General features: G+C 38.2%; 1 protein-coding gene and 1 long non-coding RNA gene across 3 annotated transcripts; both read left to right on the forward strand.

Moving 5' to 3' along the window:
• Window positions 1-11388: 11388 nt before the first annotated feature.
• On the forward strand, window positions 11389-60081 carry LOC119079745 (pyridoxine 4-oxidase-like). Of its 2 annotated transcripts, XM_037187815.1 has the most exons (10): window positions 11389-11564; window positions 11803-12008; window positions 21720-21921; window positions 31932-32057; window positions 32119-32252; window positions 40067-40237; window positions 40297-40732; window positions 40791-40967; window positions 53075-53079; window positions 59967-60081. In XM_037187815.1, exons 1-10 carry the CDS (start codon window positions 11417-11419, stop codon window positions 59967-59969), a joined length of 1608 nt encoding a protein of 535 aa, XP_037043710.1. In that variant the 5' UTR covers window positions 11389-11416; the 3' UTR covers window positions 59970-60081. The 2 variants fall into 2 exon arrangements, with proteins under 2 accessions (XP_037043710.1, XP_037043709.1); XM_037187814.1 differs by lacking the exons at window positions 53075-53079; window positions 59967-60081 and adding an exon at window positions 43540-43759 and having other exon boundaries at window positions 40791-41022.
• A 7496-nt stretch (window positions 60082-67577) lies between these two features.
• Window positions 67578-68332, forward strand: LOC119079769. The gene is made up of 3 exons (XR_005088218.1): window positions 67578-67730; window positions 67795-67975; window positions 68036-68332. It is a non-coding gene; the product is annotated as an uncharacterized LOC119079769 (long non-coding RNA).
• Window positions 68333-72089: the final 3757 nt, after the last annotated feature.

The raw sequence follows: 72089 nt of genomic DNA on the forward strand, positions 1-72089 counted from the left end.
AAAATCATTATGGTTAGCAAAATTACATAATGCCATCTACTATATAACATTTCACTTGTAGCGCGTAACAAATGACCTTAGTGACCGTAATTTAAGTAAACAATGAATTATCATAAAATTGAAGAAAGTAAACAATTATTTACCGGCATTGAGGTTCCTCGAACAATTTTCACAATACCAACATCTCTATATTCTACTCAGATGAATAAACATTAAATCAAATTGAATCACAAATATGGTACGTTAAATCGTTGCACTCAATTTTATACACTTGATGCACAGCACCTTGTGGTGGAATGAAAGCCGTGAATACACTAAATAAATTTCATAAGATGTGACAGAGAGGCTGAGTTGCTGTCACCATTATTGATATGCATCAGTTGGTGCAACTGTATAGCAATGGATATGTACTAGACTTGCCATATCAACCGCCTGAAAATGAACAAAATTAGCATGAATATTTTTTCTTAAATGAGACCTCTCAGTTGGTCTCATGATTTACAAAAAAGATTTTCTTTCATTGAAACTTATCGGACGGTATCTAAAGTCAAAAAAAAAACATTTTTCTGAAATGAGACCTCTCAGTTGGTCTCATCATTTACAAAATTTATTTTCTTGCAATGAGACTTCTCTCACGGTATCTAAAGTCCAAAAATTTTTTTTCTGGAATGAGACCTCTCAGTTGGTCTCATCATTTACAAAATATATTTTCTTGCATTGAGACTTCTCGTACGGTATCTAAAGTCCAAAAAAACATTTTTCTGAAATGAGACCTCTCAGTTGGTCTCATCATCTAAAAAAATATTTTCTTGCAATGAGACTTCTCTCACGGTATCTAAAGTCCAAAAAAAACATTTTTCTGGAATGAGACCTCTCAGTTGGTCTCATCATTTACAAAATATATTTTCTTGCATTGAGACTTCTCGTACGGTATCTAAAGTCCAAAAAAACATTTTTCTGAAATGAGACCTCTCAGTTGGTCTCATCATCTAAAAAAATATTTTCTTGCAATGAGACTTCTCTCACGGTATCTAAAGTCCAAAAAAACATTTTTCTGAAATGAGACCTCTCAGTTGGTCTCATCATCTAAAAAAATATTTTCTTGCAATGAGACTTCTCTCACGGTATCTAAAGTCCAAAAAAACATTTTTCTGAAATGAGACCTCTCAGTTGGTAAACAAGCGGTGGTCGGATCGCATAACTCACACGAAAAGCATATCCGATCGAGTGATATACGTAAGCCTGAAGATAAATAACAGATACAGTGTCAAATTAATTCAGGTTTACGCACCCACGTCCACCCATGATGACGAAGAAGTAGAAAGATTCTATGAAGATGTCGAGAAAGCTCTGGACGAAAACCCATCACATTACCAATATCTCATCGGTGATTTCAATGCGAAGCTGGGAAAACGAGAAGAAGACTCCGAAGTTTCTATTGGCAGTTTTAGCAACGACCAAAGAAATGAGCGTGGAAATGTTTTACTCAACTTCCTACAGCAACACAATTTGTACGCAATGAATTCATTTTTTGCAGGAAAGCCTCAACGTAAATGGACTTGGGCTAGTGCAGATGGTGTAACGAAAAATGAGATCGATTACATCATAACTGGCTGTAAGTCAACCGTTAAGAACGTTACGGTCCTAAACAATTTTTCAACAGGTAGTGATCACCGAATGGTTCGTGCAAGAGTCACGTTAAATACCAGATTTCAAAGATCACAACTAGTTCAGAAAAGTGAAAGGATTGACGTACAACGGCTTTACACACAAAATGAAGAATTTGCTACGAAAATGACTGCCGAATTAGATAACGTCAACAATCAATGTGAAACATTGGACGAATTGAATACCAAAATCGTCGATACAATAATGGGTTTCATGAAATCCAAATGCAAATCCGTCCAAGGGAAAGAATCAAAACTCAGCAGAGAAACATTAGACCTGATCGCAAGCAGAGCAGAGTTGGTAAAAAACGGAGGACGAGATTCGGTGGAATACCGGAACTTGTCTAAAAGTATCCAAGGAGATCAGATGAAAGAAAATATAATGTCCAATTGGCTCAAAACATAATTGAAGCTAACTGTAATATGAAAGTCCTAAGGAGAAAAATGACAAACGCCAAAAAAGAAATCTTCAAATTACGAGACAAAACAGGAACGATCCAAACGGATCGAAATGCGATATTAAATATTGCAACAGAATTTTATGAGAATTTGTTTTCTTCAGCAAGACAGAGTCCAACGGAAGAAACCGAAGATAGACCAATAATAAGAAACGTGGGATCGGATGATATGCCCGACATAACTGTTGATGAAGTCAAGGCCGCAGTAGCCGAGATGAAAAACAAAAAGTCTCCAGGAGAAGATGGTGTTCCAGTGGAAGCCATTAAACTAGGTGGAGACTCCTTATTAAAGGCAATCACGGCTTTGTTTAATCAATGTCTCCAATGGGAAGAAGTACCAGAAGCTTGGGAAAATGCGGTAATTACATTGCTGCATAAAAAAGGAGACATAACAAAGCTGGAAAATTACCGACCCATAAGCCTATTGTCAACACTCTACAAGTTGTTTATGAAAATCATTACGAAGAGGAACACTAACAAGTTCGACTTCTACCAACCTGTTGAACAAGCTGCTTTCAGATCTGGTTTCAGCACAAACGACCATTTGCAAGTGATGAGAACGCTTATTGAGAAGTGTCGTGAATACAACATCGACATAGTCTTGCTATTCATAGACTTCGAAAAAGCTTTCGATTCAGTGGAAACATGGTCGATATTGGACGCATTAGACGAATGTAGAGTAGACTCAAGGTACTCCAACACAATTCGATATGTGTACAAAAATGCTACTTCATGTATAAAACTTCATAAGAGCACGGAGAAATTCAGAATTGGCCGAGGTGTAAGGCAGGGTGACACCATTTCACCGAAATTATTCACGGCGATTCTGCAGAGTGTTTTTAGGAAGTTAAACTGGAGTAAAATGGGAATAAAGATAAATGGAGAGTACCTGAGCAATCTCCGCTTCGCTGATGACATTGTACCGATAGCAGCGAATCTAGGTCAGGCTCAGCTTATGCTACAACAGTTAAGTGAAGAGGCAAACAAAGTTGGCCTCAAGATGAACTTATCGAAAACAAAAGTCATGACCAACATCGGGGACGATAGAGAAATCAAAATTGGTGACACTGTCATTGAACGAGTCGACAGCTACGTATATCTAGGACATAAGCTGAAGTTAGGTCTGGACAACCAAACTGCAGAAATAAGACGTAGGATTGGTCTTGCATGGGCAGCGTTCGGAAAACTCAGACTAATTTTCAAAAGCAAAATGAATAATAGTCTGAAACGCAAAGTTTTCGACACTTGTGTCCTTCCAGTGCTCACTTATGGAGCGGAAACGTTAACTTTAACGAAAGCATCCGAAGAAAAATTGAGAGTGACACAAAGAGCCATGGAACGGAGTATGCTTGGAATAACACTCAGAGACAGAATGACGAATCAATGGATTCGACAACAAACCAGGGTCGTTGATGTCATGGAAAGAATAGCATCTCTGAAATGGAGCTGGGCGGGACATATTGCAAGAAGGACAGACGAACGTTGGACCAAAAAGATCATGAACTGGCGACCATATAAAAGACGAGCTATAGGTAGACCACCAGAGAGATGGACAAACGGAATTAAGAATATTGCAGGTACAAACTGGCAGCAAATGGCAATGGATCGTACGAAATGGAAAGAAGTTGGAGAGGCCTACATCCAGCAGTGGATAGAAACAGGCTGAAAAAGAAGAAGAAGTTGGTCTCATCATCTAAAAAAATATTTTCTTGCAATGAGACTTCTCTCACGGTATCTAAAGTCCAAAAAAACATTTTTCTGAAACCTCTCAGTTGGTCTCATCATCTAAAAGAAATATTTTCTTACAACGATCCCACTCGGCCAGTCTCGTAAAGTCCAACGAAAAATAATCCAAGAAAGACCACTCGGTCGGTCTCTTACATTCTCCTAAAATATTCAAAACGAGACCACTCGGCCAGTCTCGTAAAGTCCAACGAAAAATAATCCAAGAAAAACCACTCGGTTGGTCTCTTACATTCTCGTAAAATATTCAAAACGAGACCACTCGGTCAGTCTCGTAAAGTCCAACGAAAAATAATCCAAGAAAGACCACTCGGTCGGTCTCTTACATTCTCCTAAAATATTCAAAACGAGACCACTCGGCCAGTCTCGTAAAGTCCAACGAAATATAATCCAAGAAAGACCACTCGGTTGGTCTCTTACATTCTCGTAAAATATTCAAAACGAGACCACTCGGTCAGTCTCGTAAAGTCCAACGAAAAATAATCCAAGAAAGACCACTCAGTCGGTCTCTTACATTCTCGTAAAATATTCAAAACGAGACCACTCGGTCAGTCTCGTAAAGTCCAACGAAAAATAATCCAAGAAAGACCACTCGGTCGGTCTCTTACATTCTCGTAAAATATTCAAAACGAGACCACTCGGCCAGTCTCGTAAAATCCAACGAAAAATAATCCAAGAAAGACCACTCGTTCGGTCTCAAAGTTTTTGTAACAATGGTTCGAAATAAGACCTACACGTAGATATATCCAATTTAGCAACACGCGTAAGGTGGCTGGCAGTCGAATCCCAAAGTTAAGCATCATTCGTCGCGGTTAGTACTTGGAGTGGTGACCGGAAAATACATCACGAAATAAAAAAAAAGGTAAAAAAAAAATCAAATAATACTCAAACTTCTATCATTTCAGCGAATTATAAGAAAAAATGAAAAACTGTGCCATCTGTGAATGCAGGAACAAACTAACAGCTTAAAGACAATGAAATATCTCACACTTGGAAAACAGAAATGAGAGTTCTCAGATGGTCATTAGAAGATGTCAAAAAGAAAGTGAGAGTTCTCAGATGGCCTCAAAAGGATATCAGGAAAAAAAAGTTTTTTAAAATCGGGTGAGTGGACCGTGAGTTAGGGCCTTAGAAGTGAAAAGCTACGAGGGCCCTGTGTGTATTTTACATAGAACTCAAAAACAAACGCTCCGACTGTTCTGACGGCTCGTTAAATATTAACTTCCACCAGGTCGGTTCCCAAATTTTAGGATGACAGATGATTCCTCTGGCACTTCCTAACTTCTATTGGTTTTTTTGATGGATTTGGGTTATATTCGACAAGAGTGAGATGTTCCAAAAGGTTGGTTCCTAAATTTTAGGATGACAGATGATTCCTCTGACACAACCTAACTTCCATCGGATTTTTTTGATGGCCTCGGGGTATTTCCGATATAAATGTGGTGTTCCAAGGTTGGCTCCTTTTTGGGATGACAGATGATTCCTCTGGCACTACCTAACTTCCATCGGTTTTTTTTTATGGATTTGAGTTATATTCGACATGAGTGAGATGTTCCAAGGTTGGTTCCTAAATTTTGGGATGACAGATGATTCCTCTAGCACTACCTAACTTCCATCAGATTTTTTGATGGATTTGGGTTATTTATGACATTAGTGAGATGTTACAAGGATGGTTCCTAAATTTTGGGATGACAGATGATTCCTCTGGCACTTCCTAACTTCAATCGGATTTTTCGATGGATTTGGGTTATTTTCGACATTAGTGAGATGTTCCAAGGATGGTTCCTAAATTTTGGGATGACAGATTATTCCTCTAACACGGCCAAAGACTGTCGCAAGCCAGTTTGAAAAACGTGGAGTGTTAACCAAATGCAGTCAACACAACACCATCAGATGACACCATCAGATGAAGCTGCAACGACGAAAAACCGTCGTCATTAACCTTTTGCTCAGATTGGATCAAAAGAATGGGCAAGCTTTATGTAAAATGGTTAGAAACAAAAATAACACTACCCCGCTGGGCACTACGCCGTCAGCTAGTGATCCCAGGACGCATATAAATGTGCGGGCCAGAGTTCGAGGAATTCCGGGGGCGGACAACATAAAGCACTCACCAACCCGCAATAGCAAGCGTGGTGTTTTAATGCTAAAAACCCCCAAACGATGCCACAAAGAATAATACATTGCCACTTACAATGCCAGAACACTGTCGTCAAGGGCAAAAATGATCGAAATGGAAGCAGAATTAGAAAAGATCAAGTGGGATGTGATAGGAGTGAGCGAAGTGAGAAAACCTGGAGAGGAATACCTTAAATTGGAATCAGGTCATACATTCTTCTACCGAGGAAGTGACAGTCAGATGCTGATGCACGGTGTCGGATTGTTCATAAACAAGCGGTGGTCAAACCGCATAACTCACACAAAAAGTGTATCTGACAGAGTGATATACGTATGCCTGAAGATCAACAGCAGATACACCGTAAAAGTGATTCAGGCCTACGCACCCACATCCACCCATGATGACGAAGAAGTAGAACAATTTTATGAAGATGTAGCGAAAGCCATGGATGAAAACCCTTCACACTACCAGTATTTAGTTGGTGATTTCAATGCGAAGCTAGGAAAACGAGAAGAAGATTCCGAAGTTTCTATTGGCAACCTCAACGCAAATGGACTTGGGCAAGTCCCGATGGTGTAACGAAAAATGAGATTGACTACATCATAACGAACTGCAAGTCAACCGTTAAGAACGTTGCGGTCCTAAACCGCTTTACGACTGGTAGTGACCATAGAATGGTGCGTGCAAAAGTCATGCTGAACACTCGCTTTCAAAGAGCAAAGGTGATAAAGAAAAAGGAAAGGATTGATGCACAAAAATGACTGCTGAGTTAGACGATGTAAACAACCAATACGAAACATTGGACGAATTGAACAGCAAAATAGTAGAAACGATAATGGGTTTCATGGAATCAAAATGCAAATCCGTCCAAATGAAAGAGTCGAAACTCAGTAGAGAAACTCTTGATCTGATCGCAAGCCGATTACAGTTGATAAAAGACGGAAAAAGAGATTCGGTAGAATACCAGGACTTGACAAAAATTATCCACAAAGCGGTGAAATCAGATCTAAGAAAATATAATGTCCAACTGGCTCAAAACACAATTGAAGCTAATTGCAACATGAAGGTCCTACGGTCAAAAATGACGAACGCAAAAAAAGAAATCTTCAAATTACGAGACAAAACAGGAACAATTCAAACGGATCGAAATGCGTTATTAAATATCGCAAAGGAATTTTACGAAGATTTATTCTCATCAGTTCGACCAGATCCGACGAATACCAACGAAGATAGACCAATAATAAGAAATGTAGGATCGGAAGATATGCCTGACATAACTATTGATGAAGTACAGGCTGCACTAGCCGAAATGAAGAACAAAAAGTCTCCCGGTGAAGATGGTGTTCCAGTGGAAGCCATTAAACTAGGTGGCGACTCATTATTGGGTGCAATAACGACTTTGTTTAATCAATGTCTTCAATGGGAAGAAGTACCAGAAGCATGGGAAAATGCAGTGATAACATTGCTGCATAAAAAAGGAGACATAACAAAGTTGGAAAACTATCGACCCATAAGTCTCTTATCAACACTCTACAAGTTGTTCATGAAAATAGTTACGAAGAGGAACACCAAGAAGCTCGATTTCTACCAACCTGTTAAACAAGCTGCATTTAGATCAGGATTCAGCACAAATGACCACTTACATGTGATGAGAACGCTAATTGAGAAATGCAATGAATACAAGATTGCTGTGGTCTTGATATTCATAGACTTTGAAAAAGCTTTTGATTCAGTGGAAACATGGTCGATATTGGACTCATTAGACGAGTGCAGAGTAGACTCAAGATACTCCAACACAATTCGATACGTCTATAAAAACGCTACGTCGTGTATAAAACTTCATAAAAGCACAGAAAAATTCAGAATTGGCAGAGGTGTACGACAGGGTGACACCATATCACCTAAGTTATTCACATCGATTCTTGAGAGTGTTTTTAAGAAATTAGACTGGAGTGAAATGGGTATCAACATAATAATCTCCGTTTCGCAGATGACATCTCCCTGATAGCAGCTGATCTAGATCAGGCGCAAATTATGTTGCAACAGCTGAATGAGGAGTCAAACAAAGTCGGCCTCAAGATGAATTTGTCGAAAACGAAAATCATGACAAACATTGACGACGACAGAGACATTAAAATCGGTGATACTGTCATTGAACGAGTCGACAGTTATGTGTACCTAGGTCACAAATTGAAGTTGGGTCTAGACAACCAAACTGCAGAAATAAAACGTAGAATTGGTCTTGCATGGGCAGCGTTCGGAAAACTCAGGCTAATTTTCAAAAGCAAAATGAACAATAGTCTGAAACGTAAAGTGTTAGATACGTGTGTCCTTCCTGTGCTCACATATGGAGCGGAAACGTTAACGTTAACAAAATCTTCCGAAAATAAATTAAGAGTGACACAAAGAGCTATGGAACGAAGTATGCTTGGAATTACGCTCAGAGATAGAATGACAAATCAATGGATTCGACAACAAACAAAAGTCGTTGATGTCATGGAAAGAATAGCATCTTTAAAGTGGAGCTGGGCGGGACATATTGCAAGAAGGACGGACGAACGTTGGACCAAAAAGATCATGAACTGGAGACCACCTAAAAACACGACCTAGAGGTAGACCACCAGAGAGATGGAGTAATGGTATAAAGAGAATTGCAGGCGCAAAATTGGCAACAAGTGGCAACTAATCGTTCGGAATGGAAAAGAATTGGGGAGGCCTACGTCCAGCAGTGGACAGAAACAGGCTGAAAAAGAAGAAGAAGAGATGATTCCTCTGGCACTTCCTAACTTCCATCGGATTTTTCGATGGATTTGGGTTATTTTCGACATTAGTGAAGTGTTTCAAGGTTGGTTCTAAAAATTTTGGGATGACAGATGATTCCTCTGGCATTTCTTAACTTCCATCGGATTTTTCGATGGATTTGGGTTATTTTCGATATAAGTGAGGTGTACCAAGATTGGTTTCTAGATTTTGGGATTCAGACTGATTTCTCTAGAATTTTTAATTTCCATAAGGTTTTTCGATGTTGTCGAAATGACATACTTACAAAAGTGGTCATATCAGTCGAAAAAACCCTTAAAGGGTAAATGTGACGCAAGTCATTTTTATCTTACTTACAAAATAACTGATATCACTGAGAGTGACGCATTGTTCGTCGTAAGCAAAAGTTTTATCAACAAAAAATTAACTCAAAAAATTTGTCAAAGAAAATTTCACAAAAAGAAATTGCGTCACAAGTGGCATCAGAGGCATCAGAGGAAACTATTGTTAGAAAAATGGTTAAGAAATGTACTGAAAGAATTTAAACGGAAAAAAACCGAATCATCTGCCACTTGTGAGGCAAATTTCTTTTTGTAAAATTTTCTTTCACAAATTTGTTGAGTCAATTTTTTGTTGATACAACTTTTGCTTACGACGAACAATGCGTCACCCTCAGCGATATCAGTTATTTTGTAAGTAAGATAAAAAGGACTTGCGTCACATTTACCCTTTAAGGGTTTTTTGACTGATTTTATTATTACATCAACGGCTAAAAAATCTAACTGATGATATTGCATATTATAAGGAACAAGCATTAAAAGCAAATCGATTCCACCCACCCCCTATCGATTCCACTCCAATCTGAGCTTGTAACTTAATCTGCAATTTTGCCACAATTTTATGTGTTTTCGCTCAGTAAAAAAAAATACGCGCCGAGTCTTGCCGGGTTTTACTAAGTAAATGTCGGGTCGGGTTGGACTCAGGCCTTAAATATTAAACTGGGCTGGGCTGGGAGTTGCGGGAAATGGTATTTTTCAAACAGAATTTAAGTATTTTATGTCGACATTGATTTATTGTAACTAATTTACAGTCACATTTACAAATCATACACCAATTGCGAGTCGTTAAGTTTTTTGATATATTCCTTGATATAGCCCTTGAATTCAGCATATGCGATGTCGGTGCCGTCGTCCCGCTTAAGGCCTCCCTTCGACCACGAATCGATGGCTGTCTAGACTTTTATCGGTAGACTTACCTTTATCATCGACTCTGGGCACATATCTACTCTTTGCCTGACCTTTTCTAAGGATTCCTGGATGCACAAAACCTTAGGATGATGAGTAGTGATCACTTCATACTCAAGCTGCTTTTTGAACAAATCTTCCATGTTGAACATTGTCTTCGGCCAAGAATACTTGACGAACGCAAACATTCCATCATCGCTCAGCTCAACTCGAACATTTTTCACTCCACCGGGCATTAACACAGCCAAGACCACTTTTTCGAATTGATTATCAGGGTCCTTAAATACGTTGCACAGAACCGGATAATTGAAATGCACGTTCGTAACGCAACCGAAAGACGATGGAACTGTAGACGGTACGCTTTCTTTGTCTGACGAGATATCAACTGCAGCGACGGAACCACCTTCTTCCGGGTCATCTTCCTCATTTTCGTCATCTGCTCCTTCATCCACTTTAACAAGAAAAAAGCGGATATACGGATACGTGCTGTACGAACTAATTGCTAGTGCGTACTTACAGAACAGTCCATTGCTCATTTTCAACACATTTAGATGATTTCGCATAACACTCGAAGAAAAATCTCCAAAAATGCTTGGAAAATTCAAACAACCATCCAATCGTCGCGAAAAACGGATTTTAGCGAGGCATGAGACACTCAATGGTCGTTTGAAAGAATTCAGTATTTTGAGTGTAAGATTCAGGAGCTCGTTGAAGAAGCACCCACTTGTGTTTCACGCGGTTGTAAACGTTGTTCAGGTTTCAATTATGAACGGAGAAAAATTATTCGACATGTAAATTACGATTAAATAATTTAAATATGAATATCGGCATGTCTTTGATTTTTTTTGCTAAAAAATGAACATTTCCCGCAACTCCCTGGGTCATGCTTTGAAAATAAGTCAGTTAGCACATCTCTACGTCCGATTTTGAAGTATGTTTCATATTAAAGAAAGGTAGAGCGCTATTGTTTTGATTCAATTGCTAGTCGATCTTGCAGGTAAAAAGAATTCTTGGTAAAATCTCTTAGAAATCGTCCAGCCTAATTTTATTTAGTTCGATTCGCACTTGAACACCTCGTTGAACACCAATATCGATGACAAATACAACGATACATCATAATTCAATTATTAATGAGCTGATCTAATTATTACGTGGTTGTCGGATTAGCTCAGAAAAAGACAAATTTTTAAATTATTTTGCCGATTCGTATCGAAAACATCATCAGGGCTGTAACAAAAATAATTCATTGTACCTATGTATTGTTACATTCAATCGAAAACGTAAACATTAGTCCACTTCAAAAAATTTTCACACATCATAAGTTATCAGTCAAGATTAACTAATTGACTTTGATAAGTCGTTTCAGCTGATGATCAACTCAATTATCGCATAAAATTATTGTCACGGTAACAGTAAGTATAAAAAATGAATTTCACTGAATTTTTGCTGACCATTCCCGTGCTCGTGAATCTGTACGCTGGAAAGTATAATGAAGATGACAAAACACAGACTATGCTTGAGTTAGCTGCTGAATTTAATGTCCCGCAAATAAAGGAGTACGACTTCATAATCGGCAAGTATTTCAAACTTACAAAGAAATGATATCGTCTCGGCGAGGTAGAACCCCCTTATGCATACAGCTGGGCTGCATGGGAGGGAATTCTTTCAAAAATACAAACAATCTGGATATATTCTCTCAATACAACCCAGCTGTTATTCGTATTCTACCTCGCAGAGTCGGTACGTGAACTACCGTTATTATTTCTCTACAGACTTCTTCTAATAAACTAATGCTCGTCTGGTTTTTATAGTTGGTGGTGGAACAGCAGGTTGCGTTTTAGCTAGACGCTTGTCAAAGGAATATGAACTCGGTAGGGTTCTTCTTTTAGAAGCCGGTGGATCACCTCCTCCGGCTGCGATAGTTCCTCATTTCGCGGAAGTGGTTGGTCTCGATCCAGACATTAACAATTTCTTCAACTCTGTTCCGATGACCAACGCTTCCTTAAAAAATGGTGGGGTGAGTTGATGTGCTGAAGGATTATTTTGAAAAACAACCAGTTGAAATCATGCGCATTTTACAGTGTACTTTTTTTTAACTCCGTACGAAGTACGAATTACTGGGGTTTTATAGGAACGCTAGGCCGTTTGTAATATGTGGAATTCGAAGCAGACGGTAAGGGCAAAACTTTTGACGGATGACGAATCCACAATAACCAATATGTCTGTCTCTCTATGTACACGATAACTTGAGTAAGACGTAACCGATTTTTTTTCCTAATAGGTAATGACAATCGCCCAAAACCACTTACAGTGGAGGTGTGACACAAATCCTTTTATTTACTTACAAAAGAACTGAGATCGGTAAGGTGACGCTTACAGCTTCGACTCGCAAAAAGAAAAGCAAAAATTTTATTCTAGGTAAAAAAAAGCAGATGGAGATGATTTGGCTTTTTTCCGTTTTTCCTTTGTTTCAGGACGTATTTTTCCCTCTTTTAACAATTTTCTTAGCAGTATTTTCCTCAACATCTGCCACTTGTGACACAAAATTTTCTTTAAAATTTTTGTATTCCTTTTTGCGAGTCGAAGCTGTAAGTGTCACCCCGACAGAAATCAATTCTTTTGTAAGTAAATAAAAGGAATTGCGTCAGACCTCCACTGTAAGTGGTTTTGGACGATATCAGTTCTTTTGTAAGATTTTTTTGAGAATTTGGTATAACGGAAAAAGGAATAGCTTGTACGACTAAAATCAAAAACTCTGTAACTTTGTCTTAGAATAGAACTTTCTATCTGCTGTATTTTCCGAGATATGGGTCAGATAGCTCACAATTAAAACGCTAATACCTCCCAAATGGGTGATTTTTGGGGAAAACCCAAAAAATACATGTCGACTAGAATGTGAAACTCTATAACTTTGTGTTTTGAACGAACTTTCTATCTGCCATATTTTCCGATATATGGCTGACATTGCACGCACTTAAAACGTTCTTCTTCTTCTTTTTCAGCCTGTTTCTATCCACTGCTGGATGTAGGCCTCTCCAACTTCTTTCCATTTCGTACGATCCATTGCCATTTGCTGCCAGTTTGTACTTGCAATATTCTTAATTCCGTTTTTCCATCTCTCTGGTGGTCTACCTGTAGCTCGTCTTTTATATGGATTGGATTGGATTGTATGGGAAGGGGGTTAGCCCAGCACCTAAGCCTCTAGTGGGCCTGTTGTGCTATTGCACAAGTCATTTGATCATATGAATTGTGAGTTTTTCATCATATCTCTCCCGACTCAGATAGTTCACAAATCGACCGTGTAAACGTCCCATACGTTGTGAATTCTCTAAGCCACGAGTGGTATGCTAAGACCGCAACCATCACTAATGACTCATACATTTTCCCAATGAGCGACTAGTCGCTCATAGATGGCGCTTATCCTACAGTATATTGTGAACTGATGTCATTGGCATTATGTCAATATGGCGTGATGGTTACAAAGAAATCGAATATTGGATTTCTCGAAATTTGCGACTTTGTTACGGTCCTACAGCCATTAGATAACTAATAGCGAGTGATTAATCAACAAGTGATTAGAATAAAACCAGACAACCATTGTTGCACCGGGAGTCGAACCCGGGACCTCTTGGGTATGAGTCCTATGCTCTACCGAATGAGATCGATTACATCATAACTGGCTGTAAGTCAACCGTTAAGAACGTTACGGTTCTAAACAGTTTTTCAACAGGTAGTGATCACCGAATGGTTCGTGCAAGAGTCACGTTAAATACCAGATTTCAAAGATCACAACTAGTTCAAAAAAGTGAAAGGATTGACGTACAACGGCTTTACACACAAAATGAAGAATTTGCTACGAAAATGACTGCCGAATTAGATACGTCAACAATCAATGTGAAACATTGGACGAATTGAATACAAAAATCGTCGATACAATAATGGGTTTCATGAAATCCAAATGCAAATCCGTCCAAGGGAAAGAATCAAAACTTAGCAGAGAAACATTAGACCTGATCGCAAGCAGAGCAGAGTTGGTAAAAAACGGAGGACGAGATTCGGTGGAATACCGGAACTTGTCTAAAAGTATCAACAAAGCAAGGAGATCAGATGAAAGAAAATATAATGTCCATTTGGCTCAAAACATAATTGAAGCTAGCTGCAATATGAAAGTCCTACGGAGAAAAATGACAAACGCCAAAAAAGAAATCTTTAAATTACGAGACAAACGGATCGAAATGCGATATTAAACATTGCAACAGAATTTTATGAGAATTTGGTTTCTTCAGCAAGACAGAGAATTGAATGAATAGTTTATTGAGCATTGCTATTTATAATACATTGTGTTACGTTACTTTACATTTGAATCGATCGTAAGTGTTTCTCGAGTTGCGTCTTACAACTTTCAAAATTTTTTCTTCTTTAATTTTCACAGGCAATTTGTTAAATTCATATAATCCCTTGTAGTACAGACAATTTTGGGATGATGACCGGGAGACCTTCGTCAGTCTGAAATCGTTGTTGTTCCGTAGATTGTAGCGTTGAGTCTCTCCAACGTATTGTATATTTCTTGACAGATATTTTGGCAACTTTCCGCATTTCATTTTGTGTATGTCATTGTAAGAAATTTAACACGCTGTTTCACACTCAGAAATGATAGAGCGCTTAACATATCACTTACGCTCGTCGTCAATGTACACCTCAATATAGTTCGCATCCGATCTCCGTGCTCTTATGAAGTTTTATACATGAAGTAGCATTTTTGTACACATATCGAATTGTGTTGGAGTACCTTGAGTCTAATGCGTTCAATATCGACCATGTTTCCGCTGAATCGAAAGCTTTTTCGAAGTCTATGAATAGCAAGACTATGTCGATGTTGTATTCACGACACTGTGACGGGATGGCTCAGTGGTTACGTACTAGCCTTCCACCAAAATGATCCGGGTTCGATTCCCGTGACAGACAAATTCCGCATGGAATTTTTCTAGCGATTATATCGCATTGGTAACGTCCTTAGTTCACTCAAGCTTCATAATTTGGGTAGTTGCGGTGTGTTTGGTGGCTGCAACGATGTACACACTGAATGAATCGTATGACGTAACCCAAATACGATGAATTTGTGTACATATGTCTAGCCTACATTAAGGCGAGATATCAATTTCGCACCTAACTTTCCTCAGAGAGTAATTACATACTTCGAGGCGTGGTTCGGAAGTCACGTAAAGCCGGTGGTCCAGACTGAACTTGTAATTGGCTGTAAAAGGCTGTTAGAACGGTCTCAAAACCAACCAACCAACAAATATGTCAAATATGACACATCTCAATAAGCGTTCTCATCACCTGCAAATGGTCGTTTGTGCTGAAACCAGATCTGAAAGCAGCTTGTTCAACAGGTTGGTAGAAGTCGAACTTGTTAGTGTTCCTCTTCGTAATGATTTTCATAAACAACTTGTAGAGTATTGACAATAGGCCTATGGGCCGGTAATTTTCCAGCTTTGTTTTGTACCGCATTTTCCCAGGCTTCTGGTACTTCTTCCAATTGGAGACATTGATTAAACAAAGCCGTGATTGCCTTTAATAAGGAGTCTCCACCCAGTTTAATGGCTTCCACTGGAACACCATCTTCTCCGGGAGACTTTTTGTTTTTCATCTCGGCTACTGCGGCCTTGACTTCATCAACAGTTATGTCGGGCATATCCTCCAATCCCACGTTTCTTATTATTGGTCTATATTCGGTTTCTTCCGTTGGACTCTGTCTTGCTGAAGAAAACAAATTCTCATAAAATTCTGTTGCAATATTTAATATCGCATTTCGATCCGTTTGGATCGTTCCTGTTTTGTCATTTTTCTCCGTAGGACTTTCATATTGCAGTTAGCTTCAATTATGTTTTGAGCCAATTGGACATTATATTTTCTTTCATCTGATCTCCTTGCTTTGTTGATACTTTTAGACAAGTTCCGGTATTCCACCGAATCTCGTCCTCCGTTTTTACCAACTCTGCTCTGCTTGCCATCAGGTCTAATGTTTCTCTGCTGAGTTTTGATTCTTTCCCTTGGACGGATTTGCATTTGGATTTCATGAAACCCATTATTGTATCGACGATTTTGGTATTCAATTCGTCCAATGTTTCACATTGATTGTTGATATTATCTAATTCAGCAGTCATTTTCGTAGCAAATTCTTCATTTTGTGTGTAAAGCCGTTGAACGTCAATCCTTTCGAGGGATTTTTTTGAAAGTGGACCAGGCTCCGTCGGAGCTATTTTTTTGCGACGGTTTGTTCATATGCCCAGATAGCCCTTGGTCCCAATAGTCCAAAACCGCACTCGTTTAATTTTCATGTTTGCGTCTTGGCTGGTGGTGAAGGTGCAAAAGTCGAAAAAGGGTGTTTTTTATACGTGATTTACTGCCTCGTTGGATAGGTACTGTCCATGAAACCCGGGGCAAAGACAGATATCAAATGTGTACTCAAGCACTATTCAAAAATAACAAAAAGTATGTATCAGTCAAAGGTCGGAAATTTTGATGAGGTGATATTTTGTACCTGGTGACTGTTGTTGTACAGATCAGTGGTTGCCCTGATAGAGGCTTAACCCAGCTCTACAATTATACCTCAATTGTCATAGATGTGAAAGGTTTCAGGATACTTTTTTTTGGGTATAAAGCAAATGTTTTCCTTCACTCGAAAGCAAAATATTGATTTTAGAAAAATACACGAATTATGCTGTTTTTGATGTCTGCATCCAATGATCTAACCATAAACATTCTCCAGGTGCGAGATATCACCTTTTGAAGTTCATCAAAATTTACGACCTTTGACTGACACAATATTTTTGTTATTTTCGAACAATGGCACAGAACATGTAAGATATCTATGCTTGCCCCGGTTCTACTGGACAGTACATACCCAACGAGCCGCCACACATGTGTGTCCATTGTCTGTAGCGGCAGTAAATCACGTATAAAAACACCCTTTTTCGACTTTTGCACCTTCACCACCAGCCAAGACGCAAATATGAAAATTAAACGACAGCGGTTTTGGAATATTGGGGCCAAGGGCTACTATGTGTAACATCCAAATATGGTCATGATCGTAGTTAATTTTTTTAACACAGATACCAAATGTCATGTGGAATGCGTGGAACGCGAGTGCTTGGAGAAACAGCGACTGCTACGCATTTGACATCTGATTGTTTTTTTGTTGATTTGTTGGTTTTGTCGAGTGCTTTTCAATTTTAACATTTTCTTTCGCTTTGGTGTAACAAGGACTGAAACAGCTTCTAGTTTTGTGTTAAAATTGTTTCAAAGTCTTCTAAATTTTATAGGTTTCAGATGTGTTCGTATATAATAAGCCCTAATTAGGCCGTTAAACCGTGAATTTTGCTTTGTGTTTGAGTGATTTGTTTCCGTACAAAACTCATTCTGTTCTTTTCTTTAAAAAAAAAAAATTTAATTAATTTGATAATACAGTAGGCAAAGTATCTAAATTGATAATTTTCCATTAATTCGTCACAACTTTTAATTCATAATTCAATCCTGAAAATTCGTCAATCTAAAAATACACTGCTCGTACGCATTCACATCCGCAATCAACAAACGTCAAACGGTTTTCATTGTCTCACTAGATTTTTTTTGTGAAAATGTTTTTTCAGGATTGAATTATGAATTAAAAGTTGTGACGAATTAATGGAAAATTATCAATTTAGATACTTTGCCTACTGTATTATCAAATTAATTAAATTTTTCTTTTAAAAAAGAAAAGAACAGAATGAGTTTTGTACGGAAACAAATCACTCAAACACAAAGCAAAATTCACGATTTAACGGCCTAATTAGGGCTTATTATATACGAACACATCTGAAACCTATAAAATTTAGAAGACTTTGAAACAATTTTAACACAAAACTAGAAGCTGTTTCAGTCCTTGTTACACCAAAGCGAAAGAAAATGTTAAAATTGAAAAGCACTCGACAAAACCAACAAATCAACAAAAAAACAATCAGATGTTAATTGCGTAGCAGTCGCTGTTTCTCCAAGCACTCGCGTTCCCGCATTCCACTTGACATTTGGTATCTGTGTTAAATAAATTGACTACGATCATGACCATATTTGGATGTTACACATAGTATCTGGGAATATGAACAAACCGCCAAAATAGCTCCGACGGAGCCTGGTCCACTTTCAAAAAATTCCTCTTCACTTTTTTGAACTAGTTGTGATCTTTGAAATCTGGTATTTAACGTGACTCTTACACGAACCATTCGGTGATCACTACCTGTTGAAAAATTGTTTAAGACCGTAACGTTCTTAACGGTTGACTTACAGCCAGTTATGATGTAATCGATCTCATTTTTCGTTACACCATCTGCACTAGCCCAAGTCCATTTCCGTTGAGGCTTTCCTGCAAAAAATGAATTCATTGCGCACGGTGCGGTTGAATTGGACTTAATTGAAAGTGAGATGTAACCCCAATTTTTAGCCCCGTACGAAGTACTGGGGGCCTATAAGATTAATATATTAATATATATTAATATATTAATATAAGATATAAGGCTGTATGTAAAATACTCGTGCTAATACATGCGCAAGCGCTCGTATACGTTCACGTCTCTTATATACAGCCTTATAGCAGTAATGTACTAATATCTAACGATAGATTAACGGCACAAGCTTTCATTGTAAAAAAAAACTAGGCATCAGAACAGTCGGAGCATTTGCTGCGACTGAGCCCCGTACTACCCGTAAGCCTATTTAGACCGAATCCATTATACGTCCGTAGTCCTAATAGGCCCGTAACCCTTATTGCGTACTTGACATTATTGCAAATTTACTGATGGTGTTCATCTTTAAAATTGCGCTTAGCGGAATTACAAACGCTCGTACGAAGTACTTCTCAAGTAAAACAAAAGTTTATAATGTAATTTTAGTAATCCGAATTTACAATTTTTTTTACCAACTTTCTTTCGGTATGGAATTATCTGTCAAACGAAACAAAAAATAGCAAGATCGGATGAGATTTACTCGATTTATGAGCAAAAAACAATTAGGGCCGAGTAGCTTATGGCCTAGTAACTGCCTTTGAGCCCTCTCAACAAGACCACGATGCATCCTACCCAAAACCAATGTTCAGCAACTTTGCTCTACTCGGCAATAGCTTTCATTTGATATATCACAAGCAGCTATTCCGTGCTATTCTGCAGTTATAGGCGAAAGACTGAAAAACACCTTTTGTCCATATCAATCGAAAAAAAAAAGAATTTTCAAAAAAGGTTGTGATTTACTCAAGCTAGAGGGGTCACGGACGGACATTTTTTAGACCCGTACGAAGTACTGCGGTCTTATAGGTTTACGCATACGTTTGTAACACGTCGAATTGGACTCCCTGAGTAAGGGGAAACCTATTGTGGTTGTCTAGAGATGCCAAATCAGTGAAAAAAAAAATGTTCGTCTGTCCGTCTGTCTGCACGATAACTTGAGTAAAACGCATCCGATTTTGAAAATTCTTTTTTTTTCGTTTAGTAATGTCAAAAGACAGGCTAAGTTCGAAGATGAGTGATTTTGGATCGACCCCTCCCGAGCTGTTGCCCAATAAGTGCTTTACGGTTTTTCGAAGATATCTCCGGACATTTAAACGTTACACTTGTAAGTGATACGTCAAAAAAAAGGTATTCACCGTACCGATCGACAAAAAAAACGTTTATGGAAATCGGATGACCGACTCGTGAGTTAGACCCCTTGGTGTGAAACAGGCACAGGGCGGCAAGCAGTTTTTGCTTGTAGGTCGGCCACATTTGAACATATTTCGTCTGTTTTAGCTTTATTAGATAGGTATTGACCGTACCAATCAGGGAAAAAAAGTTTTTGAAATTATGTTCTCCTGAGCGTGAGCTAGGTCTCTTGGAGTGAGGTACTCGGCCGTACAGTGAACGTGGAGTATTTTGTCAATATCTCGAGTAAATTTTGACCGAATTTCATGATTTTTTTTTTGTTTGAAAGGTATCAACGAATGTAAAGCGTCGGTAAAATTTCCGGTCTCCTAACAAAATGGCTGCCGGTGGCCATATTGGATTTTAATAAAAGTGATATATCTTGGGAAAAATGGTACTTTTAGAGAGTTTCTGTTAACATGGAAATAATTTGTTATGTGTGTGGTGTTTCAGGCATTCCATATATGGACATCTTTTTATATCTATATTCACCTATATTGAGCTATATACAGGCATATAGAGCTATATAATAGCATATTCTTCTGTGAAATGTTTATTTATTGTGAAATTTAGGTAAATATAGCGGTATATAGCTGTTTAAATAGGAATTAATGAAAGTTGACTTCGTACGGGGCTGTCTATATTGCCTCCGGCAATTTATTTGTATATGATAACAAGGCAAAGAAAGATAATGCAAGTGATTTTAAAGGGCGAATAGCTTTTCAGTAGAGAATGAAGTAAAAGAAATGAAGAGTTTCACAGTAAAGGCTTTTGATACGAATAGGTGTTTCTTACGGGTCGGCGTTAGCTATGTTTTTTATTGCGGATTCGTCATCTATGAACATAACTAAGGGGCCGTTCATAAATTACGTAATGCAAAAATTGACATTTTCAAGACCCCCTACCCCCCTCCTGTAGCGCTAGTGTAACGCAAGGGCATAATTGAATGCCGAAAATAACGTGGCGAAAAAAGTTTCAAATTTGGGCCCTAGGACTAAGGCCGCTACTCGGCCCTAAGTGTTTTTTGCACATAAGTCGAGTAAATCTCATTCGATTTTGCTAGTTTTTGTTTCATTTGAGAGATAATTGAATGCCGAATAGAATGATGGCAAAAACAGTTTCAAATTTGGGCCCTTGGACTAAGTCTGCTACTCTAACCCTAAGTGTTTGTTGCACATAAATCGAGTAAATCTCATCCGATTTTGCTAGTTTTTGTCTCGTTTGAGAGATAATTGAATGCCGAATAGAATGATGGCAAAAAAGTTTCAAATTTGGGCCCTTAGACTAAGGCCGCTACTCGGGCCGAAGTGTTTTTTGCACATAAATCGAGTAAATCTCATCCGATTTTGCTAGTTTTTGTTTCATTTGAGAGGTAATTGAATACCCAACGGAAAGTTGCCAAAAAATTTTGGGTTTCTAAAATAATGTCGTAAATTGTTGGTTTTATTTGAGAGGTACTTCGTACGGGCTTTCGTAATTGCGCTATGCGCAATTTTAAAAATGAACAATTTCAGTAAATTTGACCATGCCCAACTTGACTTGCATTTTGGTAACGGACGCATTATAGGGTTGTAGACGTATTAGGGTTCCGGGCGTATTACGGCTACGGACGTATTATGGTTACGGATGAAATAGGATTACGGGTCGTACGGGGCTAAGTCGCAGCAAACGCTCCGACTGTTCTGATGCCTTGTTTTTTTACAATTTAGACAGACATGTCCATGATAAGCTTCGGGCGTCACCTACTGAAAAATAATGTTGCAATGTGCAAGTTTTTAAGCACATTTTAATTTATTTTAAATGGAAATGTTTTAATTTGATTTTTTTATGTTACAAACCATATATTTGAAACTCGATTCGCTGCCCCTGTAACGCTGTGTAACGCTAGACTGATACCCCTCCCCCCTCTTTTGCGATACGTAATTTATGAACGACCCCTAAATGCTTTACCCTCACTGTCTGCTTCCATCGTTTCCATTTACAATTCTTGTCTTTAACTATATGATCACACTGATTTCCAGATTGCAATAAATCACACCGGCAAAATGCTAGGTGGCTCTGGATCCCATAACGAAATGGTTCACAGCCGAGGCAGTCCAAAAGATTTTGATAATTGGGCTGAGATCACTGGGGACGAGAGCTGGACCTATGCAAATGTTCTTCAGTATTTTAAAAAGTCGGAAACTTTTGTTGCCGAACAGTATGGAAATGAAAACTTAGAAGGTAACTACACCAGACAACAGCGTTGTTTTCTCAAGTTTACGTAGAAACTGTGGAGAAGTCTCGTTTTAAATATTTTTTAAAGATGTTTCGGACTGTGTGAGACTGACAGAGTAGTCTCATTTGTGCTTTTCGAGACGGCGTGAGACTGACAGAGTAGTTTGATTTGTGCTTTTCGAGACGGTGTGAGACTGAACGAGTGGTCTCATTTCGACTTTTGAGACGGTGTGAGACTAAACGATTGGTCTGATAATAATTTTTGAGGTTGAAAAAAAGACTGTTTGAGACGTCTCATATTTCGAGTTTTTAGCCCCGTATGAAGTACTGGGGGCTTATAAGATTAATATGACGTTTGTAACATGTTGAATTGGAAGCAGCCGGTAAGGGCAAAGCATTTGTCTATGTTCATAGATAACGAATCCGCAATAAAAAAATGTCCGTCTGTCCGTCTGTCCGTGACCCCTCTAGCTTGAGTAAATCACAACTTTTTTTCAAAATTCTTTTTTTCCCCGATTGTAATCGACAAAAGTAAGGTCAAGTTCGAAAATAGGCATGAGCTAGGGCCCCATAGGTGTTTTTCAGTCTTTCGACAATAGCTACCGAAATACGCACTAATAGCTGCTTGTGATAAATCAAATGAAAGGTATTGACGAGTAGAACAAAGTTGCTGAACATCGTTTTTGGGTAAGATGCAACGCGGGCTTGTTGGGAGGGCTCAAAGGTCGTTACTCGGCCCTAAGTGTTTTTTGCACATAAATCGAGTAAATCTCATCCGATTTTGCTAGATTTAGTTTTTTATGGAAGGTAATTGAATACCGAAAAGAACGTGGCGAAAAAAGTTTCAAATTTGGTCTCTTGGACTAAGGCCGCTTCTGGGCCTAAGTGTTTTTTGCACATAAATCGAGGAAATCTCATCCGATTTTGCTAGTTTTTGTTTCATTTGAGAGATAATTGAATGCCCAATGGAAAGTTGCCAAAAAATTTTGGGTTTCTAAAATAATGTCGTAAATTGTTGGTTTTACTTGAGAGGTACTTCGTACGGGCTTTCGTAATTGCGTTATGCGCAATTTTAAAAATGAACACTTTCAGTAAATTTGACCATGCCCAACTTGACTTGCATTTTGGTAACAGACGCATTAGAGAGTTGTAGACGTATTAGGGTTCCGGGCGCATTACGGCTACAGACGTATTATGGTTACGGACGAAATAGGATTACGGGTCGTACGGGGCTAAGTCGCAGCAAACGCTCCGACTGTTCTGATGCCTTGTTTTTAATTGTTTTTGAAAGGTCTCACTTTTAGAGTTTTTTTTACTGTCGAGTTCTTTTTATTGTTTTTGAGACGTCTCACATTTTCAGTTTTTTTATTGTTTTTGAAAAGTCTCACTTTTCGAGTTTTTTTTTACTCTTGAGTTTTTAGACCCGTACGAAGTACTGGGGTCTTATAGGTTTGAGCATACGTTTGTAACACGGCGAATTGGACTTCCTGAGTAAGGGGAAACCAATTGTGGTTGTCTATAGATGCCAAATCAGTGAAAAAAAAATGTCCGTCGTCCGTCTGTCTGGCTGCACGATAACTTGAGTAAAACGCATCCGATTTTGAAAATTCTTTTTTTTCTCGTTTGGTAATGTCAAAAGACAGGCTAAGTTCGAAGATGAGTGATTTTGGATTGACCCCTCCCGAGCTGTGGCCATTGTCCTGAAATTTCGACGACATGAGTATCGGTGACTTCCTGAAGAAACGGTGACTTACTGAAAAAACAACGAGAAGAAATGGTGACTTCCTGAAGAAACGACGAGAAGAACCGGCCGCTATAGTCGCCGTTTCTTCTTGTCGTTTCTTCAGGAAATTATCGTTTCTTCAGGAAGTCACCATTTCTATAGGATGTCACAGAAAATCTGAAGAGTCGTCATTACATGTCGCCATTTTTTCAGAAAGTCACCGTTTCTTCGAAACCGTTGACTTCCTGAAGAAACGACGAGAAGAAACAACGACTTTCAGAAGCAACGCATCTCACCGTTCAATCTCTGATTGCAAGCAACTAAAACAAATAAAATAAAAAGCTTTGTATTTTTTTTAAATGAATAAAATCTACGTACAGTGGATTATTCTTGATTTGAGATGAAATTTTGATTTCAAAAAATTCTTCAGTTGACAATCTCAACTCAAGATTACTAATTCAGCTGACATTGAGATCCCAAATCAACTCTAATTTTCGTCTCGCCGTAAAGGCGTATTGTTGGTTCCTATGGAATTCATCCTTTTACGAAATGTAACGTAAAGGAGTTTAGTTCATCACTACAGAATTCATCCTTTTACGAAATGAAAACCAAATTTTTGTCATTTTTTATATATACACGCACAGAATTTTGAAAACCGACACATTTTCTGTTTTGTGCTTTACTGCATTTTTCTGAATTTTACATACATTTTTATATGAAGAAATCAAAAAACTCAAGTACAACACAGAAACATATCGCTCGGCGTCTTAAAACACTTTTATGTGACTAATTATGACAAGATGCGAGAAAAAAAAATTAACTCCTAAGTTACCGACACCGTTCCGGCGCCCGGCTCGCATTGCGGCCCTCCGCTTCGCTTCGGGGCAATGGGTCGCTCGGCGTGTTAAAACGCTGTTTATGTACAATGAAAATTCGTAAAGGGATTACTTCCTTATGGTTGGTATTCAATACAGAAAGGTTATTACAGCAAGACTATTCAACAACCAAAAAGTTACTGCCAAAAAGTCTGCCAAAAAAGATACCGCCAAATCGCTTATTATCGACTTTCTGTATAGAGACGATAGAATTTGCACTTCATGTATAGAGACGATAGAATTTGCACTTCCTGTATAGAGACGATAGAATTTGGTTTTTGGCCTTATGAAGAAACGGTGACTTCCCGAAGAAACGATGAGAAGAAATGGTGAGTTCCTGAAAAAACGATTAGAAACTTCCGTCGCCGTTTCTTCAGGAACTTGTTATTTCTTATGAAAGTCACCGCTTTTTACATAAAACGGCGACATCCTGAAGAAACTGTGACTTTCTGAAGAAACGACGAGCAGAAACGACGAGAAGAAACGGTGAGTTCCTGAAGAAACGTTGACTTCCTGAAGAAACAGCGACTTCCTGAAGAAACGGCGACTACTCGCCAATACTCATGTCGTCGAAATTTCAGGACAATGCTGTGGCCCAATAAGTGCTTTACGGTTTTTCGAAGATATCTCTGGACATTGAAACGTTACACTTGTAAGTGATACGTCAAAAAAAAGGTATTCACAATACCGATCGACAAAAAAAAAGTTTATGGAAATCGGATGACCGACTCGTGAGTTAGACCCCTTGGTGTGAAACAGGCACAGGGCGTGAAGCAGTTTTTGCTTGTAGGTCGGCCACATTTGAGCATATTTCGTCTGTTTTAGCTTTATTAGATAGGTATTGACCACACCAATCAGGGAAAAAAAGTTTTTGAAATTATGTTCTCCGGAGCGTGAGCTAGGTCTCTTGGAGTGAGCTCTTATCTGGCTACTCGGCCGTATAGTGAACGTGGAGTATTTTGTCAATATCTCGAGTAAATTTTGACCGAATTTCAAGATTTTTTTTTTGTTTGAAAGGTATTAACGAATGTAAAGCGTCGGTAAAATTTCCGGTCTCCTAACAAAATGGCTGCCGTATTGGCCATATTGGATTTTAATAAAATCTTGGGAAAAATGGTACTTAGAGAGTTTCTGTTAACATGGAAATAATTTGTTATGTGTGTGGGGTGTTTCAGGCATTCCATATATGGACATCTATATATATCTATATTCACCTATACTGAGCTATATACAGGCATATAGAGCTATATAATAGCATATTCATCTGTGAAATGTTTATTTATAGGAAAATATAGGTAAATATAGCGGTATATAGCTGTTTAAATAGGAATTTATGAAAGTTGACTTCGTACGGGGCTGTCTTTATTGCCTCCGGCAATTTATTTGTATATGCTAACAAGGCAAAGAAAGATAATGTAAGTGATTTTAAAGGGCGAATAGCTTTTCAGTAGAGAATGAAGTAAAAGAAATGAAGAGTTTCACAGTAAAGGCTTTTGATACGAATAGGTGTTTCGTACGGGACGGCGTTAATTATGTTTTTTAAGTACTAAAAATCGAAGCCTTGGACACATCCACATTTAATAACGTGGCCAGAAAACGATCAGCCAACGGAAAGTCTCAGCACACGAAAGAGAAAAGAACTCGAACTGAAAATAATCCAAAACCATCAACCAGAACCTTCAACGCATATGCCGAATTGACGGACAATGAAGAAGAAGTTGAAATTCAATCAATTCAATCAACACCAATAAACAAGATCAAAATTCCTCCAATAGTCGTCATCAATATGAAACATGATCAAATTGCAAGTTTCATGAAACAAAGTGAAATGTATTTCACTGGGGATTAAAATCCTGTGCAAATCGATTACCGATTACAATACTACAAAGGATAAATTACAACAGACCAAAGCGGAATTCTTCAACCATGACATTCCTTCGCAAAAAACCACCAAATTTTTTCTATCAGGATTACCAAACTTTAAAATTGATCAAATCAAGGAAGGTCTTACTGAGGCTAACATCAAATTCCTGGATATAAAAAAATGCATACGAAACGTGACAGTGAAGATTTTGCGCTGTTCCTGATTTATTTCGAGAACAAATCCGTAAAACTTCAAAACCTGAAACAAACAAAATATATCCTCAATGTTGTGGTCAAATGGCAACCATATATTACGACAAGAAATGGTCCTACCTAATGCACAAATTGCCAATTACATGGTCACGGCAGTAAAAATTGTACCTTGACACCACGATGCGCAAAATGTGCTGGGAAACATATAACAACTTTTTGTCCAATAAAAGACTCAAACTACAAATGCTGCTTGTGTGGGGACCAACATTCATCACGGGATCGTCAATGCCCGAACCGCATCAATTACATTAAAATGAAGTTGAAACAGTCTCCACGGAACAATACCATCCAAAAAGAAATATCAAATCCAAAGGAACAATTCAATTTCAACAACAAAACGATGTTTCCCGCTTTGAAGGTAGATAAATCAAAGAAATTTTCCGATTGGTTTACAGAAACAAATAAAGCTCCAACTCACACAAATCAAATACAACACAATACCCACACATCACACCATCTAAATGAAACCATTTTTTCAACAGAAACACTTCTACAATTAACAACAGATTTAATCACAAGCTTGAAAAATTGCCGAACTAAACTCAATTTCAAGTAATAACTAAATTAGCTATAAAGTATATCAACGGTGATAACTACATGCTAACACGTAACTTAAAAATACTATGTTGGAACACCCAAAGCTTTCGAGCTTTAATGAGACTTGGCTCAACATTGCAGATGTTGTGTATTTACCATCTCATAAGTTCTATCGAACTGATAGAAAAAGTGACGATCACGGTGGTGTTGTGATTCATAAAACCATACCACACAAACAAATTTTCATTCAAACTGACATAATTGAAAATGTAGCAATTGACATAAATACCCCTACTGGTAATATCACGTTGATTTCCGTTTATTTTGCGAATTCTAAATTACCTATCAATCTAAACTTGCGTTTGAAAGTGATATCAGGAAACTTACTTTTATCCGTAACAGTTACTTTAATTGTGGGGATCTGAATGCGAAACATAGGCTTTGGAATAATGGGAGAGGGAACTATCCTGGTAATGTAATCTACGATCAACTAATGCGGAAACCCTTTTCTGCTCATCACTCTGCGACGCCGACGTATTTCCCACCGCAAGCAAATAGGAACGCTTCAAATATTGATATCGTTTTGACGAATAATTTGCATGATCTGTCCCAAGTACTTCCAAATTACGATCTTATGGCTGATCACTGCGCAATCGAATTCCAAATTCGTTGTCTGGTAGCCAAAGACGTTGAAAAGACGAAGAGATTTAGGTTTGATTTGACTGATTGGAAAGACTTTGAACGAAAGGTGAACGAAAAAGTTGATCTTAACGGTTTACAGTTGTCGAGTCCTAATGAAATCGATTCAGAAATTACTAAGTTCACGGAAAATGTTATCAGTTTAATGAATGAGTCTATTCCGAAGCGGACCCATGTGGCTAGGCATCTCAGATTAACACCCGATATGCGGAAGTTGATTAGTTACAGGAATACTGCCAAAAGACAGTATCAGCGGACTCGTGACCAGTCTAAGATGTTGCATTCTTCAAATTTTGAGACCGGTTGAGCGGTCTCATTTTGAGAAAATATTTTCTTGCAATTTTGAGACCGGTTGAGAGGTCTCATTTCGAGAAAATACTTTCTTGGACTTTTGAGAACGGAAAGTGGTCCATTTCGAGAAAATATTTTCTTCAAATTTTGAGAACGGAAAAGTGGTCTCATTTCGAGAAAATATTTTCTTACAATTTTGAGAACGGAAATGTTTTCTCATTTCGAGAAAATATTGTCGTCCAATTTTGAGAACGGAAAAGTGATCTCATTTCGAAATGATGTTGATTTAAACAGTTTTTTGTTGTTGAACACCATGTGATCCACTAAATGACTTTAAAAATTCTTGTCCGTGACATGATTACTTTCTTAATTTTCTAATTTTAAAATCTTATTTTAAAAAAAAAACTAACAAAAATTTAGTTCTCGCAAGTCGTGACAAGATCACTTTAAAGAAATAGTTTAATTTCGATTTTCTATTTAGTAAATAAAATAAAAAAAAGTTAAGGAACCGTTTCAGTGTTCGAATCTATAACAGTACAACATTTCCTTTCTATCCATTAAATTTTGTGCGGCACATGCAACAATCTAATTTTATAAAATCGAGATAAACAGTTCAGGTTCTCGAAATGGAGACCACTTTTCCATTCTCAAAAGTCCAAGAAAATATTTCCTTGAAATGAGACCACTCAAAAGTCCAAGAGAGTATTTTCTCGAAATTAAACCACTGTTCCATTCTCAAAATTTTAAGGAAATATTTTCTCGAAATGAGACCACTTTTCCGTTCTCAAAATTTGAAGAAAATATTTTCTCGAAATGAGACCACTTTGCGTTCTCAAACGTCCAAGAAAATATTTTCTCGAAATGTAGACCACTGTTCCATTCTCAAAATTTTAAGGAAATATTTTCTCGAAATGAGACCACTTTTCCGTTCTCAAAATTTGAAGAAAATATTTTCTCGAAATGAGACCACTTTGCGTTCTCAAACGTCCAAGAAAATATTTTCTCGAAATGTAGACCACTGTTCCATTCTCAAAATTTTAAGGAAATATTTTCTCGAAATGAGACCACTTTCCGTTCTCAAAATTTGAAGAAAATATTTTCTCAAAATGAGACCACTTTGCGTTCTCAAACGTCCAAGAAAATATTTTCTCGAAACGAGACCATTCTCAAAATTTGAAGAAAATATTTTCTCGAAATGAGACCACTTTTCCGTTCTCAAAATTTGATGAAAATATTTTCTCTAAATGAGAACACTTTTCCGTTCTCAAAAGTCCAAGAAAATATTTTTTCAAAATAAGACCACTTTACCATTTTCAAAATTTGAAGAAAATATTTTCTCGAAATGAGAACACTTTTCCGTTCTCAAAATTTGAAGAAAATATTTTCTCGAAATGAGACCACTTTGCGTTCTCAAACGTCCAATAAAATATTTTCTCGGAAGGAGACCACTTTTCCGATCTCAAAATTTGAAGAAAAGGTTTTTGTGCCACCGAGAATTGAAATACGACGGATTTCAATATCGATAACTAGATTGAAATGTCCAAAATTACAACACCCGTTTTCATGGCTTATTACAACACTCAAACCAGTGTTGAAATGAAATTCGTATGAGTTATTACAGCATTCGTTTTAAAAAAATGCAAAGCAACGTGATCGATCAAATTCGAAGAGTGATTGTTTACAATGAAAATTCTGAATTTTTGTGCATTTGTCTATTTCAATTCTCGGTTGGCACAAAGCATGATGTGTTACACGTATTGTAATGAGATTTTTTCAGCACACGACCCAATTTTCCTTACTCGCTCCGCTCGTAAGGAAAACTTGGGTCTAGTGCTGAAAAAATCAACATTACAATACTTGTAACACAACATACTATTGTGCCACCGAGAATTGAAATACGACTCTTTTCAGCACTCATTTGTAAATGTTGTAAGTGTTGTAAGTGTTGTAAAGTCACTTATTTCAGCAACCGTTTGATGTGATATTACAACACTCAAAGCAGTGTTGATATGGAATTTGTATGAGTTGTTACAGCATTCGTTTGAGAAAATGCAAAGCAATGTGATCGATCAAATTTGAAGAGTGATTGTTTACAATGAAAATTATGATTTTTTGTGCTCTGGTCTATTTCAATTCTCGGTTGGCACAAAAGGAAGGAAAACTTGGGTCTAGTGCTGAAAAAATCAACATTACAATACTTGTAACACAACATACTATTCCGAAAGGAGACCGTTTTTCAAAAGTCCAAGAAAATATTTTTGCCAACTGAGACCACTCATCCAGTCTCGAACACCCGTAAAAAAGAGAATACTCGTTCAGTATCGAAAAGTATGAAATCCGAGACAACTCGGTCAGTCTCGGAAAGTGCTGGAAAAAAAACTAATCATGCATCCTCAAACATTCTCGAAAAGTATGAAATCCGAGACCACTCGATCAGTCTCATCACGTCTAACAAATAAAAGTCAAAACAAGGCATCAGAACAGTCGGAGCGTTTGCTGCGACTTAGCCCCGTACAACCCGTAATCCTATTTCGTCCGCAACCATAATACGTCCGTAGCCCTAATAAGCCCGGAACCCTAATACGTCTACAACCCTCTAATGCGTCTGTTACCAAAATGCAAGTCAAGTTGGGCATTGTCAAATTTACTGAAACTGTTCATTTTTAAAATTGCGCATAGCGCAATTACGAAAGCCCGTACGAAGTACCTTTCAAATAAAACCAACAATTTACGACATTACACTCACGGAATTTTGAAAACCGACACATTTTCTGTTTCGTGGTTTGTTGGTTTTTTGTGAATTTTGCATGTATTTTTATATGGAGAAATCAGAAACGCAGGTAAAACATATAAACAGAAAATGTGTCGGTTTTCAAAATTCCATGTGTGTATTTTAGAAACCCAAAATTTTTTGCCAACTTTCCATTGGGTATTCAATTACCTCTCAAATGAAACAAAAACTAGCAAAATCGGTTGAGATTTACTCGATTTATGTGCAAAAAGCACTTAGGGCTGAGTAGCGGCCTTAGTGCAAGAGCCCAAATTTGAAACTTTTTTTGCCATTCTTTTTTTCCCCGATTGGTATCGACAAAAGTAAGGTCAAGTTCGAAAATGGGCATGGTAGGGTCGGCCCTTCCAGAGCTAGGGCCCTCTATGTGTTTTTCAGTCTTTCGACGATATCTACCGAAATACGCACGCAATAGCTGCTTGTGATATATCAAATAAAAGGTATTGACGAGTAGAACAAAGTTGCGGAACATTGTTTTTGGTTAAGATGCAATGCGGGCTTGTTGGGAGAGCTCAAAGGTCGTTACTCGGCCATAAGTGTTTTTTGCACACAAATCGAGTAAATCTCATCCGATTTTGCTAATTTTTGTTTTATTTGAGAGGTAATTGAATACCCAATGGAAAGTTGGCAAGAAATTTTGGGTTTCTAAAATAATGTCGTAAATTGTTGGTTTTATTTGAGAGGTACTTCGTACGGGCTTTCGTAATTGCGCTATGCGCAATTTTAAAAATGAACACTTTCAGTAAATTTGACTTGCATTTTGGTAACAGACGCATTAGAGGGTTGTAGACGTATTAAGGTTCCGGGCGTATTACGGCTACGGACGTATTATGAGTACGGACGAAATAGGATTACGGGTCGTACGGGGCTAAGTCGCAGTCTGATGCCTCGTTTTTTTATTGGTCCATCTTCAGTCGTACTTTGCTCAGTTTAGTTGCTCAATTTAATAAACCGAAATTGACAATAGATTTTTATGGGACGAATGGTCCGTTGACTATTGATTCAAACCATTCACCAATGATCCCGATGTGGTTCAAGGCCGGCAGAGAACTAGGATTCGAGACTGGCGATCCAAACGGATTTCAGAAAGAAGGTAGTTCTACCGCATGCAAAATACGATGCCATTGACGTTCAGCAAAAAAAATTACTTTCAGGTTTCGCGACTTTTAATATGGCTATTAATAAAGGGCGTCGTTCTAGCACCTATTCCGAATATGTTGAAAATTGGGAAAAAGATCCACTAAACAATGGAAAACTGACTGTCATCCGTTATGCCAATGTTAATGAGGTTAGGATTTAATGTTTATGTTTTGTGGCCAGAAGCAAGGCTGTGTGACCAGCGCTACAATATTGCCACTCTTTTTCGTAGTATAAATAAAAAGTGGAACTAGTTCCAAGTAGCATTTCATAACCGCGGTTAGAAAAATGACTTATTCATTGCAAACTTTTTCGTTGTCTAACGGTTTTGTAACGAATAACTTATATTCAGATTTACTTATTCGTTATATAAACCGTTTCACAACTAATTCGTTCATTCAATTTTTAAAAAATTATTTGTACTACCGTTATGACACGAATAAGTGAATTGATCATTTTGGCGAAAATTTATTCGTCAAATCACCGTTATGCAACCAATAAGTTTAAGTAATCCCTTTCACGAATTCGTCGTAAAATGGTTAAGCTGAAAACAAACGAGGCATTCAAAACATGTTTTGGTCCTTGTTTTCATGACGAAATTGTCGCAACTGTCAAATAAAGTTAGAAGTTTCTCTATCGAAAATTACGATTGCTGCATTTGTCAATGAAAACAAGGACCAAAACACGTTTTCAATGTCTCGTTTGTTTTCAGCATTATGCAACTAATATTTACATTTTCAGTTTTAGCGTCAATTGGAATCAAGATGTCATGCTAAAAAGTGTTTCAGTTTTAATACGAGGTGAAACAATAAAATTTGAAGTGTTTATGTTGAATTGTGAATAAGGTAAATGATGGAGAGTTGACCTAAATTGACAAGACCAAACTTTGAACTTGAATTTCTCATCGATTTGGGAACGATGTTACATGGAACCACTTTTATTTTAAAGATTTATCTTTTGTTTACTTAATTAACATAAATTTTATTTATTATTGAAGATTTCGTTTAACAAAGTTAATTAATTTATAAAAATGCAGAGTTAACCTACGTGAACCGTGAGTTATCCGATTTCATATAAATTCAATAAATCGTGAATTGTCCTATATACAAACGTCATAACCGCGAGTTGTCGGTTTATTGGATGGTGAGTTGACCGATCATTTTTTCTTCATACAAATTTACACGGACAACTTAAGATCACTTTTCCACTAGGTCAACTTTCCATCATTTACCTTAATCGTATTTTTCTAGCTTATTGCCAATTTGTAAATCAAAATTTTATTGATCAATTTCACTAGTTTGCCGCTGTTTTCGAAGTTAGGTTTCTTATGTCTTGTTAGGTCTCTTGATAGGAGTTAGGGTCGACATCAGTATCTTACAAGAAAAGTGAAATTGATGGATAAAACTTTGTTGAATTGGCATTAAGACAATACAGTGCTCATTGTCAAAAATGTAGAAAAAATGTGTGACTAACTGAATTATTGCCCAGATACAATTTTCCAGATAAAACGTGATCTTGAAAGTGTTAGAATCTGAAAATCATGATAATCGAAAAAGTTGCGAAACAGTAGTAGAACTAATAAGTTAGACGATATCGTATTTTCAAATGTGACTTATAAGTCCTACGTCGGTTATAGAACCGTTTCACAGCTTTAACCAATTCGTTGTATAACCGTTTTGCAACCAATTCGTTACTAGAATTTTACAAATTTTGCAACTGGGCAAAAACCGTTGTACAACCCTTATTACCACGTTGTAGCAACGTTACGACAACTAATTAGTTATTTTGGATTATCTTCAAATAATTTATAACCGCGGTTTAATAACGGTTGTACAACCGAATTTTAACCGTTGAATGCTAGGTGGCTATCTTCACGTCGCATATATGCAGCGTTACAATAGTTTCATTTTTGGCGTACGAAGTACTGGGGACTGATAAGATTAATATGCTGTTTGTAACATGTTGAATTGGAAGCAGACGGTAAGGGCAAAGCATTTGCTTATGTTCAAGTTCATAGATGACGAATCCGCAATAAAAACAAGGCATCAGAACAGTCGGTGCGTTTGCTGCGATTGAGCCCCGTACGACCCGTAATCCTATGTTGTCCGAACCATAATACGTCCGCCGCCGTAATACGCGCGGAACCCTAATACGTCTACAGCAGTGCCTACCTTTTAGAAAAAAATTTAAGAAAATTTAGAAAATTAAGGAAAACAAAAAAAAATGAAGAAAATTAAAGAAAATAGAGAAAAATGAAGAAAATATTCTTGTATTACACAATGTGAAGCAGTAGAAAATAGATAGCCATCGCTAAAGCTTTTAATTTGATGATATAATTAAATCTTTCGTAAACATTTTTTGTACGAATTTAAAATGGATCGCGAATCTGCAAACCTCCTCTGGAAGCGATTTCTTTAATTGTTTGGAAGAACATCTTCGTAGTAAAATTCCGAAATTGATCAAGAACATTTTACTGACCAATGACATCGATCGTGCTCTACTTTTGGCCACATTCAACACAGACTCCATTACAAACATAGAACAGAGCATGAAACTCGAATTTGACAAAGACACCATAAGTGCTGATGAAGACGTGAAAGACTATTTGGGAAAATTTGAAAATTGCCAGGCCAAATTTGTTTTGTCGTATGGCCACAGACTGATGATAAATGTGATCACTGATGCTTGCCGAGAAATTGTACAAAAAACTTCATCGGTACAACGCACATCGAATAATAATATTGCTGCAACTGTTCAAAAGGAGATCTCCACAACTTTAACTGATGAAGAGTTGAGCAACTACGAAAATATCGAAGAGCCAGTATATGACAACGGAAAAAGTTTCAAACAGTACATTGGTTCTTTGATCATAACTATATTCAATGACGCAAAAAGATTGACTCTCAGCAGTTGGTCTTGGCCATCTCGACACGTTGCTGCTGAGAAGTCACATCATTTTAAGGAAACTGGTGATGCAGTATGCAACCCAACTTTATACTATGTAACACCGAGGCGGCATACCGAATTTCTCAACAGCATTGTTCAAGTCATGTAAATAAGCTGGCTGATCGGATAAAACATTCCTTGGCGCTGTCGTTGCAAGTAGACGGTTCGGTCGATCGAACGCAGGATCACAATAGGATGCGTCAGTTTCAAATGTTTTCATTGGGTTTGAAGTTCCCAAGCAAGGAAAATCTTTAGGCTATTTCGAATGTATGAAAAGCGTTGTGAAGAAGGTACTGACTTGGGAATTGGTTCTGCGACTAATGTAATCCATTGTAACAGATGGGGAGGAACTCAATTTGGGGTCTAAAAGTGGCCTGCATTACGAATATTGAACGAAATTCGACGTTTGTTCTCATCTAATAAGCCTTTGCTATCGATTTGGTGCTTTCCTCACCGGATTAATCTTGCCTGGAAAGATGTCTGCAAGGAATGTCCAATAATTGACATGATCATAGCAGATGCATCGAAACTATCATCGTATTTCCACAAGTCTGGAGAAAAAACTAGCAAATTAAAGAGAGAGAGGCTACAGAAAAAGGTTTGAACAAGCCCCTACGCTACGCGACATATTTCCCAGTTCGTTGGACTGAATTTGCTTTCAAATTGTTGAACGTAACATTACGAAATTGGAGAGTAGCTATGGCTTATTTCACTTCTGAGAAAGAAGAAGGTCTCGAACAACGGTGGCTCCTATACGATAGGATTCATTTCATGGCATTTTTAACCGATGTGTTACAATTTCAGACATTTCAGAAAAAATTTGAGAGTGAAACGATTTCGATTCTAGCTGTCGAGAAGGAAAAGCAAAAATTACTTGAGCAGTTCGAAATTTGTATGAATTAACCAATTGATAATGGCTGGGAGCAACTGTTTTTGTCAAACGTCGACGATACAGGCTGCGACGAAGATGATCCGATTTTTTTTGGATACACACTGTTGCGGGATAGAGGTAGATCAACTACGACACCAACGTTCGCATTTAATGATACAGTTCGGAAATGTATAATTCAGTCTTTCATTAAAAACTTGAATGAACGACTGAATTATGATGCAGATCTTCAAGAAAAGCTCAAACCATTAAGTGCAATCAAGTCCTCAGTATCGTTTCAGGCCCTGCAGACATGCTATTGCGCGATAGTACCGGATTTGAATGAAATTGAATTTTACGCAGACTATGCAAAGGCTGCCGATTTGCTAAAAAATTATGAATTTAAGACTCCGATTGAAACCCTTCAAAATTTACAAAACCTGAGTCTAGATACCATGAGTGTGCTAAAAATTGCGTTAGCGCGGGTAGTTGCAGCTAAGCCGGTGTCGGGGAATCTCTCACACGCGATCATAGTATGCGTCCTTTTACGACATGTAACGAAAAGTCATGACTGTGCGAGATTCACCACTTAGATGTGAATCTCGCACACCATGAATTTGTGTGGTGTGCGAGATTACCCTACCTTGCTAAGCCGCCCCACTCTGCGGACGTGGAGCGTTTAGTTTGTAAGAATTTCTCTCAACAAAAACCTCATTTCAAAAAAACGCACTGTTACACGTACAGGTACTTACAACAAAGTAAAAACTATGGATCGCACAGCTGTGTCCAGTTTGACATTGTACAACTACTTATACATTAAAATCAATATGCCAAATTTGGACCAATTTGATCCTTGTGATGGACCAGGCGTCCCACTTGTCCGAAATGTCCGAAATTTTACACATTTGTCCGAAATTGTCCGAAATGTCAGAAATTTTCTTTAAGATCTGACCGAATTTAAATATTGAAACTTATAAAAGACTCTACAAAAAAAATCGCCTGCGGCGCGCTTCATACATTTCTCAATTATAATTTCCGTGTACCAATTTTTTGTCTTAAAATTTATATCAACATAGATGAGGGAGTAAATTAATTTTACGTACATATGTACAACCCTTTGAATTATTTGAATTAAGATTCGTCCATCAGTCAACAACACTCATTCGCTAATTAAATAAGTGTTTTACTAAAAACGATTTTAATTTGATTAAATCGTTACTGAATTTGTTAAGGGCAGATTCCGCCAATAACGGTCTGTTGAGTTACAATTTTTAAGACTGAAAACTCTAGTTTCAAGAAAAAATCGTAGTTTCAGGCATTAGACTGATCCTTCCTCTATTGCCTCAAAGTGTTAAAAATTTGATCTGAGGTAGCTGGTCATACAAAACTATTGCAATTGGCGGAGGTCTGCATTTTCAAACCCATATTCTACGGCGATCTCCGCTATCAAAATTTTTTTTCCGCCAACAACGGATTTTTTCCATAGTTTTTCACGCTCTATCGTCTCCAGCAAGTTTTTTTTCGTTCACCATAGAAACTCAGGCGTCCGCTGATTTTACACATTTTAAAATTTACCATCAACGAACCGGCGAGCCGCCCTTAACTTAAACTACTTTCATTTCACTCGTCACAATCCGAGCCTTCACATAGATATTTTAATAATCGATGAGATAGGCACGCTCTCCTGGTTTCTTCAGGATAACTTTAACTTCTTAAGGCAGTCAAATTCAAAAAACTCTGCATCCCATATTGACAAATTTTTAAAGATTTTTTATTCAGTAAGGGAACTATCGATATTGTCGAATTTTTTAAGTTACTTGGAACTAAATATGCCTGTGGCGTATCGAGCTTCGAAAAGTAAAAATACGACTAATGTTTTGAAGGTCGACGTATTAGGCATCTAGCATAAATTTGAAGTGCGAACAATAGTACATTACTAAACCAGTGTATAGTATGGCGTTTTACTTTACGAGCGAGGGAAAGGGTTTTCACTAGTAAGAGAAAGGCTACATTCCCTCACTAGTAAAGTAAAATACATTTCTAAGCATTAGTACAAAATTTTTGGAATTGAAATCGTCTGCGGTAAAAAAGTATGTTGCATGGAAGTTCAACTAGTTTTATTTGAAGAAAGCCGTTCTAAAACTTTTTCTTTCTTTTTAAAATATTTTCAGCCAGGTTTCAGTTAACCCTCAAATTTAACAATACTTTTAGTAAAACATTTTTCAAGTCCTATATACAAGTTAATGATCAATTCATGTCACGTCAAAATATACTCCAAACAAATTTTTGAGTTTAGAATTTGTCACCAAATTCTGCTGATATAAAACGTTGAAATTTGGTGAGGGAATGATTTTAAATGTCTCACAGACTATTCCTATTGCGATTCTTTAGTGAAAACTAGAAAACATTTGTCCGAAATGTTTTTTGGAAATGTCCGAAATTTTATACAAATTGTCCGAAATGTCCGAATTTTTGACAGGGCAAAATTTAGTGGGAGGCCTGGATGGACCAAAAAAATCGAAGGCCAGCTGAGAGTTCAACAAGAAAGAAACAAGAATACTTCAAAGGAGTCTTCTTGGAGGCAGACCAGCACAAATCATTACTTTCTAATAGTCTTTCCTCTTAAAATTCTTATTATAAAAACGTCATTTCTATCAAATACAGTTACATTTTCATTGTTTTTAGAAAAATGAAAAAAATATAGAAAAATGAAGAAAATTAAAAAAATGAGGAAAATTCAAGAAAATGAAGAAATTTGAGAAAATGTTTCTAAGAGGTAGGCACTGGTCTACAGCCCTCTAATGCGTCTGTTACCAAAATGCTTCTGTACATTATTGCCAACCCAGTCAAGTTAAGCATGGTAAAATTTACTGAAAGTGTTCATTTTTAAAATTGCGCTTAACGCAATTACAAAAGCCCGATTTTGCCGGCCGATTTTGCTAGTTTTTGTTTCATTTGAGAGGTAATTGAACACCGAATTGAAAGTTGGCAAACAATTTTGGGTTTCTAATATATTGCCGTAAATTGATGATTTAATTTTAGAGGTACTTCGTACGGGCTTTCGTAATTGCGAAAGGCACGCGTTAGCATAGCGCCCGTGACGCAAGTCCTATTACTAGAGAAAATAAAAAAAAAATGGTCGTATTTTTAAAATTTTTCAATTTTTTTTACATTTTTCAAATTTTTCAAATGAAAAGCATTTTCAAGGAAAATGAGATAATAATCGAGATTTTAATGGATTCATTTTTTTAGGTATTCATGAGTACTTATGTAATTAATAAAGTGTGCAACGGTTATTGCTTTTTGGGAAAAAGTGTGTTCGCGAAATTTCGCGGTTTTCGCGTTTTCGGATGGAAGAAAAAGTGTATATAAATTGCGACCAAATAACATAACAGAAAATCAAACCAAACTTCCAAAACAACTGATATCAGTCAAAAACACTCAAAGAGTAAAAGTGACGCAAGTCCCTGGGCATACTTCCAAAATTGTCAAAGCAAAAATTAGGCCAAAAAAATTCTAGAAGAAAAAACTTACCAAAAAAATTTTGCGTCACAAGTGGCAGATATTGAGGAAAGTATTATTAAGAAAACTGTTAAAATACGTCCTGAAAGAATGGACAAATGAAAAGTAACCGAATCATCTGCCACTTTGTGACGCAAATTGAGTGTTTTTAACTGATACGCAATTTTAAAAATGAACACTTTCAGTAAATTCGACCTTGCCCAACTCGACTAGGCAATAATGTCAAGGACGCAATCGGGTTACGGAAGCATTTTGGTTAGGGTTACGTGCGTATTACGGCTATGGACGTATTATGGTTACGGACGAAATAGGATTACGGGTCGTACGGGGCTCAGTCGCAGCAAACGCTCCGACTGTTCTGATGCCTTGTTTTAGTTTGACTTTCCTTCTACAAGTGGAACCATTGTAACATTGCATGTATGCGGCATTACAATAGGTCCACTTTTTCCCTTTTGCGAAGAAAATTCGAACTAAAAGAGTGGTACTATTGTAACGTTGGTTGCTTTGTGCACAATAGAAGGTAGCACTAAAGCAGACTCGACAAATGAAATGGTCATAGTCCGCGCTACCTCACAACATTGCCTTGTACAGACGGTCGGCCATATCTCACCTAACATTGTAAAAATTAGGTTCTTCTGGACGAGAATAACCGAGCTTACGGTGTCGCTTACAATCGTCACGGTATTCCTCAAATAGCTCACGCATCAAAAGAGATAATTTTGAGTGCGGGAGCGTTCCAGTCGCCAATGATCTTAATGAAGTCAGGAATCGGACCTGCAGGCGTTCTACAAGAAGCTGGTGTAAGTGTTAGGCTTAAATTCTCTAGATGACTATGACGAATTCCGCTGTCTAATTTTAGATTCCAGTGAAAGTAGCAATAGAAGCTGTTGGAAAAGACATCAGTGAGCACGCATCGGTCACGTTACCCTTTATTGTAAACGACACTACCCCGTTCGTTCATGTAAATTCAAATGAAACCGAAATTATTCTCGAAAATTATCATAACGGATACGGTGTGCTGGCCACACGGCATGAAGGAGCTCAGTGCTTTATTAGATCTTCCAAAGCCGAGCCAGACTGGCCTGATGTTTGGATAGCCTCACATCCAACTCTTGCCATTGATGACGAACCTCAAATCGTGAGAATGTATGTGGTTCTTGGACGACCAAAGAGTCGTGGAGAGTACACAATGAATGCTACAGCTTACAAGGAGGGCATACGAGCCGACGAAAAATTGGCACTTATCAACTACAAACTTATGACGCATGAAGATGACGTTGACGCTATGATTGACGGTATTTTATATATTTTGCAAAGTTTTTTAAGGTTAGACAACACTGTTCGGCTTTACAGGCATTAAAATGACATTTAACATTATGGAAAATACGAATTCTTTCCGAGACATTGATGCAACGTATGCTGAAAGTCCGGAGGAAGCGTGCAACGAATTCGACGACCGTTCGGACGCGTATTGGAAGTGCTATATTCAACAGAACACAATTTCGTGGATTCATATGGTGGGAACCTGCCGTATGGGACCAGATTCGGATTCGTCCAACGACTCTGTAGTCGACTCGAAATTGAGGCAAGTGTTCGACAACATTGGTGCCAAAGGTATAAAGTGTATAAAAACCACTGTTCCTCAAGGTGTCGGGGTTAGTGTTTCTTATGTTTTGATTTTCTATATTATGGAGACTCTTAATATATAACTAATTTTCTGAAAGACCTACCCACCAAACTTTCGTCATCTTTTAAAATAATACCATAGACAGTAAATTCACTAAAAAGTAAAATATGAAACAGGACGGGGTGTATGTACTCCTGTCTCAAAAGCGTGCAGGGGGAGGGTACTAGGCTAGGAAACTTAGAAACCAACCTATTAACACTTTAACAATCTAAAAATCACAGAAGAGATTCCAAATAACGTCGCAAACATATTAAATCCCTCCGAATCCTAGAACTAGAAAGATGAGGAGATGTGTAATTTGAGGGAGCAACACACCACCCCAATAAGGGGTCATTCATAAATGACGTCCGGTGCTGAGGGGGGAGGGGGGTCTACGATTTCGGACGCTACATACAAAATTGGGTCAAATTTGACCACTTTTGCGTGACGAGGGGGGAGGGGGGGTCTAAAACTGGCCAAAAGTAGTGGACGTCATTTATGAATGACCCCTAATTTTAAAAGCTAAACAAAAAGGTTTATTTTCAGTTACATGCACCTATCATTCGACGGCTGAGTAGCACGATTTGCGCTTACTTTGAGGGCTCTTATGACACAGCGAACCATTTTTCATATTCTTCGATTAATGTAACTCACCTCCATTAATAAATAATTGTTATTTGCTCCGTAAATTTATGCGAAAAATCTCTTTACCAGTCTTTCAAAATGGCACTAGGTATATCATTTCTCAACCGATTTTTAGCCCCGTACGAAGCCCCTCTAGCTTGAGTAAATCACAACCTTTTTTCAAAATTCTTTTTTTCCCCAATTGGCATCGACAAAAGTAAGGTCAAGTTCGAAAATGGGCATGGTAGGGTCGGCCCTTCCAGAGTTAGGGCCCTATAGGTGTTTTTCAGTCTTTCGACGATATCTACCGAAATACGCACGCAATAGCTGCTTGTGATATATCAAATGAAAGATATTGACGAGTAGAACAAAGTTGCTGAACATTGTTTTTGGGTAAGATGCAACATGGGCTTGTTGGGATGGCTCAAAGGTCGTTACTCGGCCCTAAGTGTTTTTTGCACATAAATCGAGTAAATCTCATCCGATTTTGCTAGTTTTTGTTTCACTTGAGAGATAGTTGAATGCCGAATAGAATGATGGCAAAAAAAAGTTTCAAATTTGGGCCCTTGGACTAAGGCCGCTACTTGGCCCTAAGTGTTTTTTTTGGCCATAAATCGAGTAAATCTCATCCGATTTTGCTATATTTAGTTTTTTATGGAAGGTAATTGAATACCGAAAAGAACGTGGCGAAAAACTTTTCAAATTTGCGCTCTTGGACTAAGGCCGCACCTCGGCCCTAAGTGTTTTTTGCACATAAATCGAGTAAATCTCATCCGATTTTGCTAGTTTTTGTTTCATTAGAGAGATAATTGAATGCCGAATAGAATGATGGCGAAAAAAGTTTCAAATTTGGGGCCTTGGACTAAGGCCGCTACTCTGCCCTAAGTGTTTTTTGCACATAAATCGAGTAAATCTCATCCGATTTTGCTTCATTAGAGAGATAATTTAATGTCGAATAGAATGATGGCAAAAAAAGTTTCAAATTTGGGCCCTTGGACTAAGGCCGCTACTCGGCCCTAAGTGTTTTTTTGCACATAAATCGAGTAAATCTCATCCGATTTTCCGATTTTTCTAGATTTAGTTTTTTATGGAAGGTAGTTGAATACAAAGAGAACGTGGTGAAAAAAGTTTCAAATTTGGGCCCTACGACTAAGGCTGCTTTGTGGCCTTATATGGTTTTTGCTCATAAATCGAGAATATTTCATCAAACTTTGCTTTGTTTCGTTTGCCAGATAATTCAATACCGAAAGAAAATTGGTATAAAAAAGATGTAAATTCGGATTCCTAAAATTACATCGTAAACTTTTGTTTTATACTTGAGAAGTACTTCGTACGGGCTTTTGTAATTGCGCTACGCGCAATTTTAAATATGAACACTTACAGTTAATTTGTAAAAATAGGCAATAATGTCAAGTACGCAATAAGGTTACGGAAGCACTTTGATAACGGACGAATAAGGGTTACGGGCTTATTAGGGCTACTGTCGTATAATGGTTTCGGGCGAAATAGGTTTACGGGTAGTACGGGGCTCAGTCGCAGCAAACGCTCCGACTGTTCTGATGCCTTGTTTTATTTTATTTTTGTGATCTCACTCACAACACAACCATCAGGGAGAGAACGAATTTTCGAAATCGGTTGACATATACATCATGTATCGTGTAGTACATACACGGACAGACGAAGAAAAAATTATGAACCAAAACTTAAATAGTATTCCAAGATCTGCATCGTTACTTATACTTCAGAAGGCTTCGTATACTTTGTATCATCGACTAGGAGAGACTAATGAAATTATCTCAATTGAAATTGTAGAGTTCGAGGTGTGGAAAATCTGAGAATCATAGACGGATCCATAATGCCGGCGGTTACAAATGCAAACATTAATGCACCGATTGTAATGATTGCTGAGAAGGCAGCTCACGAAATCAGCCAAACGTGGACGCTGAAATGACGCGAAATGTAAGTACTTTGACCTTGGTATAAAAATCGATTCAAACTCTGATATTCTGTCGGATTAAATAAATTGATTGATAAGAAATTCAAAAAAATTTAAATATCTGCAAGAGTTGTGATTTGTGTGCTTCAAGAACAAGAAGAGATTGTCCACAAGCACACTACGGACCATTTATACATACTCATATGCACTCTAATGGTTCCCAATTAACAATTTGTCCCACGAAATGTACCTAAATTGCCATTGGAAAATAGGCGTATCACATCACACCGATTATGTTTTGACGTTTTTCTCATTTTTTCGGTTCAAATTCGTCATACAAAATGTACAATGAATGTACATTAAATGCATGTTCAATGATGTGGTCCAGTAATCTACACTTTGACTGGTCCTGAAACTGATCCACACTTATTGTACATTAAGAGCACATATGTATACATACTAAATACTTTTAATTCACTCAATATTCTCATATGAAGAATGTTGAGGGTTTACCCGATTCTTCTTCTTCCTTATTTTATACCTGAAATGCCTAACAAATTTGAAATAAAATCAAACAAGGCTTGCCATAAATAAAGCTCGCCAGAAAAGCAAATCTCTTAACAGAGTTAAAAACAAGGCATCAGAACAGTCGGAGCGTTTGCTGCGACTGAGCCCCGTACTAACCGTAAACCTATTATCACCGAAACCATTATACGACCGTAGCCCTAATAAGCCCGTAACCCTTATTCGTCCGTTATCAAAATGCTTCCGTAACCTTATTGCGTACTTGACATTATTGCCTATCTTTGCAATTAACTGTAAGTGTTCATCTTTAAAATTGCGCTTAGCGCAATTACAAAAGCCCGTACGAAGTACTTGTCAAGTATAAAACAAAAGTTTACGATGTAATTTTAGGAATCCGAATTTACATCTTTTTTATACCAATTTTCTTTCGGTATTGAATTATCTGTCAAACGAAACAAAGCAAAGTTTGATGAAATATTCTCGATTTATGAGCAAAAACCACATAAGGCCACAAAGCGGCCTTAGTCGAAGGGTTCAAATTTGAAACTTTTTTCACCACGTTCTCTTTGTATTCAACTACTTTCCATAAATAACTAAATCTAGCAAAATTGGATGAGATTTACTCGATTTACTCGATTTATGTGCAAAAAAACACTTAGGACCGAGTAGCGGCCTTAGTCCAAGGGCCCAAATTTGAAACTTTTTTTGCCATCATTCTATTCGACATTCAATTATCTCTCTAATGAAGCAAAAACTAACAAAATCGGATGAGATTTACTCGATTTAAGTGCAAAAAACCCTTAGGGCCGAGTAGCGGCCTTAGTCCAAGGGCCCAAATTTGAAACTTTTTTCGCCACGTTCTTTGCGGCATTTAATTACCTTCCATAAAAAACTAAAACTAGCAAAATCGGATGAGATTTACTCGATTTATGTGCAAAAAAACACTTAGGACCGAGTAGCGGCCTTAGTCCAAGGGCCCAAATTTGAAACTTTTTTTGCCATCATTCTATTCGACATTCAATTATCTCTCAAATGAAACAAAAACTAGAAAAATCGGATGAGATTTACTCGATTTATGTGCAAAAAACACTTAGGGCCGAGTAACGACCTTTGATCCCTCCCAACAAGCCCACGTTGCATCTTACCCAAAAACGATGTTCAGCAACTTTGTTCTACTCGTCAATACCTATCATTTGATATATCACAAGCAGCTATTGCGTACGGAGCTAAAAACTCTTCCCCTACCCAGTTCATCATCACGTGGAGTGAAATTTGATAGCTTGGCTATCGGACAGAGAGTTGTTTCGGCCTCAGAACTCGGTGGCGGCCCTTGGACAGGGTAGAACTATCCATCTTATTTATGGCAAGCCTTGTTTGATTTTATTTCAAATTTGTTAGGCATTTCAGGTATAAAATAAGGAAGAAGAAGAATCGGGTAAACCCTCAACATTCTTCATATGAGAATATTGAGGGAATTGAAAGTATTTAGTACCAATTACACCGATTTGTGCCCAACAATTACACGCTTTTAGCCCCGTACGAAGTACTGGGGGCTTATAAGATTAATATGCCGTTTGTAACATGTTGAATTGGAAGGAGACGGTAAGGGCAAAGCATTTGTCTATGTTCATAGATAACGAATCCGCAATAAAAACAAGGCATCAGAACAGTCGGAGCGTTTGCTGCGACTTAGCCCCTATACGACCCGTAATCCTATTTCGTCCGTAACCATAATACGTCCGGAACCCTAATACGTCTACAACACTCTAATGCGTCTGTAACCAAAATGCAAGTCAAGTTGGGCATGGTCAAATTTACTGAAAATATTCATTTTTAAAATTGCTCATAGCGCAATTATGAAAGCCCGTACGAAGTACCTCTCAAATAAAACCAACAATTTACGACTATTTTAGAAACCCAAAATTGTTTGCCAACTTTCCAATGGGTTCAATTACCTCTCAAATGAAACAAAAACTAGCAAAATCGGATGAGATTTACTCGATTTATGTGCAAAAAAACACTTAGAGCCGAGTAGCGGCCTTAGTCCAAGTGCCCAAATTTGAAACTTTTTTCGCCACGTTCTTTTCGGTATTCAATTACCTTCCATAAACAAGGCATCAGAACAGTCGGAGCGTTTGCTGCGACTGAGCCCCGTACGACCCGTAAACTTATTTTGCCCGCAACCCTTATTCGTACGTTATCAAAATGCTTCTGTGATCTTTATTGCATACTTGACAGTATTGCCCATTTTTGCAAATTAACTGTAAGTATTCATCTTTAAAATTGCGCTTAGCGCAATTACAAAAGCCCGTATGAAGTACTTCTCAAGTACAAAACAAAAGTGTACGATGTTATTTTAAAAATCCGAATTTACAACTTTTTTTACCAATTTTCTTTCGGTATTGAATTATCCGTCAAACGAAACAAAAAGTAGCAAATTATGATGAAATATTCTCGATTTATGAGCAAAAACCACATAGGACCACAAAGCGGCCTAAGCGAAGGACCCAAATTTGAAACTTTTTCCACCATGTTCTCTTTGTATTCAATTACCTTTTTCTTTCATTTGATATATCACAAGCAGCTATTGCGTGCGTATTTCGGTAGATATCATCAATTTCAATAAAGACTGAAAAACACCTATAGGGCCCTAGCTCTGGAAGCCCATTTTCGAACTTGATCTTACTTTTGTCGATACCAATCGGGGAAAAAAAGAATTTGTAAAAAAGGTTGTGATTTACTCAAGCTAGAGGGGTCACAGACAGACGGACGGACGGAATTTTTAGCCCCGTACGAAGTACTGGGGGCTTATAAGATTAATATGCCGTTTGTAACACGTCGAATTGGAAGCAGACAGTAAGGGCAAAGCATTTAGTTATGTTCATAGATGACGAATCCGCAATAAAAACAAGGCATCAGAACAGTCGGAGCGTTTGCTGCGACTTAGCCCCGTACAACCCGTAATCCTATTTCGTCCGCAACCATAATACGTCCGTAGCCCTAATAAGCCCGGAACCCTAATACGTCTACAACCCTCTAATGCGTCTGTTACCAAAATGCAAGTCAAGTTGGGCATTGTCAAATTTACTGAAACTGTTCATTTTTAAAATTGCGCATAGCGCAATTACGAAAGCCCGTACGAAGTACCTTTCAAATAAAACCAACAATTTACGACATTATTTTAGAAACCTAAAATTTTTTGCCAACTTTCCATTGGGTATTCAATTACCTCTCAAATGAAACAAAAACTAGCAACATCGGTTGAGATTTACTCGATTTATGTGCAAAAAGCACTTAGGGCCGAGTAGCGGCCTTAGTGCAAGGGCCCAAATTTGAAACTTTTTTTGCCATCATTCTATTCGGCATTCAATTATCTCTCAAATGAAACAAAAACTAGCAAAATCGGATGAGATTTACTCGATTTATGTGCAAAAAACACTTAGGGCCGAGTAGCGGCCTTAGTCCAAGGGCCCTAATTTGAAACTTTTTTCGTCACGTTCTTTTCGGCATTCACTTACCTTCCATAAAAAACTAAATCTAGCAAAATCGGATGAGATTTACTCGATTTATGTGCAAAAAACACTTAGGGCCGAGTAACGACCTTTGAGCCCTCCCAACAAGCCCACGTTGCATCTTACCCAAAAACAATGTTCAGCAACTTTGTTCTACTCGTCAATACCTTTCATTTAATATATCACAAGCAGCTATTGCGTGTGTATTTCGGTAGATATCGTCGAAAGACTGAAAGACACCTATAGGGCCCTAGCTCTGGAGGGGCCGACCCTACCATGCCCATTTTCGAACTTGACCTTACTTTTGTCGATACCAATCGGGAAAAAAAAGAATTTTGAAAAAAGGTTGTGATTTACTCAAGCTAGAGGGGTCACGGACGGACGGACGGACGGATGGACGGACGGACGGACGGACGGACGGACATTTTTAGCCCCGTACGAAGTACTGGGGGCTTATAAGATTAATATGCCGTTTGTAACACGTCGAATTGGAAGCAGACAGTAAGGGCAAAGCATTTGGTTATGTTCATAGATGACGAATCCGCAATAAAAAAAATGTCCGTCCGTCCGTCCGTCCGTCCGTCCGTCCGTCCGTCCGTCCGTCCGTCCATCCGTCCGTCCGTCCGTCCGTCCGTCCGTCCGTCCGTCCGTCCGTCGTCCGTCCGTGACCCCTCTAGCTTGAGTAAATCACAACCTTTTTTCAAAATTCTTTTTTTCCCCGATTGGTATCGACAAAAGTAAGGTCAAGTTCGAAAATGGGCATGGTAGGGTCGGCCCCTCCAGAGCTAGGGCCCTATAGGTGTTTTTCAGTCTTTCGACGATAACTACCGAAATACGCACGCAATAGTTACTTGTGATATATCAAATGAAAGGTATTGACGAGTAGAACAAAGTTGCTGAACATTGTTTTTGGGTAAGATGCAACGTGGGCTTGTTGGGAGGGCTCAAAGGTCGTTACTCGGCCCTAAGTGTTTTTTGCACATAAATCGAGTAAATCTCATCCGATTTTGCTAGTTTTAGTTTTTTATGGAAGGTAATTGAATACCGAAAAGAACGTGACGAAAAAAGTTTCAAATTAGGGCCCTTGGACTAAGGCCGCTACTCGGCCCTAAGTGTTTTTTGCACATAAATCGAGTAAATCTCATCCGATTTTGCTAGATTTAGTTTTTTATGGAAGGTAATTGAATACCGAAAACAACGTGGCGAAAAAGTTTCAAATTTGGGCCCTTGGACTAAGGCCGCTACTCGGCCCTAAGTGTTTTTTGCACATAAATCGAGTAAATCTCATCCGATTTTGCTAGATTTAGTTTTTTATGGAAGGTAATTGAATACCGAAAACAACGTGGCGAAAAAAGTTTCAAATTTGGGCCCTTGGACTAAGGCCGCTACTAGGCCCTAAGTGTTTTTTGCACATAAATCGAGTAAATCTCATTCGATTTTGCTAGTTTTTGTTTTATTTGAGAGATAATTGAATGCCGAATTGAATGATGGCAAAAAAAGTTTCAAATTTGCGCCCTTGGACTAAGGCCGCTACTCGGCCCTAAGTGCTTTTTGCACATAAATCGAGTAAATCTCAACCGATTTTGCTAGTTTTTGTTTCATTTGAGAGGTAATTGAATACCCAATGGAAAGTTGGCAAAAAATTTTGGGTTTCTAAAATAATGTCGTAAATTGTTGGTTTTATTTGAGAGGTACTTCGTACGGGCTTTCGTAATTGCGCTATGCGCAATTTTAAAAATGAACAGTTTCAGTAAATTTGACAATGCCCAACCTGACTTGCATTTTGGTAACAGACGCATTAGAGGGTTGTAGACGTATTAGGGTTCCGGGCTTATTAGAGCTACGGACGTATTATGGTTGCGGACGAAATAGGATTACGGGTTGTACGGGGCTACGTCGCAGCAAACGCTCCGACTGTTCTGATGCCTTGTTTTTATTGCGGATTCGTCATCTATGAACATAACCGAATGCTTTGCCCTTACTGTCTGCTTCCAATTCGACGTGTTACAAACGGCATATTAATCTTATAAGCCCCCAGTACTTCGTACGGGGCTAAAAATGTCCGTCCGTCCGTCCGTCCGTCCGTCCATCCGTCCGTCCGTCCGTCCGTCTGTGACCCCTCTAGCTTGAGCAAATCACAACCTTTTTTCAAAATTCTTTTTTTCACCGATTGGTATCGACAAAAGTAAGGTCAAGTTCGAAAATGGGCATGGTAGGGTCGGCCCCTCCAGAGCTAGGGCCCTATAGGTGTTTTTCAGTCTTTCGACGATATCTACCGAAATACGCACGCAATAGCTGCTTGTGATATATCAAATGAAAGGTATTGACGAGTAGAACAAAGTTGCTGAACATTGTTTTTGGGTAAGATGCAACGTGGGCTTGTTGGGAGGGCTCAAAGGTCGTTCCTCGGTCCTAAGTGTTTTTTGCACATAAATCGAGTAAATCTCATCCGATTTTGCTAGATTTAGTTTTTTATGGAAGGTAATTGAACACCGAAAAGAACGTGGCAAAAGAAGTTTCAAATTTGGGCCTTTGGATTAAGGCCGCTACTCGGCCCTAAGTGTTTTTTGCACATAAATCGAGTAAATCTCATCCGATTTTGCTAGATTTAGTTTTTTATGGAAGGTAATTGAACACCGAAAAGAACGTGGCAAAAAAAGTTTCAAATTTGGGCCTTTGGATTAAGGCCGCTACTCGGCCCTAAGTGTTTTTTGCACATAAATCGAGTAAATCTCATTCGATTTTGCTAGATTTGGTTTTTTTTGGAAGGTAATTGAACACCGAAAAGAACGTGGCAAAAAAAGTTTCAAATTTGGGCCTTTGGATTAAGGCCGCTACTCGGCCCTAAGTGTTTTTTGCACATAAATCGAGTAAATCTCATTCGATTTTGCTAGTTTTTGTTTCATTTGAGAGATAATTGAATGTCGAATAGAATGATGGCAAAAAAAGTTTCAAATTTGGGCCCTTGGATTAAGGCCGCTACTCGGCCCTAAGTGTTTTTTGCACATAAATCGAGTAAATCTCATCCGATTTTGCTAGTTTTTGTTTCATTTGAGAGATAATTGAATGCCGAATAGAATGATGGCAAAAAAAGTTTCAAATTTGGTCCCTTGGACTAAGGCCGCTACTCGGCCCAAAGTATTTTTTGCACATAAATCGAGTAAATCTCATCCGATTTTGCTAGTTTTTGTTTCATTTGAGAGGTAATTGAATACCCAATGGAAGGTTGGCAAAAAATTTTGGGTTTCTAAAATAATGTCGTAAATTGTTGGTTTCATTTGAGAGGTACTTCGTACGGGCTTTCGTAATTGCGCTATGCGCAATTTTAAAAATGAACACTTTCAGTAAATTGGACCGTGCCCAACTTGACTTGCATTTTGGTAACAGACGCATTAGAGGGTTGTCGGCGTATTAGGGTTCCGGGCGTATTACGGCTACGGACGTATTATGGTTACGGACGAAATAGGATTATGGGTCGTACGGGGCTAAGTCGCAGCAAACGCTCCGACTGTTCTGATGCCTTGTTTTTATTGCAGATTCGTCATCTATTAACATAACCAAATGCTTTGCCCTTACTGTCTGCTTCCGATTCGACGTGTTACAAACGGCATATTAATCTTATAAGCCGCCAGTACTTTGTACTGGGCTAAAAATGTCCGTCCGTCCGTGTGTGACCCTTTTAGCTGGAGTATATCAGAAGAAGAAGACGAAAGAATGTCATTTTTTGCCTCTGTTAATCATGTTTAATGCCGCTAGTGATTGAATAAATTATTTTGAAGTGTTAATAAAGTTGAGCTGCGTGCCAAACCATTGAAGTGCATTTAGAAACTAGTCTGTGAATTGCTGTAAATTGTGTACGAAAAAAGCGATTGTGAACATAACCTTAACGTGTTTTCATTGTACACTGATATGAACCAAATCTGAATCAAACTACGGTGAGTTCCAAGCTTTGAGACAGTTTGCTTTAGATGTTCTTCTTCTTCTTTAAGGTATGACCATAACGAACGAATGCAAAACGATTATAAGAAGGAATTCTTCGTATAATTTCGAACCGAAAGCAAAAATTTTGCAATTGTAATATCAATATTGTAAGCCCAAATCGTAATTTGAATGAATGTTGTATTATCAGAATGCTAGAGGTCTGAGAACCAAAACTGATTGCTTCATTAATTCTGTTCGAGCGGGTGATCATGATGTTATAATTTTGTGTGAGACATGGCTACATCAGCACATCTTGGATGGTGAGATGGTGTACCGGAAAGACCGCGATCCCTTGATTACTGATAAATCGCGTGGGGTGGATGTTTGGTCGCTGTCAAACGCGATATTCGGTCGCGACGTGTTCACGATTGTTGAACCAGAGGATTGGTTGTTGTTTTGCTTACCTCCACGACCAAGAATGAAAAACCAATTTATTTGTTTGTGTTGCCGTGCATTCGACCGGTCCCACCGGTCATCATCAGGCTATTTATTTACAGTTTGATTAGCATTATAAATTGATTTTTCAGGTAAACAAAAAACAAGAACTTACGCTAATGTTTCGATTTAAATGTATAAATATCACACTCAATTGCAATTTGGTTAAACAATTTGGGAAAAATTATTTTCTTATCACTGGTTGTTTGTAAACATTTGGTGGGAATTGATTATGAAGTGTCATTCACTTACACACACATCTGTTGAACCGATTCGTAGGACGGTTCACTTTCCGTTGGAGTTTCATGCAGTGTTGCCATCGAATTGTTATTCCTGTTTCGGACTCTTTTTCCAATCATTTTCTTTTTGACCAAATTGTACACCACCGGAGAAACATGTTTTGCATCCTTTTTGAAATTAACCACAGTGCTTTCGTTAAGGATTATGTGGTTGGCTTCGTGTATCTTAAGGTGTTCACGATTTTGAGCTCGAGCAAGAAGATGTCTGGGTTGCGATTGATCATATCTATGGTGGTAAAACTTTAGTTACCGTCAGATACATTGATTGTAAGAGTGTCATGTCTACATATAAGTCTCATCTTGACAAGATCAGTCAAGTAGTTGTCAATGAGGAGCCAAATTCTAAATTTTTGCTCTACAATCTCGGTGACTCTGTGACGTGGGTTTGTTCGGCGGTAGATGGACATGCCTGTGTTGCGACTGATTTAAAGAATGATGTTGCTCATGCTGTGGTAGAGATGCAATCTTTAGCGAATCTTAATCAGTTCAATTGCGTGAGGAATGAAAGTAATCGATCGCTGGATTTGATTTTGTCTAATGTGGATCCTGAGTGTATCGACGTGAGACGCTCTAGCGCTCCTCTCGTAGTCGAGGACGGTCATCATCCAGCTTTGTCGTTCACGGTTGAAACGTCACCAGTTCGATATGTTAATGAAAAGCGTTCGTGTAAAACAAATTTTTTCAAGGCTGACTACTCGATCTTGAGTTCGAAGCTAGCACTAATCAATTGGGTAAGTCTTTTTTGTTTGCTTAATGTTAACCAGTGCCTCGATGAATTTTATAGGATTCTCAATGAGCTTATTAGTACATTGCCGAAGTCAACGGGCAAGAATAAACGGTTTCCTTGTTGGTATTCTAAGGAACTCATCGCATTGATTGCTAAAAAGTCTAAAGCCAGACTAAAGAAGAAGAGTGGTGAGAGATCTGACATTGACAATTACATAAACTTAAGGCGTTCTGTTAAACAGCTTATAGTGTCACGACGACTATACTAAGAATTCGGAAGATAATTTGAAGACTAACTCGAAATGTTTCTTTTCTTATACAAAGTCAATTAGGAAGACGAACTATGTGCCATCCAATTTGAGTCACGGTAATTCCGGCGTCAATGATAAGAATTCTGCCTGCGATCTGTTTGCACGATTCTTCAATTCAGTTTACCAGGACAGTGGAGTTACCAGTGATGTTTTCGATGATCTTTTGATCAACTGACCACTTCTGAGTAACATCACCATCAGCGAATAGGATGTCAACTCCATTTTGAGCAGTTTCGATTGCAATAAGATAAGTAGTCCTGATAACGTTCCGATGATTTTCTATGTTCGACTCAAGGACACGCTTTCATTGCCTTTATCGATAATCTTTACTAAATCGCTTGCTGAGGGTGTCTTTCCAGATATGTGGAAGCTCAGTTTTGTCTCACCCATTTATAAATCTGGAAAGAAGTGTGACGTCAAGAATTACCGCCCTGTGAGTATAATTTGCGCTAGTGCTAAGATTTTTGAGAAGTTGGTTTTCCGAGTGGTGTTCAACTTCGTGAAATCATCGATCAGCTCGTGTCAACATGGATTCTTCTACGGTCGTTGTGTGCAGACTAACTTGGTTCAACACGAGGTTCAACACATGACAAACAACAGTGGTTGACGTCAGTGCCCCGGCCGAAATGCCGGTTTTGGTTGTGAACAATGAATCACCTGACAGTGATGACAACGCACCAGTACCGGACGCAAATTCGACAATGATCACCGAACGGAAAAAGTTTGCGAGTATGGCGTAAGTGGCAGGTCTATCAGAAAAATTGTCCAAATCTGTCAACCGAATTGTTCCATATCTGAAAATCGCACCAAAACCGGTGGCACAAGTTGGGGAACTTTTCACGGACATGAAACAAAAATTGACGGCTGACCAGCAGTCTTTTGTTATCTATAGAGTGAGATGCAAAAACTGCTCAAAATGGTACATCGGCGAAACGACGTGGTGTCTATGTGACAGATTTGCAACGCATATCTCTGATGTAAAAAACATGGGGAAAAATCCTAGAAAAACAGCGCTGGTCAAACATGTTTTCGACACTGGTCCGAACAACCATCAATTCGACTTCAACGGCAAGGAGATTTTGAAAAAAGTGCGGAAAAAAGGTGTCATGAAAATTCACGAGGCCAACCAGATTATCCTACATGACAACGAAACAGTCAACTTCAAATCAGATGCAGCGCACATTTCTCCAGTCTTCTTCAACATCATAAAAAACAACTCCAAAACTCCGAATGTAAACCCTCCGGCACCAACTTTGTACAGTAACCCACCTGCAACAGATGTTCTGACAAATGTTGACATAGGTCATGTCAACACAAACAACAACAATCAACACAATATTGAACCCAGATATAATCTGCGGCCAAGAAATCGAATTTAATTCAAAATTGTTGTGACATTAGAAGTAACGTAAGTTTAAGAGAAGCTCAGCTTCAACATGTAGAGCCGATTCGTTTATGACCACTTATTGTTTTAGCCATGATTATGGTCGGTAACGACGACCGAATGCAAGGGGAAACAATAAACAAATTTTCGTAAACAAATCGTTTCATTGGTTGTCCACACAAGCAATACAAGATCAAGGAATTGATTGCTTTGAACCAGCTAAACAAACATCCAGTAAAATGACTTTTTTGTGTCATAATGTCATGAATGGTGGACAGGTCGATACAATTTACACTAATTTTTCCAAAGCTTTCGATGTGGTGGATCACAGGCTGTTGATTATGAAATTACGGTCGTTTGGAATTGACGGCACACTGCTAGAATGGTTTAAGTCCTATTTGTCCGACCGCACCGGTCTCAATGTGTGGTATTGGGTGATTCGAGATCATTTTTGATGCATCCAAAGTCGGGAGTACCGCAGGGTTCAGTTTTGGGTCCATTGCTGTTTTTGATGTTCGTGAATGATTTAGTCGATCAACTGAAGAGTAACAGTCTGCAATTAGCGGACGACCTGAAGATTTCCCGTAAGATCGAGTCCATTGATGACTGCATTGAATTACAAAATGATGTTGAAGCCTTGTGCCGCTGCTGCTCTCTCAATAAGATTAACTTAAATGTGAGCAAATGCTCGTTCCTAACGTTTACTCACAGGCCGGTAGAAATGATCTACGACTATGTCATCGCTGGTGCTACAGTTGAAAGAGTCTCGTTAAAAAAGGACTTGGGTGTTGTCTTTGACGAAAAGTTGAGCTTTGGTGAGCACATTGATAAGGTGACTAGAAAGGCATATCAGATGTTAGGCTTTATATTCCGTTCGTGCAAGCGTTTCCGTATACCCGAAAGTCTCGTTTCCTTGTACAAGGCATATGTTCGTAGTCAGGTGGAATACTGCACGGTGTCATGGTCGCCCATTTATCAGAATTCCATTGATAAAATCGAAAGAGTTCAACGAAAGTTTACTCGTATGCTTTACAGGAAGTTCAACTGGAATTATGTCGATTATGCACAACGGCTTGAACGGCTCAAGCTTCTGTTACTGGAATCGAGGCGATTCATTACTGACGAGACCTTTCTCTACAAAGTGGTTAACAATCGGTTCACTGTTGCGCTGGACGATGATGTGGTTTTGTACAATCCGGTTCGTTCGAGTAGACGCGATGCTCCAACTTTTTATCCTTCGATTTATGCTTCGAACATTGAGAATAACGCACCGGTCGTGAGGATGCAATCCACTCACAACGAGTTGTTCAATGACGTAGACATTTTTCGTACACCGTTTAATTCGTTCAAATTTAAAATTAAGAGCAAATACGTAATGTGAATGGGAGACGTTGGCGGACTGTGCATTGTAATTGATTCCGATTTTTCTTTTATTCTGATATAATTTGTAATTTGTTAATTAAACGTTGATTCTGTTATTGGCCGTTGGATCACAACCCTAATTCGCTAATGGGGCCCCAGCTCGCCCATCTTCGAACTTAGCCTTTCTTTTGACACAACCAAACGGGAAAAAAAGAATTATCAAAATTTTTTTTGATTTACTCCAGCTAGAGGGGTCACAGACGGAGGGACGGATTCATCATCTATGAACATAGGCAAATGCTTTGCACTAACCGTCTAATTCTAATTCGACATGTTACAAACGGCATATTAAACCTATAAGCCATGAGTACTTCGTACGGGGCTAAAAATGTCCGTCTGTTTGTTCGTCTGTCTGTGACCCCTCTAGCTTGAGTAAATCACAACCTTTTTTCAAAATTCTTTTTTTTCCCCGATTGTTATCGACATTCAATTTGGAACTAAGAGCATCAACTGGAACAAGAGCATTTTCAGAACCCGACAACAAACAGGAAATGTCAAAAAACGAGGAATTGGAGCCGACGGTTTCGATGGATCTGGATCATCACAATCCAACAGCTGTGGCAGAGATACAACAACCGACAGAAGTGGTTGCCTCTCAGGTAACACCTTAAACAGTATATGTTCTAGCCAAGAAATATCAGACTCTGCACAAAATAATTTGAATGTCTCTTCCAATGCCGCATGTACCAATCGCAAATCGCAATCGCTCATCACTTCGTTTTTCCGGAACTCAACTGCGAGCGAATCAACTGGTCAAGTCATGGTATTGGAGCCATCTAACTCAACGAATCCTGACAATGTAGCTGAACGTATGCACACTACCGATGTACTATAACAACGTCCGTAGTATCGCAAACAAATGAAACATCAGTATGAAAATCGAACTCTGCGTATTCTTGGTGCTCATCTTCATCGAAACCTGGTTAGACAATGGATTATTCTCCAGCGTATATTTTCCTGACAAGTTCAACGTATACCGTTGTGACCGAACAAATCAAGGGTTGCGGCGCTCTGGTGGTGTGGCAATTTTGGTTCATCATTCGTTGAACAGCAGAACTGTAACGATAAATTCGACAATTGGACCGGACGACGCGAGTGAATTTTTGGTCATTGAGATATGCATCAAACCACAACCGTTAATACTGTACGTTTGTTACATGAGTATGTTCGACCCATGCATTGCCGCGATACATTATCATGTGAAAGTCATCGTAGAGAAATATCGCAATCACAAAATAATTGTCCTTGGCGACTTCAATTTGCACGATATCGATTGGTCTCTCGATGACGATGACGAAAACGCCTATATACCATACGCTCCGACCGATCGCAACATCAATGGAAATCGTTCGTGTTATCAAACGGATGCGCTCGACTTCTTGGACAAAATGCTCAGCCTGCCGCTATCACAACTATTGAATTTCCGCAACAACGCATTGAACGTTCTGGATTTGGTTTTCGTGAACGTAACAAGAGACCGATATACTATCATTGAACAAGAACAACAAGACGCCAGACACATTCCGTACGAAGTCATGATGGATTACGACACGAGTTCGTTCAACGTGGAGTATGTGACTGTTTTCCAGTATGCAAGAGGTCATTATGAACGATTGGTGCAACAACTGGCAGCGATCAATTTCCAACACGAATTCCAAATTAGAGATGTCGACGCCGCATATGAATTTTTCGTTCAAACGATGAAATCTCTAATCGAACAAAATGTACCGAAGAAGACCAATTGTCCTGAAATTTCGACGACATGAGCATCGGTGACTTCCTGAAGAAACTCCTACAATTCTCATGTCGTCGAAATTTCAGGACAATAGAAGACCATCAGAAAGTACTTGAGCAAACCCAAATGGTGGTCGGCAGAACTGCAACGATTGAAAAATCGACGGAACAAATTATTCAAACGGAAATCAGAAACGGATGTTGGATCATTGGACGAATATGAAGCAGCTTACAATGAATTCAATAAAGAAAGTGATCGTCGGTCGAATGAACACAATATCAGAGTGCAGGAAAATATCAAGTCGAACCCGGCCGAATTTTGGAAATTCGCTAAACTGAAAGGTGGAACTGAAAAATATCCGGACGTAATGAACTATGGTGACAGAGTCGGTACGTCAACGGAAGAAATAGTCGACATGTTTGCAGACTACTTTGAATCGCTTTATGTGCCGGATGCAGGAAACTGTAACTTCGATGAACGATACATTCCGGTCAATGGTGAAGAGGATTTAAATCTGTCGTTATTTGACATCGAAGCCGCAATTCATTCACTCGATCCGAAGGGCGGTGCTGGTCCCGATGAAATCAAACCGTTTGTCATGAAAGTGTGTGCAACAGCAGTCGCCTGGCCAGTATGGTTGTTGTATGAAAAATCGTTCGACAGTGGCAAAATAGCGACAGCAGCAAAAGTAAATCGAATCGTTGCGGTATTCAAGAAGAAAGGGGCCAAAACTGATGTTAAAACTACAGAGTCATCGCAATTCAAACAATGCTCATGAAAATTCACGATATCGCGGTCAAAAAAGACATCAGCAAGATAATCCAGCCTCAATTGAAAAGCGCACAACATGGGTTCAGAAACAAGAAGTCAGTTGTCACGAACCTGTTAGTCCAGACTACCCTCGCACACCAAGCATTCGAACGAAATTGTCAACTGATGATTATCAGACCGCTTTCGACACGTTGGTTATTACGCTGCTGATCATCAAATTTGCCAGATTCAAAATTGGTAAAAAGACTGCAAGATGGTTGTGGCAATACTTGATCGGCCGTACAAATTTTGTTCAAATTGGAAAGTCAAAGTCCAGATTGTACGAGTCACCATCTGGAGTACCACCTGGCAGCTCACTGGGACCGTTGATGTTCACCGTCTTCATCGATGACTTGGTCGACGTGGTACGATTTGCACATATGCTATTGTTTGCTGATGACATGAAATTGACGTCAATCATATGTGACTTTCAAGATACGCTTAAAATGCAACGATATATCGACAATGTGATAAGCTGGAATGAGACAAATCGTCTTCAATTCAACAACGACAAATGCCACATGTTCATCGCATACCGTAGCGAATCAAGTTTTATCCAAGTCGACTACACAATGGGTAATCACGTCGTCGAAAGAGTTGAAGAAATCACTGATCTTGGCGTTCGTTTCAACAAGTGGTATCATCCTGGTCATCACATAGAACAGATGACGATAAAAGCTCTTAAACACTTTTCAAATGGAAACTTCACAAACACAACGGATACTTTACATGGCATATGTACGATCACGCCTTGAATATGCATCGACTATTTGGAACCCATCTGCACAAGTTTACATTGATGACATCGAATCCATACAGAAACAATTCGTGATTTACTTATTGGAAAGCCGGATCAATGCGACGACTTACAGACTAGCACCGTACGAAGATCGATGTAAACAACTTGGACTGCAAAATTTGGAAAAGCGACGAACAGTAGCGGATGCCACGCTTGCCTTCGACATATTCAAGGGCAACATTATTGACGATATAATTTCATCGAAATTCATACGAAACGAGAGTGTCTACAATCTACGAGATTCTACGCTACAACTGCTGGTTGAACCAAGATTTTCGAGCGTGTACTTATCAAATCAACCTATCGTGAAACTTATCAAACTGATCAATGGACACAAGGCAACAGTGAACGGGTCTGTCAGCAGTAGAGGTGGGTGCCGGCGCCAGCCGCGCCGATCGCCGCCGAAAAAATACATAAAAAAGACGTCGCCGCCGCCGAAACATTAAAATCGGCTAGTTGATTGCGCCGCCGCCGGTAACCGTTTTGATTTTCGGCGCAATTTGCCAATATTTTATAATCAAAACACAAACTAATATTTTGAAAAATGTATTTATGAGTTCTCAACGTTTCTGAATCATTTACTTTTCATGTTTCTTTCCGTATCTGCGCCGAATTTATGCATTCAGACCAATTTTTTGTTATCTCGTCATCGATGGTTTTTGTGTTTTTCTCTGGAAATCTACAGCACATCCATTTTAAGCGTGTATTTTACACATTGTGTGTAATAAAAGTGTACACACACTTGCAGCAAGAAAAAAAAAATGAAAAAAATATCAGAATTTTCATAAAAACGCCGGCTTCCAATCGATTTAAAAAAAAGTTTTACACACTTTGCACAAAACATTTTTGATTTTGGGGATAGTAGAGTGACCATTGCTGAATGATTTCTTGGATACGTTCACGATGAAACTATTACTATTCACTAGAGTTGATATCTTAACAATGCAGCCTTAAAATGAATCATGTCCAACATTCCATACGGACTAAGTAGCTTTGACACCTTTCCCGATCATGACCTTTTGGGAGAGCCTATTTACGAGAATACATTTTTTTTTTATTTCGGGTAATTTCTCGAAATTCTTGAACTTTATCGAAATTTTTGAAATTTCTCGAAACTCTTTAAATTCTTTGAAGTTTCTCGAAATTTCTTGAAACTAGGCTCTGCCTTTTGGCCAAAAATTGCAACGTTATTTGCTAATAAAATCTACAGATCATGACATAAATTATCGCGTGGGTTATGCCTGAACCTTCTGCTGAATCTAGGAGAGGCACACTTTTAGATATCGCAGAGCAGAATAGCAGAATCGGTTTTATGACCAAAAAATGCAGGAATAATTTGAATTTATTTTAGAGTAAAAATCAGAGATTCAGTACTCTCTGTTAAGTGTGTAACCATTACACCAAGGGGGTAATCACTAGTAAATCAGTAAATCAAGTAAATCACGGTAAATCACAAAAAATTTTGAAAAATTTTTGCAAATTTTTTAATTGTCACTGGATTACATTTCGAAGTATCGTGGCCGTAAACATATAGGATAAATTTCATGAACTAATACAAATTGAAGTAAATAGATTCAAATTTAGTAGAAACTTCATTTTTGATTTACTTGATTTACTGTGATTTACTGTGATTTACCGTGATTTACCGTGATTTACTGAGCTAGTAAATCAGTGATTACCCCTCGCATTACACACTCTTGCGTTGAAAATCAAAAAGTGTGTATTCGCAAACACACTTTTTCGGAAAGTAATGATCCTGGAATGAACGAACAGAAAAAAAACTGTGTAAGAACTCGAAAAACTTAAAAGTGCCCGTGTAGTGTAAGTGATGTAAGATAAAACAAAACCTTCATTAGTTTGCCATTTCGGACGATTGTCCTTCATCTGTTCTAGTCTTGCGAACTATTTACTCGACACACATGACTACAACTACGTACTGTCTCAATGGCACAACCAACATATGATGAAACAGTCTTCTTGCCATGGACAGACGTGTAACAAAAATGATTGCAGGCTGGACGTTTGGTGAAACAGTAGTCTGTCTCAAACTTCTTTACTAAGAGTTCTCCCCTATAACAATATTCTCCTATATGGAGTGCCCGATAAGGCTTGGAAACTAGTACTCCCCTTATGGTTGGAGCTTATCACTAGGCATAAATCTATGATTTGGCTAGCCGTCCCGTACTAATTTAGTACAGGCTCAACGAGAGTTAAAGCTAAAGTAAAGCTATATTTTACACTCTATTATAGAGAAAACACTCTTAACGAAATCAAATGTAAAATTTTTGAACGAATTTTTTCTAGAAATGTTTTTTCACTTGAGCGACGTTTTTTGCGCCGAGTTCGCCGCCGCCGCCGATATTGAACATAAAAGAACGTTGGACTTGTTCTAAAATGGAACAGATCAACTCAACACTGTTATTTATTCTGCAGTAACTTTTAAAATTAAAACAAAAAGGAAATATTGTGGTTTTGCATTCTCTGGTACTTCTTTCCGATATCACACTTATCAGCATTTACGGCATTTACTCTAATTTACTTTCAATTCCTTACAATTCCACATATTTCCAGTCAATTATGGTTATTTCCATCAATTACAATTATTTACCGGATACTCCGGCAATTCCTTTGAGGGTGTGCAGTCAATTACCCGAGTCGGTTACCCCTCGATTGTTTGTTAATTGATTTTTGATTCGTATCTTTTAATTGTATGAATGTGAGTCTAACTGTGGCACATAATATATTACTCAAAATTAGAAGCTGAGCATCTTGCGTTCAGTTCAGCCTTTCATCTTCAAATTTGTATTCAAAATAAGGCAGACCTGGAGTTTCAATGCGTAGCAAGGCAGCTGTGGAACACCATTAGGTCCCTGTGGTTGACAATTATAACTGAACTTTTTATTGTCGTAGACTAGAGCGTTATTTTCGGGAAATTTTGAAATTCTCTGCTTTAGCTCAAAATCCTTCAAACTAGTATCCGTGCGAGTTCAACAAGCTCACGTCTAAATCGGTGGTAAGGATGTCGAGAAATTAATTCTCGAATTCAGTGAATTTGCATACACGTTAATGGAAACTTTGTTAGTTGTTTCCTTATTGTATTCGTTGTTTCGTTGCCGTGAAATTCAAATTTTGAGTCTTGTTTCTTGGCAGCATTTAGCCAAGAAACAAGACTCAAAAATTACTTCCTTATTTCAATAATAAATAAATATTGGAACAACTAGATTTAAGTAGAACAAATTGTTGGGAACATACGTGAATATGGAATTTTAAAAGTGAAAACATTTGAAAATTAGAGATATAATAGTTGATGTTTCAAGGTACAATATTTTATCTGTCGAAAACAATTTAATAGTGGCTCGACGAAATCGTTTGGCCAAAATCACGGTTATCTGAAAATTTTATTCACACCGGTCCAGTCTTCAGTTTCCCAATGAGACTTCCAATGGTTTAAAAAAAAAAAAAAAAACGAAATGCCATGCAAAGAGGATTAAAATCTTATTGAAAATCAGAAAGTGACTCAAATGGAGAAGTGTCTTTAAAAGGGGAAGGATTTGAAATGAAGAAGCCGCTTGAATTTCAAAATTAACTAGAAAGATAGAAAATGTATTCATAGCCATGAACTAGAATTTTTTCGCTCGAGTAAGTTTTCAGCTAAACAAAAAAAACGCTCGCTTCGCTCGCAACTTAATACTACCAATCATACGGACAGAATATTGCTGAATTCATTGCAACTCAATTTTACTAATTTTGAGTGATTGCTGTTGGAAATCTTAGTTGTTTCAATAATTCGAATATTTTGTACGTATTAATATGACTAGATCGAACACTCTTCCACACCATGGTGACTAGGTCGAACACTCTTCTTTTACGAATGTTTGTTTTTAGTGGAAATATTTTTTATTCACTGATACAGGGAAATCGGATTTGAATACCTAGAAGAAAACATTATTTGAAAACGATTGAAGAAGACGTGAAGTCGATGAATTTATAAACCTTTAATTGAAGATCTGCAGCGAAAGCTCCAAACCTAATCATGATATTTGTGTTAGATCCATAATGTTAGACAAATAACCTAACACAAGAGGGTATAACATGAATTTGTAAATGATTTTTTCCTCGGAGCTGAGCACACCCTGAAAATCGAGTCTAGCTACGGCCCTGCTCGAGTTATATGTAAAATACACATAGGGCCCTAGCAGCGGCCTTAGTCAAAGGACCAAAATTTAATTTCTTTTATCGCATACGCGGTGTGATTCCCTGAAAAAATTATTCACCTAGGATATATATAAACAAACATTATACTTCTGTAAATTGTCAAAGTGTCATTCGCATATCTGTTGTATCGTTTTCGCTTATGCGATAAAAAAGAACATGCACGTATGACAAGCCGCCTCGGCAAGCCTCGACTCATACGTGCATAATATTTATTATCTGTCTAGAACGATAATCTCGAGCTTATCCCTCTAGGGAGTTTTTGTTTATCTCGATATATCTGTGCTCGACAGATAAAATATGATATGCACCTATTGCCAGACTGTTATTTTGACGTGTAGGCATTATGACCCACGCCTTCGGCTAGGGCAATAATGTCCTACACGTCAAAATACCAATCTTGGCAACAGGTGCATAATATATATTGTTGTTCGTTGTGTTGCTGGTCAGCGGAAAATTTATTGAAAATTGTTGTTTTGCTTGCTTTGACCAATTTAAAAAACAAGCCGCCTTGCGTGAACGTTATTTTTATTGGTTGCCTTGCATTCGGATGCTATGACCATCCACCTTCAGGGCTAAAAATTACATTCATGTTTAGAGCTACTTGTCTTAAAACTATATCATTCCTTTTATACCTTACGTTAATATCAAAATTATCACGAATAAATTTGCTTGTTTTGTTTTTGTTATTGCACTTTACTGTTTGTTTTCGTTTGGGTGTTGTCACCTGTCAATATTTATATTTTGGTGTTGTCATACAAGTTATCGGTGTTTCCACTTGGACCTCTTTTTCGATGTTTCATTCCGTTCACTTTGTTTAAGTAAGTTGTAGAACATTGGTGTTACATGTTCAGCATCAGTTTTGAAGTTGACCGCATATCCCTCGTGAAGCAGAATTTGATTGGTCTCTTGAATCTTCAGTACGCCTTGGTGTCGTGCTCGTTTGAGGATTCGTTTTTCTGCAAACTGAAACTGGTGTTGTGTGGTAGCTACGTGATGCACCAATGCCGTTGCTCGGGGCCGTTTTTCAATGTTTTTCAGATCCCGATGATGACCACCAGGTGGACCGCAACGATCATCTAAATTCCAAGTTGTTTCGCCCAAATATCCTTTTTTACCATGGCATCCTTGGCAAGGAATATCATAGACCACCATTGAATTCTGTCCGATACAAAGTTTCTCTTTCATGTTTGTGAACAGATTTCCGACTTTCAACTCTGGGCGTGGAACAGCACATAGATTCGGAACGTGTTGCTTGATTTGTTTCGTAATATTTAACATAATATTTATTAACAACATTCTATTCGGTGTTCAATTACCATCCAAATGAAACAAAAATTCGGAAGAACGGATGAAATTTACTCGAGTTTTAGGTAAAATACACATAGGGCCCTAGTAGCGGCCTTAGTCAAAGGACCCAATTTTTAGTCCTGTACGAAGTACTGGGGGCTTATAAGATTAATATGCCGTTTGTAACATGTTGAATTGGAAACAGACGGTAAGGGCAAAGCATTTGTCTATGTTCATAGATAACGAATCCGCAATAAAACAAGGCATCAGAACAGTCGGAGCGTTTGCTGCGACTTAGCCCCGTACGACCCGTAATCCTATTTCGTCTGTAACCATAATTCGTCCGTCGCCGTAATACGCCCGGAACCCTAATACGTCTACAACCCTCTAATGCGTCTGTTACCAAAATGCAAGTCAAGTTGGGCATGGTCAAATTTACTGAAAGTGTTCATTTTTAAAATTGCACATAGCGCAATTGCGAAAGCCCGCACGAAGTACCTCTCAAATAAAACCAACAATTTACGACATTATTTTAGAAACCCAAAATTTTTTGCCAACTTTCTATTGGGTATTCAATTATCTCTCAAATGAAACAAAAACTAGCAAAATCGGTTGAGATTTACTTGATTTATGTGCAAAAAGCACTTAGGGCCGAGTAGCGGCCTTAGTCCAAGGGCCCAAATTTGAAACTTTTTTGCCATCATTCTATTCAGCATTCAATTATCTCTCAAATGAAACAAAAACTAACAAAATCGGATGAGATTTACTCGATTTATGTGCAAAAAACACTTAGGGCCGAGTAGCGGCCTTAGTCCAAGGGCCCAAATTTGAAACTTTTTTTTGCCATCATTCTTTTCGGTATTCAATTATCTCTCAAATGAAAAAAAAACTAGCAAAATCGGATGAGATTTACTCGATTTATGTGCGAAAAACACTTAGGGCCGAGTAGCGGCCTTAGTCCTTGGGACCAAATTTGAAACTTTTTTCGCCACGTTCTTTTCGGTATTCAATTATCTCTCAAACGAAACAAAAACTAGCAAAATCGGATGAGATTTACTCGATTTATGTGCGAAAAACACTTAGGGCCGAGTAGCGGCCTTAGTCCAAGGGCCCAAATTTGAAACTTTTTTGCCATCATTCTATTCAGCATTCAATTATCTCTCAAATGAAACAAAAACTAACAAAATCGGATGAGATTTACTCGATTTATGTGCAAAAAACACTTAGGGCCGAGTAGCGGCCTTAGTCCAAGGGCCCAAATTTGAAACGTTTTTGCCATTATTCTATTCGGCATTCAATTATCTCTCAAATGAAACAAAAACTAACAAAATCGGATGAGATTTACTCGTTTTATAGAAGAGACCAAGTAGTGGTCTCAGTCCACCATTCTATTCGGCAGAGTCCAAATAAGCTGTTTCAACCTCAGATATCGGTCACAGGCTAGCGTGGTCTGGCCATCATCAGTCGTTGCGCCGATATCCTTTACGAGGCAGCGTAAAACCGCAACGTCGAACAAGTAGTTGACGGTTTTACAAAAAGGAAAACTTTTCCATCTTCTGATGGAGAAAAAATGGAAATTTTCGGAAAGCTGCTTTGAAATACAACCAAAACCGCAGCACAAAAACAACAAAACGCTCCACAGAGCAAAAACAAAAAAAACGCACTCAGCTTACCACCATCCACCTCTGACGATGCTACACACGAAATCCTGAGTCGATCGTTGAAAATCCATCGATGGTACGCAGCAACGCAAAAATAGCAAACAATACAGCGGGCTAACACAAAACAAGATTTCGTCCAACTGCGATGATTCCAAACGTCCGTGTAACAGAATAATTCCTGTTGCCGACCACCAGAAAAGTGACTGCTGCCACGAAACGCGTTCAAAGTGTAACTATTGTAGATCAAAGCGTGGCGCTCTTAACCAGAGCGTTTTGAATACCTGAAATTTTTTCGTTCGAGGCAGAAAACTACATGGGCGTCCGATGTTTAGCTAATAGTCAAGCGTCGTTAATCAATTCAATCAATATAACAAAATAAAATCTCTTGATATACTGGATTATACGTGATATACTCAGTATAAATAAAATGAAAGGAAATCCCCTTTTCATATAGAACCTTTTATTTTTAACGGGTTGTTTTGCGCACATACCTTAGAGAAATTATACCTAGAGAGAAAATATGTACGGCGAAATGTGGTCAGTTTGTATAAGATACACATTTCGTATAATTTTACACCAATACATGTATACGTTCGCTTTTGATAGTCCAATTTGCCCTCTTAATGCCATTCGGTGGATTTCATTCTGGATAGTTTGGAGAGCGGCAAATTAAGAGGGCAAACATTTTGTATTTGATGTTGGAACCACATATTTTACGTAATTTTGTTCGAAATTTCCTCTCTAGGTATAATTACTCTTACGTACATACGGGTTCCAGTTTTATGTTTAAATTTTTTTGGAGTAGGCTGGCCGAAAACTTTAAACTTTAATCTCTCTTCTCACAGTATGTTCCAAATTTGAAGTGTAAATATTTAACAAAATTTAAAAAAAACAATATTTTGTAATGAACCCGTCCGGACATCGAGTTTCACAGTTTTATCATAAAGCATTAAATCCGACCACAAGTTATCGAATCGACCAAAATTATTTTTGCGCAAATAGTTTAATCAAAAATTTGTTTGCTTTCAGTTCCTGTCGTAATTGGCAATAAATTGTACCTGTTGACTGAGCAACTAAGCCGACACATTGTAGATACCAAGATATCTTTCATAATTCCTCACCCTCAGATGCATTTTGGTACTGTGATTCCTGCGAACTCATTGCCGTTACATACGCTATCGAATGTACAGTTGCCGCCGGATCAACTAGTGTAAACACTTTTTTGACAACTTAAGAGAGAGGCGAAAAGCTCAACCGTAAAGTCTTACAGAAATCCGATGACAGGAAACGTAGAGCAACAAATCATTTTGGAACGAATGCGAGGTCAATATTTTGTGGATACGATGCTTGCTAGTGCAAATTATGCTAATCAACAGATCGCTATCCAGTCTCCGTGGGAGAGTGGTTTAACACAGCCGCGGTTATTTGTCGATGCATCAACATACACATTCGACCAGTGGCAATCGGACGATGTTGAAATGAAAACGATACCTTGAAGCAATTTGGCGAGTTTTTCCCTAAGAAAATATTTTGAATAAAAATGTGCACATATTGTGCTCTACATGAATACCGTGTAGTTGGTAACTGCATTTGGAAAAGTACGGTTTTCCAGGATTTCGTCGAGATTGCAACAACTTCCCATTTAATTGCAAGAGTCATTTATCCCTGCATTTTTGGTATCCATTTTCTACCATATTTGAATATCCCGCGGCTCCTCGTTACTATCTACACTGGCTGCATATTTTACTTCAGCTTTCCATTGATATCCTACACCTTGGACTGATCATATGATTATTCTAAGTCCTACACACATCATCTGTCCTCCAGAGAACTACTCAACAAAAACATATTTAATGGATAAGATAGTACTCAGGCCCTATAAGGTATTGTTCCACGATTCATAATTTTATCAAGACGAAAAAACTGTACTCATCGTGTAGAAGAGCTAAACGCTGTTATTACAACAAAGAATTTTGTTAATAAATAATTACGCTTTTCACTTTGTAGAATAAATTAGAGAAGTACAGTCCACGACATCTCAATTGTCTCACATCTTATGATGTGTACAGAACATCGTTTAACAAAGTTTCTAAAATAATGTCGTAAATTGTTGGTTTTCGTTTGAGAGGTACTTCGTACGGGCTTTCGTAATTGCGCTATGCGCAATTTAAAAAATGACCACTGTCAGTAAATTTGACCATGCCCAACTTGACTTGCATTTTGGTAACAGACGCATTAGAGGGTTGTAGACTTATTAGGGTTCCGAGCGTATTACGGCTACGGACGTATTATGGTTACGGACGAAATAGGATTACGGGTCGTACGGGGCTAAGTCGCAGCAAACGCTCCGACTGTTCTGATGCCTTGTTGTTAGTAGTGAGGATTGGTTAAGTCTAATACACGTATTTCTGGCTATTGCTTCTACGTGAATGTGCAAAGGCGCGATATTAAGTAAGGCTTCAAGAGCGGTTGTGGGAGTTGATTTCATTGCCCCTTAGGCCTGTTCATTTTAGAGAAATAGTCTCAAATTCATCCGGCATGGTGTCTATCTGGTCCGGAAGGCTAAAATATTGGACCCGTATTTTTTTTTAGAATTTTAAAAAATAGTTTCGATCTGGGGAGCGAAGCATTTGTTCAAATGTACGAAAGCGTTGGTTAGAAGAGAGAAGAATGATGGTGTATATCTTTTTTACTCGTCTAACCTACGCATTCGTACATTTGAACAAATGCTTTGCTTCCCAGATCTAAACTATTTTTTAAAATTCTAAAAAAAAGTACGGGTCCAATATTTTAGCCTTCCGGACCAGATAACCACCATCTTCTTCTTCTTCTTCTTTTTCAGCCTGTTTCTATCCACTGCTGGATGTAGGCCTCTCCAACTTCTTTCCATTTCGTACGATCCATTGCCATTTGCTGCCAGTTTGTACCTGCAATATTCTTAATTCCGTTTGTCCATCTCTCTGGTGGTCTACCTATAGCTCGTCTTTTATATGGTCGCCAGTTCATGATCTTTTTGGTCCAACGTTTTATTTTATTTTGTTATTTATTTATTTATTTCATCAATGGCATAGGCCCCCTGACTACTTTCGGTATAATAAAATTGACAATTTGCAAATAACAATTAAAATAATTTAAATAAATTCATTAATAATGACGATATGCTTATAACGTGGTTGAGGAGTACAGCGGCGACTGTTAAGTTCGTTTGCGTTGTTTAATTTGACTGACTGGATGTATTCAATGGCCCATCTGAAAGAGAAATGATTAGCAACAGCCAGTTGACTAGACCAGCAGATATTTGCACAGGTCGAGTAGACCTGGAGTTCGTTTTTTTAAAGTCGTGAGACTCGATTTGGCTAATCATATTCTGATTAGAGTTAGAACCATTCAGTACAATCAACATTTCGTTTAATCGTAGGTTAGGTTTAGGCTGAGTTAAAATTATGACAATAAGTTAGTTCTTGAAAAAAGACGAAATTAAAGTTCAAAATGAAAGTTCAAAATTCACTGGTTATTTAACGTTTCATAAATTCACGAACTACAACGTCGTCGGGCCACAGTTTACTATTGACTATTGAGTGAAAAATGTTAGAGTTAACTGTGATCCGAAACGATACAAAGGAAACGCTGTTTATATCTGCATAGGATGAGAGCAATATCTTGCATGACACGTCTTCAGCCGATGATATTACGTTCTTCTGCAATAGATACTTAACAACGTCCTTCTCGGTAACAGACGGATGAAAATTGGAAACATAGACAACCCTTTGTCTCTCGGACGACATTGAAATATTTGGTGAACCCATTGAATCGTATCGCGGTCGTACTGTAGGGTTTTCGACTTCATCGGATACCTGTGCAGAAACAGACGGTTTGGTCGGTACATCGGCCGAGGGACTAGAGCCGGCGGTTGGAGTTCCTAGTTCAGTGAGATTGACTTTAAAATCGGTGTTACTTCGCTGCGCCGTGGATAGATTGACATCAGGCTGAGTGGTCATAGACAGTGGATTTGTTCTACATACACTAGGAGACTTGATAAAAAGACTTTCAGGTTGCATTTCGTTTGCCGACGAAGAATTACTCACTGAGTCGTTTGACTTTGTAACTTCATTTACAACGTTAGCTGATCGGGTTACCAAAAATACGGAACTGTTATTACTCGACGACTTAGCGTTTAGAATCTGATTTCGATTACGATTACGCATATTTTTGGCAGCGATTAGCGTTCGTTGGAGATAAGATGATGACGAGGTGGAATTAAAGTTATTGAATCGAGGAGAAGAAACGTTGCACGAGCGTGTCTGAATTATGCAACCGTCACAGAACCATTGAAGATTCGGCATTTCACGATAGCACAATAACGCATCTTTACTAAAGTTAACACACTCAGCGTGAAAGGATTGACGACATACTCCATCACAAATAATTTTATTTGGATTGCCATTCCGGAAACAGCCGTCACACACAGCACAATTATTCATTTTCTTGATTGAACGTTAAAACTCAATTGGAATGGAAAAAAATATGAAACGTTTTGTGACGATGCAAAATGCAAAATTTAAAACAAAAAACAAAACAGAAGCGACGGGAATCCACTAGTTAGAAAAGCAAAAAAAATTGACAAACAAACAAAGGCGGTATTTGTCATCAGCTGGATATGTGAGCGCGCGAATCAAATAAATGACGTTGCACAGGCGTAAACAATTACGTTACAATAAATTATCCGTAGCAAAATTGAAAAAATAGCACTAATAACAATCCACACACGAAAAATCCGATAATTTACAATACAGGACGACCTTATGAATCAAATAAAAAGAAATAAAATTTCAATTAAGAGAATTAAACGAGAAATAAACGAAATAAACAAGGGCGTATGTAAAGCACGTCCAAAGCGTTCAACACTCACGTTCGTCTGTCCTTCTTGCAATATGTCCCGCCCAGCTCCATTTCAGAGATGCTATTCTTTCCATGACATCAACGACCCTGGTTTGTTGTCGAATCCATTGATTCGTCATTCTGTCTCTGAGTGTTATTCCAAGTATACTCCGTTCCATGGCTCTTTGTGTCACTCTCAATTTATCTTCGGATGCTTTCGTTAAAGTTAACGTTTCCGCTCCATAAGTGAGCACTGGAAGAACACACGTGTCGAAAACTTTTCGTTTCAGACTATTATTCATTTTGCTTTTGAAAATTAGTCTGAGTTTTCCGAACGCTGCCCATGCAAGACCAATCCTACGTCTTATTTCTGCAGTCTGGTTGTCCAGACCTAACTTCAGTTTATGTCCTAGATATACATAGCTGTCGACTCGTTCAATGACAGT

Source organism: Bradysia coprophila, unplaced genomic scaffold (genome assembly GCF_014529535.1).
Source record: "Bradysia coprophila strain Holo2 unplaced genomic scaffold, BU_Bcop_v1 contig_333, whole genome shotgun sequence".
NCBI classification, from domain to species: Eukaryota; Metazoa; Arthropoda; class Insecta; order Diptera; family Sciaridae; genus Bradysia; species Bradysia coprophila.

Coding starts and splice junctions, on each gene's coding strand:
- LOC119079745 (XM_037187814.1), top strand. CDS start 11,417: ATGAATTTCACTGAATTTTTGCTGACCATTCCCGTGCTCGTGAATCTG. Junction 11,565..11,802: donor GGAGTACGACTTCATAATCG/GCAAGTATTTCA, acceptor TGGTTTTTATAG/TTGGTGGTGGAACAGCAGGT. Junction 40,238..40,296: donor GCGTTCTACAAGAAGCTGGT/GTAAGTGTTAGG, acceptor GTCTAATTTTAG/ATTCCAGTGAAAGTAGCAAT.